Source organism: Delphinus delphis, chromosome 8 (genome assembly GCF_949987515.2).
Source record: "Delphinus delphis chromosome 8, mDelDel1.2, whole genome shotgun sequence".
Taxonomy (NCBI): domain Eukaryota; kingdom Metazoa; phylum Chordata; class Mammalia; order Artiodactyla; family Delphinidae; genus Delphinus; species Delphinus delphis.
This window is the reverse complement of record NC_082690.1, coordinates 17,518,213-17,589,688: the sequence shown is the minus strand read 5'-3', so window position 1 is coordinate 17,589,688 and position 71,476 is coordinate 17,518,213. Positions and strand designations below refer to the sequence as shown.

The 71,476-nt window shown below is 43.6% G+C and overlaps 3 protein-coding genes across 4 annotated transcripts; all 3 read right to left on the bottom strand.

The window, feature by feature from the left end:
- Window positions 1–14,471: 14,471 nt before the first annotated feature.
- BUD13 (BUD13 homolog) lies at window positions 14,472–51,474 on the bottom strand. Its single transcript, XM_060017910.1, has 10 exons — window positions 50,320–51,474; window positions 48,255–48,348; window positions 44,133–44,217; window positions 37,092–37,928; window positions 31,654–31,958; window positions 29,642–29,747; window positions 29,148–29,286; window positions 28,672–28,856; window positions 28,352–28,433; window positions 14,472–16,828 (listed from the first exon to the last, which is right to left on the bottom strand). Exons 1-10 carry the CDS (start codon window positions 50,460–50,462, stop codon window positions 16,735–16,737), a joined length of 2,070 nt encoding a protein of 689 aa, XP_059873893.1. The 5' UTR covers window positions 50,463–51,474; the 3' UTR covers window positions 14,472–16,734.
- Window positions 51,475–52,786: 1,312 nt separating this feature from the next.
- ZPR1 (ZPR1 zinc finger) lies at window positions 52,787–63,753 on the bottom strand. Its single transcript, XM_060017911.1, has 14 exons — window positions 62,097–63,753; window positions 61,754–61,915; window positions 61,202–61,292; window positions 60,753–60,823; window positions 60,020–60,106; window positions 59,741–59,863; window positions 59,329–59,376; window positions 59,105–59,171; window positions 58,617–58,687; window positions 57,866–57,955; window positions 57,253–57,363; window positions 56,496–56,582; window positions 54,439–54,504; window positions 52,787–53,620 (listed from the first exon to the last, which is right to left on the bottom strand). Exons 1-14 carry the CDS (start codon window positions 62,265–62,267, stop codon window positions 53,486–53,488), a joined length of 1,380 nt encoding a protein of 459 aa, XP_059873894.1. The 5' UTR covers window positions 62,268–63,753; the 3' UTR covers window positions 52,787–53,485.
- Window positions 63,754–64,132: 379 nt separating this feature from the next.
- On the bottom strand, window positions 64,133–67,014 carry APOA5 (apolipoprotein A5). Of its 2 annotated transcripts, none has more exons than XM_060017913.1 (4): window positions 66,906–67,014; window positions 66,340–66,420; window positions 66,115–66,226; window positions 64,133–65,589 (listed from the first exon to the last, which is right to left on the bottom strand). In XM_060017913.1, exons 1-4 carry the CDS (start codon window positions 66,934–66,936, stop codon window positions 64,638–64,640), a joined length of 1,176 nt encoding a protein of 391 aa, XP_059873896.1. In that variant the 5' UTR covers window positions 66,937–67,014; the 3' UTR covers window positions 64,133–64,637. The 2 variants fall into 2 exon arrangements, with proteins under 2 accessions (XP_059873896.1, XP_059873897.1); XM_060017914.1 differs by having other exon boundaries at window positions 66,340–66,396.
- Between the last annotated feature and the right edge of the window lie 4,462 nt (window positions 67,015–71,476).

Sequence of the window (71,476 nt, the reverse complement as noted above, 5' to 3'; positions counted from 1 at the left end):
CTGTCTCAGCATAATTATCAAGAGCACACACACCATTCACTCAAAAAGTGTCCTGGTTTGGAGGATAAACTAATCACAACCAAGTTCAGGGTCCCACAGAGCCCGGGGAGAAGGTGGAAAAACTCCAAGCACGGAGACAAGCAATCTTCTCTCCACCCCCACCCAGAGTTACTCTCTTCTAGGCAACACAGGAGGAAGCTCAGAGTCCCTGCCCTGGGCCAGAGCAGACGTGTCTTGACAGTCCTGCCTGGGGAGAGGGGGAAAGTAGCTCCTTCCCACTGGAGGAAATACTAGACAGGAACCCAAAGGAACCCAAAGAAGATAGAAGAAAACTCAGCAAAAGGGTAGGAAGCCTGAGGGAGTAAAGTGCTATCTCTACATGTGTCCAGCAGGTGGCAACACAGAGCAGTCTGCATCCACCCATCCCCGTGGCAGCAGGGAAGCCCTATCCAGCTGGTTGCCTTGTCTGGCTCTGGCATGTGGCCTCTGTCCTTCTGCAAAGCCTCTCTCTCCCCTTCACTAGACTCTACACCCGCTTTTCCCCAGCTGACTCCCTAGCCTGAACCACAAAAATCAACAAATTAACACACTATGCGCGCGCACACCCCACCCTTAACCTAAGAGAGGAAGAAGAGAATTCAGAGCCCAAACTAGGGGCTGCGGGACTCCTGGATCCCTTCGTCTCGTGCTGCTGCCTGGTTGATGCAAGGCTCTTAGGGGACCCCTTCTACCAAATGGGTAGAGATACCTGAGAACAGAGGTATAGAGACCACTGTGTTTCTTTGTGGGATGGGAATGGAGTCATAGAAATCGGGGAATTTCTATACGTTCTGTCATTTGGAGAAGTTGATGCAAATTGGCTGCAAAGTAATACATAAATGCACAGGATCTACATCAGGAACCAACAGTGGTGGCATTATGGGGACTCAGCAGTAACTACTCCACAGAGCCTTGTGAGACTAGTGGGAAGAGAAACCGACTGGTGCACAGGGGTTTTCCTGCACTGCCTTCCCACTCCTGGGCACCCCCACCATCCGCCCCCACCATGGAGCACATGGCCAGACCCTGGTGGAGGCAGAGGACGGTGTGTCCCGCACTGAAGTGGCTCATGGTCTGGTTGGTTGGCCCTTGGGCCTCAGTCCCACACCTCCACCATTTCCCCTCCAGCCTAAGACTCTCCCAGCATGGAGCTGAGGCCAAACTGGGATTTTTATCCCCCTTTTCCCCATGCAGGAGAGGATTATTGTGAAAAGAAAAAATAAGAATCACAAAATCCTTACAAAGATTTCAAAAAATGCCCTACCTCCACTTGCACATCGCTTGCTGAGTTCTGGAAGTTCACATTTGCCTGGGTCTCACCTGCAATGGAACCTCAACCTAGCATTTAGTTGAATTCAGCAAATACTTACTGTGTCTCCTATAGGGCAGGCTTCGTGTTGGATGCTGGAGACTGTGGTCTCCGCCTTTAGTAAGCTCTAAGTCAGGCCAGGGGAGCAAAACCACATTCACTGTAATATAAAGAGATTTATACTACAGTCAGGTATGAACAAGTATTATGGGAGCGAGCCCAAAGAGGAGGCATTTCATTCTGCCAATCTGCCTGTAGCGAGGAAGCCAGGGAAAACCCCACAAAGGAAATGACATCTGAGCTGGGCCCTGAAGGTGCTGCTAGGGGAAGGAGGAACAGGGCAGAAGCAGCAGCTTGGAAAAGCAGAGAGGCCTGAACTAGTGGCATCTGACCAAGGGGAGTGAGAAGTCCAGAGAGTCCACAGGGAAGGGGCCCACAGGTCAGGGCGCAAGGGACCTTGACAGAACGCTGAGGATACTGGACACAACCTGCAGGCAAGGGTTTTGTCCTGTCGGCCTCCCACGTGGCCCTGGAGGACATTCCTGTCCTCGGTCTCCCCTGCCGACACTGGGATAATCATGCTTCCCACACCCTGTCCCCACAAAAGCCACGGACTCTCTGTCACTGGGCCTGGGTTGGCTGGCAGAACCACTCCATGAATATCTGACAGGATGTCCATGTGCTAATTAGGCATTTACCTCATGCTGCAGACATGACAATCAGTTAGCCCAGCCCAGAGCACCCACTGTGGTCCGTTCTTACCCAGAGCAACCCCTCAAGACTCATTCATTCATTCATTTGGACAGAGAGCATAGGCTTTGGTAACTCTGTGGTCTTTAGCCTTAGTTTCCTCATCTGCGAAATGGAAATATTAGCGTCAAATTTATTGGGTTTTTATGAGGTTAATGTATAGAGAGGCCTGGCCCATAGTAGCCTAAATAAATGAAAGCTATTATTAGTTCTGAGGTGTAACGCCTCGGCCTACAAGCTGGAGATTTGAAAGTGAATAAGAGACCTGAATAAGAAAATAATAATCAGAAAATGAGTAAGAGTCCTGGCCATAGGAGCTTACAACCCACAAAACAGCATGCTGAATGTTGGGTACAAAGTACCATGGAAACTCAGAGAAAGGCTGAATAGGCGAGCAGACTCTACCCTGGGAGAAGTAGAACGAGTCTGCATTCTGAGTTCCGAAGCAGAACTGGGAAGACAGGCCCTTCCAGCCCCTGCCCCATAACCTGGGGGTCCCCCAGCACCTCGGGTGGTTGCTTGAGTTTGCTTTTGTCAACACTTTCTCTTTAGTCCACATCAAAAGACTCCCCAAAAGACCCAGAAGTTAACTCCTCTCCAGCATGAGGCCATGTTGGCTGGGCTAGCCTGAGCGTCAGGAGAAGAAACGGGCTCCAATAACCCTCATTCCAGCCTCCTCTCCTGCACCAAGCAAAACCAGGACAAGGACCACCATCCTACCACTTTGCATGCTGAGAAAGCGTAGCAGAACAAGAAAGTGGGATTTCTCTTGGAGACTGAAGGTAATCACATTGAGTGCAAACACCAACGGCATACGTGGAGATGGGGGCAACATGGCCCCATCCCTTCTCTCAGAATATGTGTAAAGGAGCTGTGGGAACTGCTGACAGTAGTGAGCTCAGTGGTAATCAATGGTGGGATGTGGTCACCGTGAAAGCTAATTCGGTCTTAAACACACTGATTGCAATGCAACACTGATGACATTGATTATCAAATAAAATTGATTACAATATAACCCGATCTACATGGAGGGAAGTGACAGTCCTACTGTACTCTGATCAGAATACCCTGAGCCTCAGGACTCACACCAGCTGCTGTACTTTAAAACAGACGGCAACAAACTGGAGTGAGTTCAGAGAAGAAAATATGGGACTCAAAATCATCCATTATAAGGATGGTCAAAGGAACTGGAAAAGAGTCAGATAGGCCCAGCAGCTTTCTTCTAATGTCAACATAACTGTGACACTACTTCCTAATCACACAGGAGGTGCCACATTAAGGGGGAAAGAGTCTTACTGTCAGCCACTCCAGCACGATGAATCCCAGAGATTGTTCCCTGGGTCCCTGCCTCACGTTCATGTGGTACAGCCCAACCCACACAGTGCCTGCAGGACGACAGTGTTCAGGAATAGTTCCTCTAACCCATTCGGTTTCCCCTGATCTTTATTTATGACTCTGGGACCCACCTTGAGACCACCCTTCAAGGTTAACTTGAACAGGCCTCCAGACCCCTTCAGCTGACCCCCTTGATCCTCTCCTACCGTCCTTCATCCTTTTCCTCCCACCTCTTCCTCTCCTGTCAGCCTCTAGCTGGGCTGTCATGCTTAGTTCTGCTGCTGGATTGGGTGTGGAGGGGAGGGAAGAGGCCCTATGTGAAGCATCTATAAATACAATTAAACTATGTATGAAGATTAATTTCCTACTACCTGATTATGCACAGATCAACTTGCTTCCTTTCTTAAACAAGTTTCAATACATAGCTCTCCTCCTATTACCTTAACCTTATGGCTCCTGGGAGGGAAGCAGGTAGGGCATGGGAAGAAAAATGTGTCCCAACACATCTAAAGTGTTGTCAGGTAGAGAAGGATTATTAGTCTGTTTTTGTAAGCCCCAAGATGAATAACTCAAATGGTGAAGCCACAGGAAATACAACTGAAAGGAGCTGGAGTTGCCCAAGAATGGAACACATTCTGTCCCAGGAGGTGGTGAGAGGACACAAAGTGTTTAAACATGGGTGTGAGTGGCTCTTCCCAGAAATACGATTTGCCTTTGAACTCCAGCACTGGAGTGGGTGTGAGGATTAGATTTCTTTATGATACTTTCTAACTCTGATTCTAGGATTAAGATAATTAGCACTGCATCTCCATGGGACCAGAAGTTGGGACAGCAGTTGAGCTAATAAGTTGATGGAAAATACTTTTAAATTAATTGGTGTGGGGAAAGTGTAGTGTAGAGAAGTCCTTTAAGGTATCTTCCAACTCTGAGATTCCTATTTTGTGATTACAGGTTGTAAAAGAGTGTCCGCCACTGGCAAATCTATACAGCTGACAAGACGCCAGTCAGCCTTCTGTCTCAAGACGACAGCTGGTGTGTGGGTGTATGTGTGCATGCGCACACTGGGTGGAGATGGGGGCGGGAAAGGACAGGCACCGGAAGGGCCAGAGCTTGGGCTCACACACATACAGCGGAGATCCAGAGCTGGACTTGAGGCTGGCGGCAGACACAAGGCCTGAGCAGGCCCATGCCCACCCCCTCCCGAGCTGCAGCCGCAGCGTCTGTTGTTAGGGACACAGCGGCCTCTGCCTCCTCTGAGTCACAGCACTCTAAGCCATCAGAGCTCAGAACCAACACCAATATGCCAAAGCACAGGCACTCAGGAGCGGGGGACAGAGGACAGGGCCGGGCAGAGAAGCTAGTGCCAACGTGGCCCAGAAAGCCAATGCGCCGAAGTGCCCACCTGCAGCCCCTCTGTGGGCTCTGTGACTGTGGATGAGTATCCAGTCACCCCTCTCCCACGACTGCCACCCACTCCCCTACCTGTCCTCAAAGCTCCTGCTCTCTGCTCTGTCCTCCAATGCAGGGCTGACAAGAAGAGGACACAGGACACTTCCTGTCTTGGGTACTACTCTGGCTCAGGGCTCACCCGGACCTCGATGGTTCGCGGGCAGTCCTCCCACAGAGTTCTCATTACCTGCTCCCCACTGTAACTGCAGCCTCTCAGTATCAACCAGAGGTTAAATGGCCCTTTGGCAGCCCTTTCTCCATCCTAAGGACACCACATACCCTACCCTGCCTTGTCCATCTTACACTGGCCGGTCAAAAATGTTCATTATTCACCAGTCAAAAAGGTGCTTCTAAAAGGGCAGCAGCACCCCCTCTCCCAATCTGCCACCCTTGAAACTCAAATGCTGTGTCTGTGTGGCCAATGCAGAGACCACCTTCCTCTCTCTCTGAGGAAGTACAGGGGCTTCCACAGGTCCCGAGGGGTGTATCCTTCCTCGCAGCTTCAGAAGTAGGGAGGGAACAAAATCCATGACTCTAATCCTCCTGCGCTCCTAGACTACTCTTTCCTCTGCCCCTTAGGAAACACAGACACCACAGCAAACGCGCCAAGCCCTGGAGCAGGGTAGCCGCCTATCTGGAGCTCCGCCCACCTTTCAGTGAGTCCACCACTACCCATCCTCCTTGTAAGCCACCCCTCTGCCAGCCAGCACTACTCTCAAAGCCAAAAAATACCCAAAAAACAAAAAGAGAGCTGAAATACTCATTGAGAAGAACTGCTTTTGAAATGCCATATGGCCTTACCTACAGAGAAAGCCCCCCACCAGTTCTTACTGATCCAACCACAAATAAACTAAATCTGGGTCCTGTCTGGACATACCAATCAGCAGCAGTGGCCCACTTCTCCCCTTAGTCGGGTAATGGGTGAGGGAAGGCTGCCTGGTGGTAGATGGGGAAGAATCACTGGACTAGGCCAATCACGACTCCTCCCCCTGCTCTAGACACCCCCTCTCCTGGGGACAGAAGACCCCATCCACTTCAATACCCTTCTTCAAATGGCACAGCCCTCAATCCCACCCAGGAAGAGATGCTGGCTCACCAAACCCAGCCAAGGAAAAGCCATCCTGCTGTTCAGGTAAAGTCAAGAGTGCGGTAAGAGTGGAGTCAACAGGGGCACATGCCACTGACGCAGCAGGCACCACTCGAAATATCTTAATAATACCATTTTAAGAGAAGATACTGATATTTTATTAAGCACCTACTACATGCCAGGCACTATGCTACTTTATTTCAAATCCTCTCAAATAAGGAAATTATGGCTCAGATAATTTTTTTTTTTTTTTTTTTTTTTTTTGGTGGTATGCGGGCCTCTCACTGTTGTGGCCTCTCCCACTGCGGAGCACAGGCTCCGGACGCGCAGGCTCAGCGGCCACGGCTCACGGGCCCAGCCGCTCCACAGCATGTGGGATCTTCCCGGACTGGGGCACGAACCCATGTCCCCTGCATTGGCAGGCAGACTCTCAACCATTGTGCCACCAGGGAAGCCCATGGCTCAGAGAATTTAAGTAACTTGCTAGATGGTAGCACCTGCCTAGTTTGTTGACCTCTCTAGGAGGCTGGTTCCCACCAACTTCCACTATTAATGAGGGGAAGATAAGAAGGACTCCTCTGAACAAAGAGGTGGAAGTGAACTTCCCGTGATGGGCAAGCAGCAGTAGGGGATTGCTTTGCAGGAGTCAGAAGCCCAGGAGGAAATAGCCCCAGGAGATGGTAAATACTGCCTGAAGCCCCTTCCCAAGGCTCCACTCCAGACACAACATCTAGGCTACTTCGGCCAGCCCAGCAAGTCTCCATGGATTCACTTCAGTACAACCTATGAAGAATGTTACAAGCCCTGAACTTACCATGGAGAGAAACCCTCCCATTCAGGTGAGACTTAGCCTGGAGGGGTGCAGGGTAATAGGGAATAGAGGAGTGGCACTCTGCATAAAGCAGAAACTGACCCCTCTGTTCCCAACCTACCCAATTCCCCCTACCCAAGGGCACTCCCGTCCCCGAGGCGGATCCCAGGCTTGGGAACCACCAACCCAGGAGAATACGATAAGCAGCAAGTACCCCAGCCCTCTCCCTTCAAGAGCCTTGCAGGCAATATTTGGCTCCATGGTTAGCCAGGACCCCTCTGGGAGGGCACCATACCCACTACCCCAACCCAGCCTATGTTTCTCCTTCCTGTTTGGGCTGGACAAGCAGGCAGCCCTGCAGTCCAGGCTTTCAAAGCTCAGGTGATCCAAAAGGGGCTGGGAGGCCACTCTGGGATTCCACACTAATGACTCTCTATTTCTGGTCTTGGGGAGACAACTCTGAAGGTCAGAGGTGTAGAGGAGGCAATGCGGATATATTTGGGATCTGCTATTCCCATTATTAAAGGCTCAGTCAAGTTGAGCCGGCTGTGCAGGAGGTCCAGCCTGCTGGGGTCCAGATTCCCACCTTTAATCTCATGCCTCTCCCACACAGAGGACACCCTCTGCACACTTTCTCACTCCCCTTAGGTGACTACTACATGACCATCACTCATCAGATTTCCTTCCAGAACCCTCCTCTTGGTCAGTCGATGTTCCCAGTTCACATTCAGGGCAGAAAAATTGCACTAATAATGCATCCAGTCTACATGGAGTATATCAACCAGTATCAGAGTGACTTCCAAGCCCCAGGATGGAATCAAGTCCTCAAACTTGACCGAGACAAGAGCAGCCAGGGGATCAAGAGAGTAACCAGAACTGTGGGCAACCTACTGTAAGTTTGCTGTGGGGGGAAGGGCCAGAGGAGGGCTCTACTTCCCAAGACAAAGGTAATAACTTCAGACTGTCTTCTGTCCAACTGAGAGACAAAGCTGGAGAAGGCAACAGAGCAAAGGACTAACTGTTTGACAATCTTGGATCTCCATCTAGTTCAGACTAACTTAGTCCTCTCATCTCACATACGTTTTGAGCAAGGACAAACTGCATGCTGTTCATAACGGGGCGGGGGGGCGGGGGTCAGCTCTTGCCCTACGCATCCTGGGAGACGTGAACTCTAACCGCAAGCCAGGAGGTAGAGTAGCCAGGCTTATCCAGTACCCATGAAACTATAGAGAATCAGACATCCCACTTGCCCAACCTTGTCTTAGCTTCTCCCCTATTAAAGCCTGCTTCCTTGGGGCTTGGAATGGCCCTCTACATACCTCTAACTCATCCGTGAACATTAGAAGGCCCAGCTCCAACCCAAAGTCAGTAATATGTGCACAATGTTACACAAGTGTTACAGAAATAGCCATCCTATTCCAAGGTGGTAGATGAAAAGATAATCTTCACCCCGAAGTGACCAGGAACACTGACCTAGCAATGAAACAGTTCCTCTCCCTGCCCCCTCAGCAAACACACGTCCAAGCTCCTGTTTCCCAAGACCACATTTTCTCAGCTGTAGCCTCAAGCTGCCTAACAGGGTGATTTAGAAAGTGTCTCCATTGCCCTATCCTTCGGCTGCAGGTGTCACATCCTCTCTGCCGGGTCTTAGTATGATAACCGGGGAGTGTGAAAAGAAATGGAGATAAAATAAATTAAATTTTTGTTTTCAGAGAAGAAATAAATTTTCATTTGAAATTACCTGAAAATACACTGTACAGTTTAGGCAGGCACACAAATGACAGGCAAAGAAAGCATGCAGAGGCCCGGTGCCCTTCTATTTGGCATCCCTGGACTAGTTCATAGATATGGATTCTGACCTATAGAAATACTTTTACCCCACGCAGCAACTACATCCAGACCGTGTGGAAGGTCACTGCTCCTGGCTGGCAGACCACTACGCATCAACATCAGAAGCCGAGCTGGCCGAAGCAGGAGATGCCTTCCTGCGCGGGAAGAGTGCTGCCAAGTCTGATAGAGACACAGTGACCAGGGTGAAGTGCCTGAGCTCTCTGCCAAAGGGGGTCACATAAAGATCCCAGCTACCCCTCATCCCAAGAGGGGGCGCAGAGAACAAGAAAAAGAGTTTACCCGGCCAGGATACCCCAACGCCACTTTTCTTGGGAAATCCAGAAATTTGGCCCTCCCAAATCTGCAGCCACTTACCGACTCTGATCTCTCCCTGACCACAGAGGTGAGGTATGTATGCAGTTAACACATGCTTGACACGTGGTAAGTACTTAACAAAAGATAGCCATTAAAATCATCAGCATTATTTTATTATCATTATTTCCCCAGACATGCATTCCTCTCTTCCCAGATATCTTATCTGCTACCTCCCCAATCCCTGGAAGAAAGGGTCAAGGCTAAGTACCCCTCTAGTACATTCAGGGTCTTCACAGCCAAGCTCCAAGCTGAAACTGCCAGCAAGCAATTCTTCCAGGACTGTGGAACTCAGCCCCGAGTATGCCGTGGAGACCCTCATCACAGAGGCTATGAGAAGGCCCTGGTAAGTACTCCTTCCTGTGGGTAGGACACCACCCCCTGGACTCTCCCTTCGCCTCTTACCTGGCTATTAGGGTGAGGATGGATGGGGGGAGAACTGCAGAGAGAGGAGTGTGATGTTTAAATCCTGGCTCTTTTCTCTTGCACAGAGCGATTCTGAGCAAGTTACCCTCTCTTGCCAAAAGAAAAAGAAAACAGGCCCTGCTTACTAAGCACTAGACATTGTTTTACCTGTGACTCCTTGTAATTCCTGAGCTGACAGAGGGTGCTGAATGTAACACGCAGGAAGAGGAAGACTGATTCCTTTTTCAGCTGACTGCTCTCTGCCCCCTCCCAAGGGTAGGGGTTCACAGGCACCAAATGAGAATCAAACTACCACCAGGACCTCCTACATGCCCTTGTTTTCTGAAAGGGTGAACCTGTGTAAGCCCAAGGTCAACAGCATCGAATGTGAGGCAAACACACTTTCTCTACTGAGCAGAGGAAAATATTCAGGTACAAAGGAGAGACTAAGTCATTACCAGATACAGTAATGTTGTCTGCATATGGCAAAAAAGGCCAGCGTCCTGGGGGAATCATGAGTCGGCTGCAGCATGGCCCTATAATCTCTCTACCTACTTTTACAGGCCAGTCCAGCTGCCTGAAAGCCAGTTCCAGAAGTATTTATGCCAAAAACAGAACTCAAAACTAAAAATAAAAACGAAACTGGAAGACACAAACTGCCCAAATAACCTTTGCAAAAATGCGCAGTTCAGGACACACACTTCTTACCAAACTCAAACTTAAAACTCAGGCCTCAAGATAGCTACCTCACAGCCTCGACTCCGCCTTCTCACTGGGATTCCCCAGGTACACCCTGACCCTAGTCCAGCTCTTTGACTAGGGTGAGTAACCTCTTTAGAAAGGAACGATGCTCTCTGTGTCCTAGGTCAGTGTGTTCCAAGATACCTGAGGAAAAAAGAGATCAGAGTATTGCCCTCTTGCTAATGAACCAATGGCAAAGCATTAAGACTTCTCAAATCAGTAAAATCAATTAATTACATTCTATTTGAGCTACAGCGTCTGCTCACTGCTGTTTTTTGCCCTTTATATTTTTTGAGATATAATTCACATACCATAAAATGTTCTCTTTTAAAGTGTACAATTCAGTAGTTTTCAGTATTGCTCACTGCTCCTTAAGTCTGAACTTCAGGCTGAAGAAGGCATAGGAAAGGAAGAAGAACAAGAGGGTCTGAATATGATTTAAAAATTTAAAAAAAAAAGTCTTCCATGTAGAGAAAGGTTTCCAAAGCCCAAGTAAGGGAGATTCTGGTCAAAACCTAAATACTACGTTTCTCTCTTGAAAATCTTTACCATATTGAAAATAGGATTATGTTTCTGGATCTAAGGTAGGGATAAGAAGTGGAAGAATATGCAACTGAATTTAGCCACCTATATCTTTGAAAGATTCTAGGTCTTATTATTTTGGAAAATGTGCATGGACCCAGCGCCCTGCTTCCCCAGTCCGGAAAAGATGTATCACACTGCCCTCTAGTAGCCAGCCTAGGAAATGACAGCCAGCTTCCAGCTTCCAGCTGAACAGGCTTGGAGGTCTCTGCCCTAAAGGTGTGCTGTGCTCATACATGAAAAGGCAGAGAAATCAGAGGGAGGAGGAATTTATAAATTTTCACCAATGCCCACTAAACACAAAGCTTGCCCGGAATAGAATCTATCTGCTTCCCCTCCACCTCAGTCTCTGCTTGAATACAGGTGATAAATTCTTTTGTTAAGAAAAAAATTGGTGGTTTAAGATTTTCAAAGTATCTGAGCCTCTTAGTCCATTCAGGCTGCTATAACAAAAATACCATAGACAGGATGGCTTAAATAACAAATATTTATTTCTTATAGTTCTAGAAGCTAGGAAGTCCAAGATCAAGGTACCAACAGACTTGGTGTCTGGTGAGGGCCAGCTTCCTGGTTCACAGACAGCCAGCTTCTGGCTGTGCTCTCACATGACCAAAAAAGCAAGAGATCTCTCTGGGGTCTCTTTTATAAGGGCACTAATCCCATCCATGAGGGCTCTACCTTCATGACCTAATCCCCTCCCAAAGGCCCCACCTCCTAATACCATCAACTTGGGAGCTAGTATTTCAACAAATAAATTTTGAGAGGATACAACGTTCAGTCCATAACAGCCTCTTAAGGTGAGTTCTTCCTAAGAAACAGTGTAGGGCCCCACAAAAATGAAGTTAAAACCTGAACCCATGTGGAAATAAAAGCCAGCTGTGTACAACAGATGTGACAATAGGCTAGAAGTTTAACATGCTCACCGCCACTCACAGGAAAGGGACTGGCTTTAACATAACTTACGAAAGTATAAACTCAAAAGTAGTAACTTAGAGTAGGATCCAGTGTCCAGAGCCTATATTCCCTGGGGACTTTTTTAAAAATAAGCTTTTTATTTTGGAAAAATTTTAGACTTACAGAAAGTTGTAAAGACAATACAGAAAGTCTCATTACTCTTCACCCAAATTTCTTGACTGTTAACTCACCTAACTACGTTCATTTTTCAAAATTGAGAGATTAACAATCGCATAATTCTATGAACTAAATTCCAGACTTTATTTGGATTTTACCAGTTTCACCACAACGTTCTAACCTTGGGCCTTTTAAAAAAATGTTTCGGACTTCCCTGATGATTCACTGGTTAAGACTCCACGCTCCCAATGCAGGGGGCCCGGATGCGATCCCTAGTCAGGAAACTCGATCACACATGCCGCAACTAAGAGTTCGCATGCCACAACTAAGGAGCTGGCAAGCTGCAACTAAGACCCGGCACAACCAAATAAATAAATAAAATATTTTTTAAAAAAATGTTTACAGCAAGGCACCAAAGGACCATACAGGCACTGCAGAGCCCAGGAGAACACTGGGTTCTAGTCCCAACTCTGCCACATGTTAACTATAGAACCTTCAAGTTTATTTTGAGCTGTTTCCTCTCTAAAACTACCTTCCTCTCACAAATGCTGAGTCTAGACACAATTTAAGTTTACCCTTCATCTCTCTGCCTAAGCTCTCCTCTGACAGCCACTGACCAATTAGGAAAGAGATATTCCTCAATTGGTAGTGACTTCAGCTGAGACTCTCCAGGTAGAGAATGGAGTCCCTCTGGGATTTTCCACAAAATCCACAAAAGTCTCAAATGGTGCGGGGGGGGGGGGGGGCGGGGGAGGGCAGACAGCCTTTCTTCAGGATTGCAGCAGAGAGGATCACTGTCTCAACAACATCCACTTTTCCCCTCTTCCTGGGTGTGCATCACATTTCTCAAGTTCCTTTGCATTAAGGGGCAGCCATGCAACTAAGTTCTAGCTGACAGAATGTGAATGGCTGTGTGCCACTTCTAGAGCTGGCCCACAATATCTATCAAGCAACCCTCCAAGCTCTGCTCAGCTCACCAAAATGGCAATACCCAAAGCAACCCTGGAAGCCATGTTAATGTTGGCATCAGCCTGGTCCCTAAATGACTGCATGGAGTAGAGAATCCCCCTCCCTCTCACCCAATCTGAAACTACCCTGGACATGAGTGAGGAGGGAGGAAAAAAACTTCTATTGTGGTAAGCCAGTCCATTTGGAGAATGTCATAGCAGTTTAGCCTACCCCAACTAATACAGGTACTAAATGTCAATTCCATTAGAGCAAGACCTTGCCTCTGGATGTGTGCTTAGAGCCCCAGGCACAAAGAACTGAGTGGATCACATGCCTGAGGTCAGGACACACTATCTCACTCATCCATGCAAGGCCCCTCTTTTGTTTCCCTTTCCCTCCTTCATTCCGCATTCTAGTCCCATTCTGTTCCCTCCCAAGGACACTATTCTAGTAAGTTAGGGTGTAAATTCTCCTTAAAAAATATTTTCTGTGTTCAATTTACTTAGCTAATTTTTGCTATAAATTTCATTATTCCTTATTTTCCTCACCTGGAGTCTATCATGTCCTAACAGCTTGCATCTGACTTTTTTATAATATTCCATCATATACATATACCACATTTTACTTATCAATTCCTTTAGAAACAGGCTTCTAAGCTGTTTTCAGATTCTCGCTACCCAAGATACATACAGATAAATATCCATATACGTAACTCCTTGTGGATCTGTGCAAGTTTCTCTGAAGGATAAAGCCAGGAGTGGAAACTGCTTTGAGGTAGGGTATGTACAAACTTAATACATCAGTTACCTATTGCTGCATAACAAATTACTTAAAAACTCAGCAGCTTAAAACAATAACACCCACAGAATGAAAGGAAATACTTGCAAATCATATATCTAATAAGAGACTTGTTACCAGAATATATAAAGAATTCTACATAACAGTGTGTATGTGTATGACAAATAACCCAACTGAAAAGTGAGCAGGGCTTCCCTGGTGGCGCAGTGGTTAAGAGTCCACCTGCCGATGCAGGGGACACGGGTTCGTGCCCCGGTCCAGGAAGATCCCACATGCCGCGAAGCGGCTGGGCCCGTGAGCCATGGCCACTGAGCCTGCGCGTCCGGAGCCTGTGCTCCGCAACGGGAGAGGCCACAACAGTGAGAGCCGCGCGTACCGCAAAAAAAAAAAAAAAAAAAAAAATGAGCAAAGGATTTGAATAAACATTTCTCCAAAGAAGATAAATAAAGATATTCAACAACATTAGGCATTAGATAAATGCAAATCAAAACCACAATGACATACCACTTCACACTACTAGGATGGCCATAATCAAGAAGACAGATAATAACAAGTATTAGCGGGAGTTTCCTGGTGGTCCAGTGGCCCGGGTTCAATCCCTGGTCGAGGAACTAAGATCCCACAAGCTGCGTGGCATGGCCAAAAACAACAACAAAAACAAGTATCAGCAAGGATGTGGAGAAACTGGAACTCTCATACACTGCTTTGGAAGTTTGGTAGTTCCTCAAAAAGCAAAACATGGAGTTAACCATATGAGTCAGCAATTCTATTCAAAGAAAAATGAAAACGTAAGTCCATACCAAAACTTGTACATGAATGTTCATAGCAGCATTAGTCACAATAGCCAAAAAGTGGAAACAACTCAAATATCAACAGATGCATGGATAGATAAAATGTGGTATATCCATACAAGGGAATATTATTCAGCCATTAAAGGGAATGTGGTACTGATACATACTACAACACGGATGAACCTTGAAAACACTACGCTAAGTGAAAAGAGCTAGATACAAAAAGCCATGTATTGTATGATAGTCCCATTCACATATTATATGAAATGTCTAGAACAGGCAAATCTACAGCAACAGAAGGATTAGCAGTTGCCTAGGGCTAGGGGAGCCGGGGACAAGCGAAGAGTGGCTGCTGATGGATACAAAACTCCCTGTATCCAAAATATTTTTAAATGAATTGTGGTGAAGGTTATACAACTCTGTGATATGCTAAAAACTACTTAAACACGTTAAATGGGTAAACAGTATAGTATGTGAATTATATCTCAAGCTGTTAAAAAATAATAAACACCTCCTCTTATCTCAATTTCTTTGTGTCAAGAATTTGGAGCTGCGTGATTCTGGCTCAGGATCTCTCGTGAGGTTGCAGCCATGTTGTTGATCAGGGCTGCACACATCTAAAGGCTTGAATGGAGCTAAAAGGATCCACTTCCAAGGTAGCTCACTCACAGGGCTGATTGGTGTGTCTACTGGTGAGAGGCCTCAGTCCCTCTCCACATGGGCCTCTCCAGAGGACCACTTGAGTGTCCTCATGACATAGTAGCGGGCTTCTTCCACAGCAAGTAATTCAAGAGAATACAAGGAAGATGCTTCAATGTCTTTTATGACTCAGCCTCAGAAGTCACACATTTCCAGTACATCCTACCGGTTACACAGGTCAGCCCTATTCACTGTAGGAGGGGACTACACGAGGGCTTAAATACCAGGAGTCAGGGATCATTGGGGCCACACTGGAAGCTGGCTATCAACACTTGATATTACGAAGACAATGATAACAACAGCTAATAATTTTGTGACATGTACTATGTGCCTGGCACTGTTCTAGGCTCACAATAAACCTGTGAGGTGGGTAATATTATCTCCATTTCAAAGATGAAGAAACTAAAACACAGAGAAGTTAAGTGGCTTATCAAGGTCGCATAGCAAAAGGCATACCTGAGATTCAAACTCAGACAATATTCTCTCAAAAATTCTGCAATACTACATCCCAGATATTATTTATTTTCAATTAAGTTTTGCCCATTTGTTCTCCAGAATGGATGCACCAGTTGAAACTTCCCATGAGTTTTCATTCCCCATGAGAATTCAGTCTCTTCCTTATTTTTGCTAATAGATACAAAGTAGAAACTCATTAATGTTTCAATCTCTATTTCTCTAATTACTAGTAGTAATATACTTATTACCCATTCTGGTTTTCCCTTTAGATTTTACATATTCATATTCTTTGCCTATTTTTATTTTGTGTTTTGTATTTCTTTCCAATTTGTAGTAGTTCCTTCTACATTCAATCTCTTATAAATGTAATCCTTTATCAGTTTTAGACATTGGAAATATTTTCTCCTAATCTATACCCATTTTTAACTTTGATTATGGGGTGCTTTGTTGACTAGAAATCTTTAATTATGATGTAGGCAAAGCTATCAAACCTTACGGATTGTAATTTGGAGATCTAATTTAACAAATTTATCCTCACCCCAAGGTCACAAAGACATTCCCCATTTTTTCTAATTGGCTGTAGCATTTTACCTTTCATTTAGGTAAAATCACTTTGGGATCTGTCTTTGCCTTATGTGGTTTAAGGCAGGGATCCAACTTTATTTTTGTCCATATAATAAGCCAATTTTCCGAGCACCATTATCTATCTCTTCCCCACTAATTTGTGACACTACCTTTACCAGACACCATGTCTCCAAACTGCCATGTCTATTCCTAAGTCTAGTTTAGCAATAATTCTTATTTTCTAAGAGGAAGGAGCTATCACTGTGAAAGTTTGTACTCATCCTGCTTCCTAGATGAATGAGAAGTCCAACTATCACCCTCCAAGATCCCTGGGGGTTCAGTATCAGCTTGTATTCTTCCCCAAAACAGAATATCCGTTTAAGAAAATTATTTTAAAAAAATAAATGTGTGTTTATTAAAAAGGGAAAACCCTAACCAAGAACAAACCCTGGGACACAGAGAAATCAACGCTTCCTCTGAAAGCCAGCAATAGGCAGCGTCGGCACACCTGAGAAGTACAGGTCCTGCAGTCCAAACATTACGTCTCAAATATTCTTCTGTAGTCAAAACTGGCATCCAACAAGTCGCTGGTCTGTGTGGGCCCTGATTATGAGCACAGATGACTGTTGCAGCTGGACGTCTGTCCACCCAGTGTCCACCACCACAACCCACAGCCACCCCCACTGCCTCAGAAAAGTTACATATCCTCAACACTCCACTTGTAGGCAAGTTCCTCCACCGCCTTCTTGCTGGCAAGCCTGGCAAAGCGCTTCTGTTCAAATCCATTGGATCTGCAATCAAGAAATACTCATCAGCCAGAATCCTGAACTGAACATTTATTTTTGAAAAAAGAGTTCACAATCTAATGAGCAAAAAGGAAAGTAAAGGCAATCATGTGAAAATATTTAAGACATAAGCAACAGAATCAGAAAGACAGAATAATCCACCCTCTTATTAGTCCTTGTTCAGTTCTTTCTCAAACTCTTTTGACAACTGTTTCAAACATTTATCGCTCTCTAAAGGCCCAACACACTCTCAGCTGATGTCTATGTATTATACTTTATCCATTCATTACACAAACAATTAGTGAATTCTTATTATATACTAGGCACTGTGTCATGAAAATGAGTATAACACAGCACCTATCCTGATAAACTCACAGACTAGTGGAGGAGATTGACATTTAAGCAAATAATTAAAACAAAAAGCATAGATTATGATAGAAATATGCATTGAGTATCATGGAAGCAGAGTGGGGATCTTACTCAGCTTGGGAGGGGGATGGACAAGAATGGTCAGCAAAGCCTTTGTGAAGGGGGCCCCCACGCTAAGTCTGAAAAGAAAGAGTTAACCAGAGGGCCAGAAGGGTCAGGAGGGCATTTCAGCACAGAGTATAGCACGAGCAACAACAGCAAAGGCACAAAAGTAAGAAACAGCATGGCACATGCAGGGAAACAAAGGCAAACTGGTATGGCTGGAGCCTCAAATATGAAAAGAGAGTAGCACGAGACAAAGTTAGAAAGGTAGGTAGAGGGCAAATCATAATGAGCTCTGTAAGCCATAGTATAAAGCTTAGATTTCACCTAGTAAGGATAAATTTATTTTTTTTAATTTTTATTGGAGTACAGTTGATTTACAATGTTGTGTTTCAGGTGTACAGCAAAGTGAATCAGTTATACATATACACATATCCACTTTTTTTTTTTACATTCTTTTCCCATGTAGGCCATTACAGAGTATTGAGTACAGTTCCTTGTGAAGGATAAATTTAAAGTGGGAGCATAAACTGCATTTCAAAGAGATCACTCTGGAGGAGACTGAAGGCAGGAAAGTTACTGCAATGGTCCAGGCAACAGATGATGAAAGTAATGATAAAGAAGAGGGACAGAAAGAGAGAAAACATAGTAGGACTTAGTGATTGATTAGTTATATAAGAGCAAAGGAGGAAGAGGTAAGTTTGACTCATGGGTTAATAATTTTAGTGACTAGATGAATGAGGCTGCCATTAACCAGGACAGAACACAAGAGTAGGAGCACGCTTAGAGTAGGGAAAGCTGATGAGTTCAGTTTTGAATATGTTTGCATTTAAGATGCCTCAAGTACATATCAACAGAGAAATCCAATGCACAGCCAGATACTCCAGACTGAGGTGCAAATACAGATTTGGGAATCATGTACATATAGCTGGTAAGTGAAGGTGTACTAGACTAGATTCAGCCAAGAGAGCACATGGAGTGAGAACAGGTAAGGGTTACAGATGGAGCCCTGAGAAACATTTAAGCAAGGGGCACAGAGGAACAGAAGTTCATAAAGGTGGCCGAGATGAAATGATAAGAGAAAATAACCAGAAGTAGGGTGTCATGGAAGTCACTACAGGGGTGAATTTCAAGGAGTGGCCCTCAACTCCCTTCTAATACCATGTACTTCGTCTTCTTATATAAACTTCTTGAAAGAGTCTTTATTCACTGTCTACTTCCTTATTTTTCAGTCACTCCTTGACACATTAGAACCTGGCTTTTGTTTCACTATGCTATGGAGTTAACGCTCTCTCAAGTCATTACTGATCTTCCTTATTGCCAAACCCAGTGCTTTCTCCCTCTCATCTAATCAGTCACTAGGTCCTGCCATCTTATCACTTAACCAATTTCCCACTTCCTCCTCTCTCCATTCGTACTACCACTGTCATGGTTCAGACCTCCATCATCTTTAGCCTAATCTACTGCAACAACCTTGTATCTTGTCTCTCTACTTCCAAATGTGTGCCTTGCAAATACTTCGTATGACTGCTACAATGCATCACCTATCTAGAATGTAGAGCTACTGTTAATCCACCAGTGGCTCCCCTCTGCCTCTAAGGTGAACACCAAGCTCCTCAGAAATGTTTCCAAGTCCTTCAGTGACCAGGCCCCTGCTTACCTTTCCAGCCCATCTCACACAACTCCATTTCACACTTACTGCTATCCAACATCAAACTGCTTATAACAGGCCCCCACCCCACCAAACACTAGGATGTTCCATATCCTTATGACCTTGCAATACAGGATGCTCTTCCTTAAATATCCTCCCTTTCCTTCTTATCTTGGTTAATGACATCCCTTAAGACTTAGCTCATGTATCACCTCCTCTAGGAAGCATGCATTCCCTGACCAGTCTCCCAAGGCTGAATCTAACTACTCTTCCTTTGTGCTCCCAAGGCACCTTGAAAATCCTCTATAGTAATACTTAGCAAGTAGCACTGAAATTATTTACTTGTCTGTCTTCTCCTCTAGATAGAAAGTGAGTTGCTGTGCTCAAGGACCGTCTCTCACTAATTGTGAGACCCTGGCACCTAGTACATAGCTGCTTAAAATTATAATACATATGCTAAGTGCTACTGAACTGATTGGGATGACAGGCTTCCCTCTTTCCTAAGGTCTTCCCTAAGGGATCAGTTGGGTGAGTAGTGAAAGGGTGAGGAAGAAGGGAAGCTTATTATGAATGGCACCATCTCCAACCTTAGAAGCATGCATGGTGTTCTAGAGCACAAGGAAACCACTGCTTCTTGTCTTGGGGAATAAGTACTTAAGAGAATCAACACTAATATGATCAAACAGACAAAAGGTCCTATGAATAACAAACCAAACCCTAAACAGAATCAAAGAAACAAACTGCAAGAGAACACACAGTGGAAAGAGATTTAGACCAAAGAATCAGGTGCCCAAGGTCTAATTCCAGCTTTATCAGGTGAGCTGAAAGATGTTAAATTTATCGGGGCCTCCGTTTCTCTTTTAAATAATGTAAGTTAGTTTAATTGACCTTATGGGTTTTTCTAACTGTAACATACTATAGATCTGTTTTAGAAATATTCACTTGCCAAAAACAGACAAAAGCAGAAAAGGCAATGAAAGAATAAATAATCAGAAAGAAAGCAAGGATGAGAAAGGGAACTAAAAGGAAAAATCTAGGAGAAAAGAAGAATGAGAAGTGTAGGAAAACTACTGGGAGAGATGGAGACAAATTATACCAGTTAAAAACCAGGTCAGGGAGAGTTCTGTTTTGGGTCCAGAATTTTGAAAAAAAAAATAGAAAAAAGAAAAAAAGAATGAACTCAGTGTAGCAGGAGTATCTTTATGGTTGTGGCTATAAAAAGATCTACTTCTGGCTATACAGCAAATTAGTATTCTAAAAAACCCTCCTGTTACCAAAAAGCCGATATACAGTGTGCTGCAAAGGAAAGCAGGAAAGGAGCCTGAAACCACAGCCACCCTGAGGATACCTGCCAATATCAGGAACTAGAGCTCTGGATTTAGATGGCAGCTTAAAGGACAGAAGATAATGCCTTAGGCCCATATAAAGCAGAGTGGTAGATTCCAGTCATGGCAGAGAACTCGTGCAAACTAACTTACACTCAGAAAACAATTATAAAATCTGGACAAAATATAAAGATACAAGTATCTGAAAGTATTTGAAGGCATGAGAGAGTGACCAAAAGCAGACAAAACTTGGGTGGGAGTCTGGGTGTCAGAAGAGATTTGTGAGGCTTTTTGCCAGAGGGCACTTCCCAAACTGCACAGCTCATGGAGGCAGAAAGCCACAGGCTTACTGGCTTAAGGTGTCAGTGCAGAGTGAGCAGAGCAGCTGGAAAATCAGGGAAGAAATACTGAAAGGGAGGGAGCTTCAAAAGGGATGAACTCCAAAATCTACATACAAACTGCACCCAAATCTTTGGCTAACTGTGCTTGTGCAGGGGAAACCCCCTTGGGCCCCATGAAAAACCAGCAGCTAGAAACTGAAAGAACTGAGCAGAAATTTTAGCTGCTGCCCACTGCAAAGAAGTTAGAGTTTGGACTTAAAATACAGTCAAGTTAACTGTCTGCTGGAATAAAAATCAACACACTTCAAGGACTTCCCTGGTGGCGCAGTGGTTAAGAATCCACCTGCCGATGCAGGGGACACAGGTTTCGAGCCCTGGTCCGGGAAGATCCCACATGCCGTGGAGCAACTGAGCCCATGTGCCACAACTACTGAGCCTGAGCTCTAGAGCCCACAAGCCACAAGTACTGAGCCCGTGTGCCACTACTGAAGCCCGCGCGCCTAGAGCCCGTGCTCCGCAACGAGAGAAGCCACCACAATGAGAAGCCCGCGCACCACAATGTAGAGTAGCCCCGCTCACTGCAACTAGAGAAAGCCCATGCAAAGGCAACGAAGACCCAACGCAGCCCAAAATAAATTAAATAAATAATTAAAATAAATTAATAAACAAAATTAAAAATAAGATGGTTACACCATCTTATTAAAAAAATCAACACACTTCAAAGGAATATAAAAGAATTCAAAGTCTCTGCAATGTACCATTCATAATGTCCAGTATAACATTTTTAAGTGACCAGACATGTAAAGAAACAGTAAAATGTGATGAAACTCAAGAAAAAACTATGAAAAGAAACCAATCTTGAGATAACCCAAATGTTGCAATGAGCAGACAGGAATTCAAAGCACCAATTATAAATATTCTCAAGGGAAAAAAAATGACGCATAATGAATGAATAGGTAGGAAATCTCAGCAGAGAAATATGTCAAATGGAAATTCTAGAGTTGAAAAATATAATAAACTAGCTGAGGGACTTCACTGACGGCACAGTGGTGCCCACCAATGCAGGGGACACGGGTTCGAGCCCTGGTCCGGGAGGATCCCACATGCCACAGAGCAACCAAGCCCATGTGCCATAACTACTGAGCTTGCACTCTAGAACCCGTGAGCCACAACTACTGAGCCCACGTGCCACAACTACTGAAGCCCACGTGCCTAGAGCCCGTGTTCTGCTACAAGAGAAACCACTGCAATGAGAAGCCCATGCACTGCAATAAAGAGTAGACCCTGCTCGCCACAACTAGAGAAAGCCCACGTGCAGCAAAGAAGACCCAACGCAGCTAAAAATAACTAATAAATATATTTAAACTAGCTGAAACAAAAAATTCAGTGTATGAGCCTAATAGGCTAGAGATGGCAGAAGAGTCAATGAACTTGAAATCAGATCAAAAGAAATTATCCCACCTTAAGAACAGAGAGAAAAATAATGATAGAAAAATGAACAGGACTTCAGAGATCTGTGGGATAATATCAAGTAGTGGAAATAGTGTAATTGGAGAAGGAAAAGTGGTCTAAAAAAAAGGAATTGAACAAAAAACAGCCAAATACCTCCTAAATGTGAAAAACATGAACTCATAAATCCAAAAAGCTCAACAAACTCAAAAAAGGATAAATACAAAGAAAACCACACCTAGGTACATCATAGTCAAACTGCTGGAAACCAAAGACCAGAAGGAAATCTTGAAAGCTGCCAGAGAATATATTATAATGTGTATATGTTGGGGTTAGGGGGTGAGACAATGAAACAAATGAAATCTGAGGGTTGACTTCTAATTGGAAACAATGGAGGCCAAAAAGTGATGAAAAGTCTTTAAAGGGCTGACAGAGCTATCATAGAAGTCTGGTACTGTCAATCCTGAGTTCTCTGTGTTGGTTTGAAACCTCAGGAGTTCCCTGGGTAAAATCTGAAATTGGCCCCCATACACGGAGGACAACGAGAGACCAAAGAAAGAGAGACTAAAGAAAGAGGCAGATCACTCCAGATTGGCAGGTGGCAGGTTTAATAAGCAAGGGAACTTACATACAAGGTTTGTCTTGGGCGCAGGACAAGTGGTTCTCCACACCTGCCTGCCAGAACCTTAAAAGTTTATATAGAGGCCTTATATATAAGGGTTCGGTCCAGATGGTCTCAACAACACCCTACTCTCTCAAGGCTATGTCCTTGAAATGGCTGCCAGTATGGGAAGAGTAGGCAGGATGTACATTCCAAGGACAGGGGAGAGGTAAGGGCCTCCAGTTGCCTGGGTCCAGCTCACAGGTCAACCAGTGGTCACATCCCCTTGATAACCTCCCTCAACACTATGCCAGTGAAACACCCCTTCAAAACCGAAGGTGAGAAAAAATTCTCTAATTTAATTAATAGAACTGTGCCAATACCAATTCCTGGCTTTGATAATGTACTATGGTTATAAAAGATATTATCATTGGGGGAAGTTGGGTGAATGGTACACTAATACACTGTACTATTTTTTCAAGTTCTTGTGAGCCTAACATTATCTCAAAATGAAAGCTGTTAAGAAACAAAGGTGAAATAAAGACATTTTCCTATCAACAAAAACTGAATTTTTTGCCAACAGACCTGCACTGAAGGAATATTAAAACTTCCTAATTTCTTTAGGAAAGAAGGAAGAATACCAGAAATTGTAACTATGTGAGTAAGTACTAACAACTATGTATTTTTTTCTTTTGTTTTCTTAGTTTCTTAAAAAAATATGTAACTGCAAAGTAAAAATTTTAACACTGTATTGTGGGATCTATACCATTTTTTATGTAATATGTATGAAAACAATAGCACTAAAAACAGAGGTTAAGTAGAACTGTAGTGTTGCAAGGTTCTTATATTTTATGTGAAATAGTACAATTATAACTCTCAGTAGGCTGTGATAAATTAAAGATACGTACTGTGATCCTTATAACACTGAAAAAAAAATTGCAGAAAGGTATAACTAAAAAGAAAACAGAGCAATTAAAATTCACTACTAAATTCACACACCTAAAAGCCAAAACACTGACAATACCAAATGCTGGCAAGGATATGGAGCAACAGAAATCCTCACTCTCTGTGGTAATGTAAAATGATACAGCCTCTTTGGAAGACAACTGGCGGTTTCCTATAAAATTAAACATAATCTCAACAATACAATATAGCAATCATTGGATATTTACCCAAGTAAACTGAAAACTATATCCACATAAAAACCCATACACAAATGTTTACTGCAGCTTTATTCACAACTGCTAAAAACTGGGAGCAACCAAGATATCCTTCAACTGGGGAATAAACAGACTGTGGTATACCCATCCAATGCAATACTACTCAGTGATAAACAAGGAATACAGTACTGATTCATGCAAGTACATGGATGAATCTTAAAATGCATTTTGCTAAGTGCAAAAGGTCAGACTCAAAAGGTTACACATTGTATGATTCCATTCATGTAACACTCTGGAAAAGACAAAACTATAGGGACAGAAAACAACAGCAGTAATTATAAGGGGTTGGTGGAGGAGGCATAAATGACTAAAAGGAGACTTACACAGGAAATTTTAGAATGATGGAACTATTCCATACAGTACTAGGGTGGTGAATGAATGACTCTACTCATTTGTTAAATCCCATAGAAATATACACCATAATGAGTAAACACTAATATAAGTAAACTATAAAAGAAAAAAATTACCCAGGATGTTTGGGGGGGGGTACGGGGGCTGACTCTTTATGTTGGAAAATAGTATTTTGATTAGAAATTATAAGGGTAAGAACAAAATGAACTGCACATAAATGCTACACTCTAGATGGTAAATTAGCTTCTCATTTCTGAATTTCTCAATTTTGAATCTGTTTTACATGTGTCCTGGGATGAGCAAAATGGATGGTGGATGGTGGGTGCCAGGTTTCTCAATGTTGGGGAGGTAAGCAAAAAGGAAAGGTAATACTTGGTTAGAGTCAGTTACATCAACATGAACTCTTATTTATATATATATGTAAATATATGTGTATATACAACACACTTGCAGGTGGATAGACGCAGAAACAATTATAGATATGTGTGTACACACAGACTACTATACACGCATTAACTAGCTCTGTCTGCTGAGAGGGTCTAGAAACAATGACACCTCAGTAACAACAAGCACTCTAGCAGTTGGATCTTGGTTTCTAAATATCTTTCTCCATTAAAAGCAGCCAGGATTTCTTAAAGAAATGGCTATTTTAGGCACTGGGGCAGAGAAAACACAATATGAGCCTGAAGCACCTTATAGTAACAGAAAGTCAAAGAATGCTCAAAAAATAAAAGGATAGGCATATAAAAGGGACTCCTGAGAGAACTCCCAATGGCCAAAGAACAAAACAATTTAAGCAACAAAATAAATAACATACTATTAGATTACTATACAAAGTATAAAATATACATGAGTCCATACTGATATAAACAAATGACTGAGCAAATAAATGGTGAGATGAAACAGATCTTCCTTACAGAAAAAGTCTAAATAATATATGTAGATATCCTTCTGTAGGTCTCCTTTTGAGTGCAAGCTGAACTCAGTTGACTCACTTCCAGAGAAGAGAGTATGAAAGAAGAAAAACAGCAATTTTAAAGCAGAGAAACCTGGCAAACACTCACTACCTTAACCCAGTGATCCAGGTTAACATTACTAGTGATGTCATGTGGATATCATGTAACCCCTAAAATGATGTGGTGAGAAGGACACTCCACCACTGTGGAAGTCTTTCCAAAAACCCATACCCTCAGGCTAATCATGAGAAAAACATCAAACAAACTCAATTTGAGGAACAGTCAACAAAAATACCTGACCATACCCCCCCCCCCAAAAGTGTTAAGGTTACAAAGAACAAAGAAAGACTGAGAAACTGACACAGATCAGAAGAGACTGAGGAGACATGACAACTAAGTACAATGTGGTATCCTGAATTGCATCCCTGAACAGAAAAAGAACATTAATAGAAAACTGGTGAAAACTAAATAAAATCTGGTGCATTAATAATAACATACTAATGTTGGTTTCTTAGATTTGATTAATGTACCATGATAATATAACGAATGGTAACAAAACTGGATAAGGAGTTTACAAGAATTCTTTATACTATCTCTGCAAATTTTCTATAAATCTAAAATTATTCCAAATTACTTAAAAATACAAAAAAATTTTTTCAAAACACTACCCCAAGCAACTGCAAAATACACATTATCTTCAAGTGCAAATGGGCTATTCACCAAGGTAAACCATATACTGGGCCATAAGACAGGCTTAATAAATTTCAAAAGATCAAAATATTACATAGTGTATTCTCTGACCTCAATGGAATTAAATTGGAAATCAATAACAATGAGATATCTAGAAAAGTCTAAATGTTTGGAATTCTAAAATACACTCATAAGTAAATCATGGCTCAAAGAATGAACCAAAAGGAAAATCAGAAAATATTTTGAATAAAATCCAACATACATTCCTGAAAAAAGACATTCCTTGGCAAACTAGGAATAGAAATTTCTCAACTCAATAAAGGAAATCTACAAAAAAAATTCTATAGTTTACAAGATATTTCATGGTGAAAAGGCTGAATGTTTTCCTCCTAAGGTTAGCAACAAGGTAAAATATGTCTGCTCTTACTGCTTCTACTCAACATTTGCACTGGAAGTTGTACCTAGTGCAATAAGGCAAGAAAAAGAAACAAAAGGCATCTGGATTAGAAAGGAAGAAGTAACACTGTTTATATTCACAGAGGACATGATCCTCTAGGTTCAAAATCTGACGGATCCTGCAAAAAAAGCCATTGTACGAAGTGACCTTTACTTCAAGGAAAGTGGCTGGTAATATTTGTTGCCAATGATAAAATAGGAGCTTTCAAGCGTAAATTAGAATTTTGAAAAACTTGTACCCACTACCATGAACTCCTTTAGCTTCTAGTTATTTAAAGACTTTTGTGATGAGATCAAAGTTAATATTAATATGTATATAACATTATCTGATATTGTATATGAAATATGTTAACATTTGGAAGGTCTGAAAAACTCAGCAAACCAATGAACAGCAGATGATGTTATAAAATCATGCATGAGTAAAAGATATAGGAAATATCTTGCACTACCCAGTATATGGTTTACCTTTTTCCAAAATAGGAAAAAGACCAATGGATTTTAATCTAACAGTATGAAAAGCTTTTTGATATGGTTTCTGATTCCATATTACAAATAACCTTTAAGAAACTACCACTTATTGAGTTTTTGTGTAGTATTAAAAAAAATCTAGGGCTTCCCTGGTGGCGCAGTGGTTGAGAGTCTGCCTGCTGATGCAGGGGACACGGGTTTGTGCCCCAGTCCAGGAAGATCCCACATGCCGCAGAGCAGCTGGGCCCGTGACCATGGCCACTAAGCCTGCGCGTCTGGAGCCTGTGCTCCGCAACGGGAGAGGCCACAACAGTGAGAGGCCCGCGTACCACAAAAAAAAAAAAAAACCTAATACACCTTCCTTTTCTAACTACCTATGTATAAGGTTGAATTTTCTTCCTATATTTCAGCTAAACATACTGCAACAGACTAAATCCTGATGTCTTCTTGTACACACTGCTGTATTTAAAATGGATAACCAACAAGGGCCTACTGTATAGCACAGGGAACCCTGATCAATATTCTATAACAACCTAATTGGGAAAAGAATTGGAAAAAGAATACATACATGTATATTTATAACTGAATCACTTTGTTATACACCTGAAACTAATACAACATTGTTAATCAACTATATACCAATATAAAATTAAAAGTTAAAAAATAAAATACAAAAAAAAAGTCCTGATGTTTTCTATCAGCCCAGACATTAATGAGATTTGCAAGAATGTAAATCAAAGCTATCCCGAATCGCACTTTTTTTTTGTTTGAAAAATATAGTTATTTCTCTTTAAAAACAGGGTAACTATGTTAACGTAATGGCTTTTTTTAAAGAATTAATAAATATTTTTTAAACTTCTTAGTTTAATTTCTAATATGGTAAATATTAACAGCTATAACCCACATAAACAAAACTTTTTAGAGTCCTCAATAATTATTAAGAGTGTAAAGGAGTCTTGAGAGGACAAATTTTGAGAGTCACTGTGCTAGATGACAGAACAATGTCCTTTAGCAGGCAAGAGATGGGATCTAACATGAAGTAGAGGGACTGACTTTGGATAGGAGCATATATAGTTCATCCATGATAGCAGAAAGGAATTTAGTGCATGTGGGTACAGATATGGGTAGGTGAAAAGACAAGGTGGTAGGGGCAGTGCAACATTACAAGTAACTCACTCCTAAGGCAGTGAAGAAAAGATTCAAGGGCTACATTTTAAAGATACAACATATAAAAGGCTTCAGACTAGCACCTATCATTCATCCCCTCCAAACCTTAGAAAATATCATTAGAAGTGATCAGTGTCAAAAACAAAGGGTATCCTAGCTGGACCACCTGAGTTATTTGCCCAGAGCTTTGAAAAGGAAAAAAGGAAGGAGTATTCTAAGCATGGGAAATGAGATTTGAGAAACAGAAGCAACCAAAGTGCATATTATTAACCTTGTGATTAGAGCAGACTATGAGGCAGAGTGTAGAATGATTTGAGAACAGTCAGGGAAGGTTCGGGTTAGATGGAAGAGAAAATAAAACTGTAGGAAATATTCAGGTTTACCTGTCTACTCCATCCCAGCGATATCCAGGCCAGATATTGAACCTGTTGGGAGGAGGTGCTGGGCCACTGTAGCGAGGTCTCACTAATGACAGGAGAGGGAGAAAAGTTAGTTACCTACGTAATTCAAATCAGAGCTGGATGGCAGTGGGAAAAAATTTTTTTGTACAGAAGTCTCTTGAGTTAAATCTAAATTCCCCAGTACAAGAAATCTGAAACTGTATGGGAAAGCCTTCTTTGCACATAGCTATGTATCATCACCCTACTGATTTTCTCTCTTCACGTAAGTCACCTCATTCTCTGAAGATTCCCAGAAGGCTCACCTTTCTTATTCTTGTCCTCCTTGGCCTTATTCTTCTTGATAAGCTTGGCCATGGGGTCCCCCTCTCTTTCTTTTTCTCTCAGCATCCGATCTAGATCTTCATCATCAATATAGCGGGCCAGAGGCTTTTGCATTTCCTTCATTGCATCCTCCACATTTTGTTGCTGCTGCCGGCTCTGTGCAAGCCTAGACAAAAAGAACCAGGAGTGTCTGTTATCCTGTTTAACATTTCCACTCTTACACTGAGATGTACTGCTACACTTGGAGAACCTCCGCTTTCCAGCAGCCTAGGCCAAATACTGAAAAAGGTAAAATTGTTGAATACCAACTGGAAGTGTGGAATATATCAGTATCTTAGGAAGGAGACTGAGGACACTGAATTTCCCATTCCTAAAAACAGCTTTGAAGGCAGAAGAATAGAGAAATGACTTCCTCCGGTCACTGCAGTCTTGTTTTTCCTTTCAGTGGTTCTCTTACCCTTTTCCCCACTGAGCATACAGCTCATCTCTCTCCGAGTCCTTCTGCGCTTTTCTCCTCTGCTCTAAACGTTCCAGTTTCAAATTCCTCTTACGACCAGACTTATCTCGAAATACGGTTTCAGCATACTGGAATTCAGCTGCAAAGGAAAATTATACTTTTAAAGATAAACACCAGGTATCAAAATCAGAAATAATATTCTAACAGCTGAAATCAACCACTTGGGGTTCTCATGCTAGATAAGAACTTTCACAGCCAGACTACTAGTAGTCCCTACCAACATCTAAGTGCATATTGGTAATGATCCTGAAAATTAATGTTTTTCAAGAAGGAAAAGAACCACTTGGACCCAATGAGAAGTTAAAATAATGCACAAAACCAGAGCTGAAATTTGACAGCAATTACAACTTTTAAATATCAAGTATAATAAGCTACATTAAAAAAAATAAAAGCTACAAGAGCCTCAACTGGTCTCTGCACTTTCACATTTTTACCTTCAAGTGCCATGGTCTCTTGGTCCCGTCTCTCGAGCTCCTGCAGCTCTCGCTGTATGTCAGTTAACACCAACCCAGTTTTAGCCCCAGAATACATGTGTGCAGCCTATGCAATGGAAAAGGGAGCATCCAACATTAATAAGATAATGCAGCAATAGACTCCATGGGTATACACAGTTAGGTGTATTTTTGTCTGATAATCAGCAATAACCAAACCAAAAACTCTAGCTTTATATTCTTATTACCAACCACAGGATTCACAAAATAGACAAGAAATAAAACTGAATTTCATGGAAACTTAACAGTACTATCAAGCTTATGAGTAAACAGAAACACAAACCAACAATATGCTAAAGGGAAGGCTAAGCATCTGTATTTCTGACTTCACAGCATATAAACCGCACACATGAAGACTCTCAGGTCACCTGATCAGAAACCTCTATCAAGCTCTAAGCCCTCTGGTAGAGATCAACACTGATAAAATATTTCATTTAAATCACAAAGTCAAGCAGAACTAAGATCCTGAAATTGTGGCTATATTTCAGGATAATGACAAGATATAACCAAATCTAAACTTCTTACTAAACTCCACTCTGTATCAAGATAACAAACCAACCCACAATCAATGTATATACTTATATCCCGATATCCTTAAACAATGTGCTAAATTAAATTTGATTAATAGTAAATTGCCCATGGACTAAGCAGATACATAAAAATGTCAAGGAGTCCAGCTGAAACACAGACCTCACTCTGTTCCCCAAAAGAGAAGAACCCTACTTCCTGGGCTAGGGACAGGCTGGTCTACCCTACCAGGACCACATGGGCTACAGAAAAACTTACCTGAAACGTCTGTGTTAGAGGAAACGTGCACACCACAGGCTCTATCATTCTCTTTCTTAACCAACTCACTGGAATAACACCATTTTTAAAATTTTTTTTATTTTTTATTTTTGGCTGCGTTGGGTCTTTGTTGCTGTGTGCAGACTTTCTCTAATTGCGGCGAGTGGGGGCTACTCTTCATTGCGGTGCCCGGGCTTCTCATTGCAGTGGCTTCTCTTGTTGCGGAGCATGGGCTCTAGGCACGCAGGCTTCAGTAATTGCAGCACGTGGGCTCAGGAGTTGTGGCACACGGGCTTAGTTGCTCCACAGCATGTGGGATCTTCCCGGACCAGGGCCTGAACCCGTGTCCCCTGCATTGGCAGGCGGATTCTTAACCACTGTGCCACCAGGGAAGCTCTGGAATAACACTTCTTTACTAGTACTGGTGTTCTTTACAACACAATTACTCAGGGTTCATGCAGATTTGTTTTGCTAATTCAGGCTTCATCACAGATTTAAAATAATACAAAACACTTACTTCCCAGGCGATATGATTTCCAGAAGTCGTTTTATATTTTAAGTGCCTCTCTTTGAGCTCTGGAGACCTACAGTCCAATTTATAACAGCAGACTGCTTATACTAAATGCTTACTTTGTCCCAGGCACTGTGCTAAGAGCTTTACTTACTGACTCATTTAATTCCCACAAGAACCTTATGAAGTACGTACTACTATTATCCATATTTTAAAGATAAAGAAGCTGAGGCTTAGAGATATTATGTATCTTGCTCAAATCTCACAGATAGTACATATAAGAAGTACGATCCCAATATGTAACCTGTTTGACACAAGGTTCATGCTCCTAACTCCACTCTGTAAACTACATTCTCAGTTTATTCGTAAGAAAATAGGAAGTTTCTGTGGACCTATTAAAATGGGATTCATGGAACTGAGAGGATATAAAGGCAGAAGCTATTTAGGGAATCTGCTATTTCCAAGTTCACCCGGGCTGGGTTAGGCAGTCCTGACTTCAGAGAGAAGAAAAGAGCCCTAGAGGTCCCGTGAGCTAGATTTACTATGCTACTAAGAGTTACCTCTTGCTGCTTTGGCTTGGATCTCTGGGACTTGTACAGAGCTAGAAGACAGGCGTTATCTCTCTCTAAGAGAAGATATGGCTCCTGAAAATTCTTACCTTCTTTCCCAGAGGCTGACTCCTTCGAGGTGGAGACAGGTCAGAATCAGATGATTTGGCCCTCTGTTTCCTCCTTGGTGGAGAGAGGTCAGAATCAGAGTTCCAGTGCCTAGGTCTATTCCGTGGAGGTGACAGATCTGAATCAGAATCCTGGGGCCCTGAACTTTGTTTATGCCGTGGAGGAGAAAGATCTGAGTCAGAGGCTTTCCTACTGTCACTTGGGTAGGAAGAAGCATCCAACATGTGACTCTGATGTCTCCTGGGTGAAGAGCTTGTATGATATTTCCTATGGCTGGGGGAGGAGCCTGGAAATTAAACAGTGAAGTCTTTAATTCCCTTGGCAGAATCTAAAAAATGAATTTGTCAGGCTAATGTTCAATATTCATTTAGTCCTCTTGTGAGGAACTATCACTAACCTAAACACAATTACGAATGACATGGGAGAACAGCAAAGTGAAAGACAACTTTTAAAACCAATAGGCAGGATGTGGGGTTCTATTCCCAAGTTCCTAGTGACTGACTAGCATGTTGAGATCTCAACGTACTCATCTGTGCCATATATATATATATATATATATATATATATATATATATTTTTTTTTAGGTTATTAATCTGTTTTGAGTTTATTTTTGTGTATGGTGTTAGGGAGTGTTCTAACTTCTTTCTTTTACATGTAGCTGTCCAGTTTTCCCAGCACCACTTATTGAAGACTGTCTTTTTCTCCATGGTGTATCCTCGCCTCCTTTGTCATAGATTAGCTGACCACAGGGTGCGTGGGTTTATCTCTGGGCTTTCTATCCTGTTCCATTGATCTATATTTCTGTTTTTGTGCCAGTACCATATTGTCTTGATTTCTGTAGCTTTGTAGTATAGTCTGAAGTCAGGGAGTCTGATTCCTCCAGCTCCGTTTTTTTCTCTCAAGATTGCTTTGGCTATTCATGGTCTTTTGTGTCTCCATACAAATTTTAAGATTTTTTGTTCTAGTTCTATAAAAACTGCCACTGGTAATTTGATAGGGATTGCACTGAATCTGTAGATTGCTTTGGGTAGTACAGTCATTTTCACAATATTGATTCTACCAATCCAAGAACATGGTATATCTCTCCATCTGTTTGTGTCACCTTTGATTTCTTTCATTAGTGTCTTACAGTTTTCTGAGTACAGGTCTTTGACCTACTTCGGTAGGTTTATTCCTAGGTATTTTATTCTTTTTGTTGCAATGGTGAATGGGATTGTATCCTTAATTTCTCTTCCTGATCTTTCGTTGCTAGTGTATAGGAATGCAAGAGATTTCTGTGCATCAATTTTGTATCCTGCAACTTTACCAAGTTCAATGATTAGCTCTAGTAGTTTTCTGGTGGCATGTTTAGGATTTTCTCTGTATAGTATCAAGTCATCTGCAAACAGTGACAGTTTTACCTCTTCTTTTCCAATGTGTATTCCTTTTATTTCTTTTTCTTCTCTGCTTGCCATGGCTAGGACTTCCAAAACTATGTTGAATAATAGTGGTGAGAGTGGACATCCTTGTCTTGTTCCTGATCTTAGAGGAAATGCTTTCAGTTTTTCACCACTGAGAATGATGTTTGCCGTGGGCTTGTCGTATACAGCCTTTATTATGTTGAGGTAGGTTCTTTCTATGCCCACTTTCTGGAGAGTTTTTATCATAAATGGGTGTGGAATTTTGTCGAAAGCTTTTCCTTCATCTATTGAGATGATCATACAGTTTTCCTCCTTCAATTTGTTAATATGGTGTATCACATTGATTGATTTGCGTAAATTGAAGAATCTTGCATCCCTGGGATAAATCCCACTTGATCGTGGTGTATGTTCCTTTTAATGTGCTGCTGGATTCTGTCTGCTAGTATTCTGTTGAGGATTTTTGCATCTATGTTCATCAGTGATATTGGCCTGTGGTTTTCTTTTTTTGTGACATCCTTGTCTGGTTTTGGTATCAGGGTGATGGTGGCCTTGTAGAATGAGTTTGGGAGGGTTCCTTCCTCTGCAATTTTTTGGAAGAGTTTGAGAAGGATGGGTGTTAGCTCTTCTCTAAATGTTTGATAGAATAGAAGAAGATAAAAGCCATCTGGTCCTGGACTTTTGTTGGAAGATTTTTAATCACAGTTTCAATTTCATTACTTGTGATTGGTCTGTTCATATTTTCTAATTCTTCCTGGTTCAGTATTGGAAGGTTATATACCTTTCTAAGAATTTGTCCACTTCTTCCAGGTTGTCCATTTTATTGGCATGGAGTAGCCTGTAGTAGTCTCTTATGATGCTCTGTATTTCTGCGGTGTCCGTTGTAACTTCTTTTTCATTTCTAATTTTATTGATTTGAGTCCTCTCCCTCTTTCTCTTGATGAGTCTGGCTAAAGGTTTATCAATTTTATCTTCTCAAAGAACGAGCTTTTCGTTTTATTGATTTTTGCTATTGTTTTCTTTGTTTCTATTTCATTTATTTCTGCTCTGTTCTTTATGATTTCTTTCCTTCTACTAACATTGGGTTTTGTTTGTTCTTTCTCTAGTTCCTTTAGGTGTAAGGTTAGATTGTTTATTTGAGATTTTTCTTGTTTCCTGAGGTACGATTGCATTGCTATAAACTTCCCTCTTAGAACTGCTTTTGCTGCATCTCATAGGTTTTGGATCGTCGTGTTTTTGTTGTCACTTGTCTCTAGGTATTTTTTGATTTCCTCTTTGATTTCTTCAGTGATCTCTTGGTTTTTTAGTAATGTATTGTTTGCCTCCATGTGTTTGTGTTTTTTACAGTTTTTTCCCTGTAATTTATTTCTAATCTCATAGCATTGTGGTCGGAAAAGATGCTTGATATGATTTCAATTTTCTTAAATTTACTGAGTTTGATTTGTGACCCAAGATGTGATCTATCCTGGAGACTGTTCCGTGTGCACTTGAGAAGAAAGTGTAATCTGCTGTTTTTGGATGGAATGTCCTATAAATATCAATTAAATCTCTCTGGTCTATTGTGTTATTTAAAGATTGTTATTTCCTTATTAATTTTCTCTCTGGATGATCTGTCCATTGGTGTAAGTGAGGTGTTAAAGTCCCCCACTATTACTGTGTTACAGTCGATTTCCTCTTTTATAACTGTTAGCATTTGCCTAATGTACTGAGGTGCTCGTATGCTGGCTGCATATATATTTATAATTGTTATATCTTTTTCTTGGATTGATCCCTTGATCATTATGTAGTGTCCTTCCTTGTCTCTTGTAACATTCTTTATTTTAAAGTCTACTTTATCTGATATGAGTACTGCTACTCCAGCTTTCTTTTGATTTCCATTTGCATAGAATATCTTTTTCCATCCCCTCACTTTCATTCTGTATGTGTCCCTATGTCTGAAGTGGGTCTCTTGTAGACATAGCATATATATGGGTCTTGTTTTTGTATCTATTCAGTGAGCCTGTGTCTTCTGGTTGGAGCATTTAGTCCATTCACATTTAAGGTAATTATCGATATGTATGTTCCTATTACCATTTTCTTAATTGTTTTGGGTTAGTTTTTGTAGGTCCCTTTCTTTTCTTGTGTTTCCCACTTACTGAATGAGATCCTTGCTGGGTAATCTTGGTTGTAGGTTCTTCCCTTTCATCACTTCAAATATATTGTGCCACTCCCTTCTGGCTTGTAGAGTTTCTGCTAAGAAATCAGCTGCTTAACCTTACGGGAGTTCCCTTGTATGTTATTTGTCATTTTTCCCTTGTTGCTTTCAATAATTTTTCTTTGTCTTTAATTTTTGTTAATTTGATTATTCTGTGTCTCGGCATGTTTCTCCTTGGGTTTATCCTGCCTGGGACTCTCTGCACTTCCTGGACTTGGGTGGCTATTTCCTTTCCCATGTTAGGGAAGTTTTCGACTATAATCTCTTCAAATATTTTCTCGGGTCCTTTCTCTCTTCTCCTTCTGTGACCCATATAATGCGAATGTTGTTGCCTTTAATGTCGTCCCAGAGGTCTCGTAGGCTGTCTTCATTTCTTTTCATTCTTTTTTCTTTATTCTGTTCTGCGGCAGTGAATTCCACCATTCTGTCTTCCAGGTCACTTATCCATTCTTCTGCGTCAGTTATTCTGCTATTGATCCCTTCTGGTGTATTTGTCATTTCAGTTATTGTACTGTTCATCTCTGTTTGTTTGTTCTTTATTTCTTCTAGGTCTTTGTTAAACATTTCTTCCATCTCCTCGATCTTTGCCTCCATTCTTTTTCCAAGGTCCTGGATCATCTTCACTATCATTATTCTGAATTCTTTTTCTGGAAGGTTGCCTATCTCCACTTCACTTAGTTGTTTTTCTGGGGTTTTATCTTGTTGCTTCATCTGGTACATAGTCCTCTGCCTTTTCATTTTGTCTGTCTTTCTGTGAACGTGCTTTACATTCCACAGGCTGCAGAACTGTAGTTCTTCTTGCTTCTGCTGTCTGCCCTCTGGTGGATGAGGCTATCATCTGTGTCATATTTATCCATACATAGAGTGGGCAAAAAACAAATTGCACTCAGGTCTCAGTGGTGTGGTGAAACTTAAAACTACCTGGATTATATTCTCATGTCCTCAGACTAAAGTATAAAAATGTATTTGAATTTAAAAATTAAAATAGTACCTAGGGACAAAAGATGGAGTAAACAAATTTCACCACACAGCTGTGAATCGTAGACATAAGCATCACAAATCACCTTCCCCAAAAGCAATCTGCAATACATATCAACAGTCCTAAAAGCACAGAACCCTCTGACCCAATAAATCCATTTCTATTGTACTTAGTTTCCTAGGAAACATATCTACAAGTACTTCAATTCCCCAGAAATCTATCTAGAAGTAGATATGGAAATAATTCAGAACAGGGCAACAGTTTATGTATAAGGATGTCCATTATAGAATTATAAAAGAAAAGGTTTAGAAATAACCTAAAATGTGCAACATTAGGGAAATGGTTAAGTAAACACCAACATAAATTATTAACAAAGAGATGTTTTACGACATGGGGAAGATAATGTTAAGTGTAAAACAACAGGCAAGATTACACATGCAATATGTATTTACTGCCTAGACAAGTCTCAACTACATCAGAAATGAAAAGAAAAAAAAAAGACTAAAAGGACATTGGTTACAACACTAGCAGTGGCTGCCTCTGAATGACAGAATTTTGTATGACCTTTTTCTACATTTCTGCATTCTATACATGCAACAAACATGTATGTAATATCTTTATATGAGGTGGGGAGAATAAACAAAAGGATATATAAAAATTTCCTCCCTGCTACTGTAAATTTTTAACTCTCCTCAGCCCAACCTGTCACCACTTCCCTCCAGTTTTTAAAACTTCTCCAAAGCTCCATTCTCATTTCTGAAGATCACAAATACCTAATAAAGCAACTAAAATGTCCAAAAGAAAGTGCCTCAGGAACAAGTGTCTCTCATGGACAATCAAATGCTCACCTTTAGAATCATGCTGCTTACTTCCAAAACGGGATTTTGCTTGCTTTTTCCGTGGAGGAGAGAGTTCCGAGTCATATTCATACTTGCTGTTCTTTGGGAGTGATAGATGAGAAGGTCCTGGCCCCTTCCGATGTGGAGAAGTTTTACTAGAACTTTCTGGGGCTTTACTGCTTTTGGTTCTGGGCAGTGAATGAGGGACATTAGAAGCCAAGTCAGGGGAATTATGACGGGCCCTCCTGAGCTGTGGTGTGTCCACAGAGTCAAGAGTCCTTCTAGGCTGAGCTGTGTCAGGGGAGCTGTTATGGGCCCTTCTGCGAGGAGAGTTATCTGAGGAATTGTGGTGGGCTCTCCTAGGTGGAGATGGATCTGGTGTGTCATGACGGGCCCTCCTAGGAGATACACCTGAAGAATGATGGTAAGGCTTCCTGATGGGAAAAGGATCTGGTGAATCATGACGGGCCCTCCTTGGGGGAGATGGGTCTGAGTCATGATGGGCCCTCCTGGGGGGAGATGGATCTGGGGAATCATGACAGACCCTCCTAGGAGGAGATGAATCCGGGGTATCGTGACGGACCCTCCTAGGAGATGAATCCGGGGTATCATGACGGACCCTCCTAGGACGCAATGAATCCGGGGTGTCATGACAGACCGTCCTAGGAGGAGATGAATCCAGGGGGTCATGACGGACCCTCCTGGGAGGAGATGAATCCAGGGTGTCGTAACAGACCCTTCTAGGAGGAGATGAATCCAGGGTGTCATGACGGACCCGCCTAGAAGGAGATGAATCCGGGGTATCATGACGGGAATGTCTGTGTGAGGGCAGATCTTCACTGTGGCCTAAAAAGAAATAGCAAAAAGTCAGATTCCTACAAATGCTCTGTTCACCCCTGTAACCAAAGTTTCAAAAGATGCCCCAGCAGGATACATCTCAAAACTACTCAGAAAGCCCAAAAGGTATGCACAACTCTTACTTGGGGGTAGTAAACCAGCACTCATGTACATCCTAAGAATAATCTCTCATGTTTGCCTAACAAGTCATAAATCTGCAAAGTATTTTAAATGTATTTTTCATGTTACATCTTGTTAGGTAAGCAGGGCAGGTATCCTTGCTTTACAGACATGAAAACACAGACTCCAGGGAACTAAGTGATTTCTTACCTAGGGGTCATAGCTACTAAGATGAAGAGATAGGCTAGAACTCCGGCCTTCTAACCCCCAATCCAATGTTCTTCCCAAAACCTTATTTGTACAGAGTTCCCCATCAGAAGCTCCTACTGATATTTAGCCTAGATAATTCACAGTTTGTATCCACTCTTCTTTCAAAAGGCAAATTGACTAAATCTGTGCCACATCAAAATGAAATGCTGTTAACTATTTAATCCATGCCATCATGCTCTTTATTAGAGTTGGGGAGAGCACCAGAAAGAAAGGATCAGCATTTACTGATCACCTACTGCATGCCCATTATTTATATAGATTATCTCATTTAATTCTCATAACAAGCCTAGGAGATAAACACTGTTATCCCTATTTTATAGATGAAGAAGTTGATACTCAGCAAGATTAAGTAGTTTGCCAAAGTGATCCTGCTAGTAAGTGGTGGAATGAATATCCAAATCCAGATTTGTTTGACTCCAGAGTCCATGTGCAATCTTTGAAAAGGAAAGCATTTGAGACTTTCAATATTCAAAGGCATAACAGAATGAAATGTTTATAGCAAATCAGGACAGTTCCAAAATCCAGTTTCTCTTCCCCCTCTATTTCTCATCACTGAGCTCCCTAAACAAAGAAAATACAAACACAAATAAAAGTTGGGTAGGACCCAATGAATACTTGTTAAATGGATGAATGAAACGAAGTCAGCTCCTTTACTTTGGAGAATAGGATCCTCTGACTGGAATCCACCCCTCAGAGAAAAGTACTGATATCTGTGGGGTACCTGACAGTAAGTCTAATCCATGAGGTTGATAAATTCCATGATATTTATAAAAAGGAAGTAAGGGTCAGAGATCAGTCAGGATATTTCCAGTAACCAATGGGCCAGTGAGGGTGAGGCAAATGAAAAACAACTATGCACGTTTATGTTTGTGTGTGTGTGTGTCTCTGTGTGTCACTTCCTAGACCTACAGATATGGAAATCAGAAGATTCTCTCTGAAAAAAAGATTGTGAAGAAGACTGGAAACACAGCCACACGATAAGGCAGAAAATAATAGATATGAGTGAACAGGATTCTGATAAAATAATACTGATAATAAAGTTTTCATTCATCAAACATAATAATAATGTACTAAAAATTGAGGCAAAGGTGGTCATTAACCAATAGCCAATTGTCACTTTTGTTATGCATTTTCTTCTAATCATAGTTTTAGGATAATTAACCTAAAGGCATAAAGTATAACACAGAAAGAATAAATTCTGTTTAGGAGTTAATTCTTCTACCTTCCATATGTGAAAGGGAACAAGCATCAAGGGTAAACAGGAGTTAACTATCAAGAAGCAAGATCCTTCCTTATGTGAGAATGGAACAGAGAGGGTAAAAATCAGCACTCTTCCACTGGCCACACAGAGCCCAAATGACTGCTGGGACCAGGGCTGTGACTCACTGGGACCAAGTATTTCTTAGTCTGTGTCCCTTAGTAAGCAGACCTACCACCAAGTTTTTGGAAAAGGGGAAATGACTGCTAAGCCCCAAGTGATGATTTACCAAAGAGCAGTAGGCTGTAAGAATCAAATACCTATTAGAAATTCAAGAAATATGTCTTAATGGCAACTCTTTGTGCTGGGCAGAGGGAATACTAGGGCAAATAAGACTAGGTCTCATTTCTGCTCAGACATAACAAATGTCCTTTACCAAACTCTCAAGAACTCAAAAAATGTTTTAAATAGATAGTTAAATTACTAGCCTAGGGAGAGGGTGTAGAGTGGCAAATGGAGGATAATGTGCTGCAAAATACCAATAATTAAGGGAAGAACAAAGAAATATTTATTAATACAAAAAGAGAAGATAGAAAACATTGATCCTTGGCCCATACATGTGTCACTTCAACCTGGTAGAGGACAGAGGTTGCTTTAGTCTCCAAATTCTGTTCCTCAGATTCTCATAAACTCCTCCAAATATATACTAAGTGCTCTCCTATTCTGGGCCAGAAAGGAGTGGGTGCTGAAAGACACCCAAATGAGTCACTTCCTAACCTCAGTAACCCTAAAACCAAAATATAAGAAAAAGTGGAATACTTGGTCTCTCAGTTCTCATATCTTACTACCTCTGAATAAGTTCCGAATTCTTTTTCACTGTATTTTTCAGGATCAGTGACACACTAAAATAAACTATGCATTCATCTAAAAAGAAAAGTGTAGGATAGAAAAAAAAGGCTTCCCTCAAATCCAACAATACATAAAAAGGATCATACACCATGATCAAGCATGATCAAGTTGGATGCAATCCAAGGTCACAAAGGATGGTTCAACATACACAAATCAAATCAATCAGTGTGATACACCACATTAACAAAAGGAAAGACAGAAACACATGATCGGGCTTCCCTGGTGGTGCAGTGGTTGAGAGTCCGCCTGCCAATACAGGGGACACGGGTTCGTGCCCCGGTCCAGGAAGATCCCACATGCCACGGAGCGGCTGGGCCCGTGAGCCATGGCTGCTGAGCCTGCGCGTCCGGAGCCTGTGCTCCACAATGGGAGAGGCCACAACAGTGAGAGGCCCGCGTACCGCAAAAACAAAAATGAAAACAAAACAAAAAAAAAACATGATCGTTTCAGTAGACAAAGAAAACGCATTTGACAAAAGCCAACACCCATTCATGACAAAAACTCTCACCAAAGTGGGTAGAAAGGGGACATATCTCAACATAATAAAAGCCATTTATGACAAACCCATAGCCAACTGTCACTTTGTTATGCATTTTTTTTCTAATCAGAATTTTAGGATAATTAACCTAAAGGCAGAAAGTATAATACTTTTTTTTTCCTACTATATATCACAGGGAACTATATTCAATATCCTGTAATAAACCATAATGGAAAACAATATAAAAAAGAATGTATATATAATTGAATCACTCTGCTGTACAGCAGGAATTAACACAACACTGTAAATCAACTATACTTCAATTAAAAAAAAAAAAAAAGACACTTCTGAGTAAGAGATGAGTAACCATCAGGAAGAGCAATTCAAAAGTTTTACACAGGGCTTCCCTGGTGGTGCAGTGGTTGAGAGTCCGCCTGCCGATGCAGGGGACATGGGTTCGTGACCCGGTCCAGGAAGATCCCACATGCCGTGGAGCGGCTGGGCCCGTGAGCCATGGCCGCTGAGCCTGCGCGTCTGGAGCCTGTGCTCTGCAGTGGGAGAGGCCACAGCAGTGAGAGGCCCGTGTACCGCAAAAAAAAAAAAAAAAAAAGTTTTACACAGAGATAATACTTTAAGTAAGAATTATAAAATATAAAAGTCTCTACAAAGGCCCCCCAGGCTATGTAGTTCAAATGTCAAAAGATCTAAAGCTGTCTCCATTCAGTGGGCCTGATTTGTATGAAAAAGCAAATATGCAGTTTTCATGTAAAGAAATAAACATATTGTGTCTTGATGTGAACCAGATAGCAATGCTATTTTGCAGTTCACATTTTCTAGCTCAGCAAATCATTTACACACAGGATTATATTCATATTGAAAAGAATCTTTTGTCTAGGTCATGTGATTACCTTTGATAACTGGCACTTACTTCATAGCCAATGGAGCTATAATACTCAACAGTGAAAAACTGAAAGCTTTCCCCCTAAATTCAGGAAAAAGACAAGGATGCTCACTCTCACCACTTCTATTCAACATAGTATTAGAAGTCCTAGCCACAGCAATCAGACAAGAAAAAGAAATAAAACCTATCCAAACTGGAAAGAAAAAATAAAACTGTGACATGATACTCTACATAGACAACCCTAAAGCCACCACACAAAAATGATTAGAACTAATAAATGAATTCAGCAAGATAGCAGGATATAAGATTAATATACAGATATCTGTTGCATTTCTTTTACACTAACAATGAAACATCAGAAAGAGAAGGTAAAAAAAAAAATCCTGGTTAAAACAGCATTAAAAAAAAATTACCTGGGAATAAACTTAACCAAGGAGGTGAAAGACCTATATGCTGAAAACTATAAAACACTGACAAAGGAAACTGAAGATGATTCAAAGAAATGGAAAGATATTCTGTGCTCTTAGATTGGAAGAATTAATATTGTTAAAATGGCCATACTACCCAAAGCAATCTACAGATTTAATGCAATCCCTATCGAAGTACCCATGACATTTTTCGTAGAACTAGAACAAGTAATCTTAAAATTTATATCAAACCACAAAAGACCCAGAATTGTGAAAGCAGTCCTGAGAAAAAAATAATCAAGCTGGAGGTATAACCCTCCCAGACTTCAAACTATGCTACAAAGCTACAGTAATCAAAGCAGCATGGTACTGGCACAAAAACAGACACACAGATCAATGGAACAGAATAGAGAGCTAGAAATAAACCCACACACCTATGGTCAATTAATCTATGACAAAGGAGGCAAGAATATATAATGGAGAAAAGACAGTCTCTTCAACAAGCGGTGCTGGGAAAACCAGACAGCCAAATGTAAAACAATGAAATTAGAACATTCCCTCACACCATATACAAAGATAAACTCAAATGGTTTAAAGATCTAAATGCAAGACCTAAAACCACAAAACTCCTAGAAGAGAACATAGGTGAAACATTCTTTGACTAAATTGTAGCAATATTTTCTCAGCTCAGTCTCCTTAGGCAAAAGAAATAAAAGCAAAAATAAACAAATGGGACCTAATTACACTTAAAAGGCTTTGCACAACAAAGGAAACCATCAACAAAACTAAAAGACAACCTATGGAATAGGAGAAAATATTTGCAAATGATGCGACCAATAAGGCATTAATATCCAAAATACACAAACAACTCATACAACTCAATATCAAAAAAACAACCCAATCAAAAAATGGGAAGAAGACCTGAATAGACATTTTTCCAAAGAAGACATACAGATGGCTAAAAGGCACATGAAAAGATGCTCAACATCCCTAATTATTAGAGAAATACAAACCAAAACCACAATGATGTATCACCTCACACCTGTCAGAATGGCTATCATCAAAAAGTCTACCAATAACAAATGTTAGAGAGCATGTGGAAAAAGGGAACCCTCCTCCACTGTTGGTGGGAATGTAAATTGGTGCAGCCACTGTGGAAAACAGTATGGAGGCTCCTTAAAAAACTAAAAGTAGAACTACCATATGATCCAGCAATTCCACTCCTGGGTATATATCTGGAAACAATAAAAATACTAATTCAAAAACATACATGCACCCCAATGTTCACAGCAGCACTATTTCTATAGCCAAGACATGGAAACAACCCAAGTGTCCGTCAAGAGACTACTGGTTTAAGAAGCTGTGAGATAGACACACACACACACACACACACACACACACACACACACACACAAAACGAAATATTACTCAGCCATAAAAAAGAATGAAACATTGCCACTTGCAGCAACATGGATGGACCTAGAGAATATCATACTAAGTAAGTCAGAAAAAGACAAATATTATATGATATAATTTATATGTGGAATCTAAAAAATAATACAAATGAATCTATATACAAAACAGAAACAGATTCACAGACATAGAAAACAAACTTATGGTTACCAAAGGGTAAGGGGGGAAGGGATAATTTAGGAATATGCAATTAACAGATACAAACAACTGTACCTAAAATAGATAAGCAACAAGGATTTACTGTATAGCACAGGGAACTATATTCAATATCTTATAATAACCTATAATGGAAAATAATCTGAAAAAAGATATATATATATATATATATATATATATCTGAATCACCTTGCTGTACACCTAGAACTAAAACAATCTTGTAGACTATACTTCAATTAAAAAAGAAAAAAGCCTTCTCCTATAAATGGGAAATTCAGATTTACCTATTGTTGGAACTCACCTCCCAGAAGCTTCCATTTGGCACTGGAACGAAAGGCTTCCATCTGCTTTACCTCTTCTGGTCGCTCATCCACAAACTCAGCCACCTGTGGGAGTGAGAACAATACGTTAAGGAAATCCACAGGATCCAGCCAAGCAACACTGTTGTTGTCTCAAGAACCTGAAGCTACGACTATTCCATTCCTAATAATACACGGCACACGAAGACCCAAAACGGCCATGAAGAAACAGGTACTGGTCCTCAGTTACATTTGCTCCATAAACATGTGATTGGCACTGGATGGTTTAACTATAGATCTTTCTCTGACTAATCAATTTCCCTCCAGAGGTTAATTTCTTTCATTACATACCTCCTTATTAATGTGCCAGGTATACAACTGCCACTTGTAAGCTAAAAGCTAAACTCCTTTTACCCTTTTACTTTTACATTCAGAGTGAAAACACAGGCAGGTTTCCTGTCATCCTATCATTCATTAAGGGCTTTGGACTCCTTATGAAAACTTTCTTATTGTAGGTAGTCACAATGACAGTTTTTCTAGTATCCAACCAAAAGAAGTCAATAAAATGTACACAGACTCATAGAATTTTTAAGGGATAAGACCATATTTCATATCATCCAAATTCCCAAACAAATTTGGAATCTTCTCTACAGTATACCTGATAAATGATCACTCACATAGTCCCTCCCTGACAGGGAACTAATTCACTGACATGGAACTCATGTTACAAGGCAGTCCACTGCACTTTGGGGCTAGAAAGTTTTTAGTTTCATTGGACCCATATCTACCTTCCTATAACTTCTTTCCATCCACCCTAGTCCTACCTCTGATGCAACTGTTCCCCTTTCCACATGACAGACCTTCAAAGATGGCTGGCATAATAAATTCTAATTACACAGTAGCAACTATGAGCAAGGCACTGTGTTTTGTGCTTTACTTATATTATCTCACTTTATCCTCACAAAAGCCCTGGAAAGAAAGGCTCCACACTACAAAGAGCAAACTATGGCTCAGAGAAGTTAAGTAACTTTCTCAACCTAGCAAGTGGCACAACTGAAACTCAAACCCAGGTTTGAATTCCCCTCTACTTCTTCTCTTCTCCCAAGATCCTACCATCATTCTTCATATAACCTAGTTTTGAGATCTCTCACTGGGCATTAAAAACACAGGCTTTCAAACAAGATGGGGCTTCCCTGGTGGCGCAGTGGTTAAGAATCCGCCTGCCAATGCAGGAGACATGGGTTCGAGCCCTGGTCCCGGCACATCCCACATGCTGCGGAGCAACTAAGCCCGTGCGCCACAACTACTGAGCCTGTGCTCTAGAGACCACGAGCCACAACTACTGAGCCTGCATGCCACAACTACTGAAGCCCGTGCGCCTAGAGCCCGTGGTCCACAACAAGAGAAGCCACCGCAATGAGAAGCCCGTGCACCACAACAAAGAGTAGCCCCCGCTCGCCGCAACTAGAGAAAAGCCTGCATGCAGCAACAAAGACCCAATGCAGCCCAAAATAAATAAATAAATAAATTTATTTTTAAAAAAACAAGATGAATTGAGATCTAAATTCCCAGCTTTGCCCCTTAATATTTGTATAACCTTTGGCAAATTATGCTCTCTAAGCCTCAATTTCCTCATTTGTAAAAGCAGGATCAAAGGATTGCTATGAGGATTCAACAGATAATTCATGTAAGCTTAGCAGTGCTTGGTACATGGTAAATTACACCTATTAATCTTGTGCTGCCACTACTACTGTGGTTGTCCTAATTATTGGTTGTGATAATCTTGGAGTAACAAAAATGAATTCAATAACCAAGGTCTGTTGTAACAAGCATAGAGTCTAGCAGTGGGGCTAAAGCTTCCTTTAGGTAGGTTTTGGGACAATCATAAGAGCAAAAGACAATATTATGAAGGAAAATTAACAGACCTGACTACAAAAAATCAAAATTTTTAAATATCAAAAACTATTATAAATGAAGAGGCAAATGACAAAATATACCTACGGCATGTAAAACAGATAATATATTCCTATTATACAAATATCAAATAAATCAATGAAAAAAATAAAAACTCCAAGTTTCTAAAAAAATGGACAAATACAAGAAATTCATAAAATACAAAAGCCCAATAAACATATGAAAAATCATTCATTTTACTATTTTTTCAAAGAATATGGATACCACTGTTCACCTGCCAAATTGACATAGGTTTGCAGTTGCTTTGTTGATGTGAATAATGCTCCAATATTGATGAAGAAATGGGGAAACTGACATTCCCATACACCTCTAGTGGGAGTGCAAATTCATACCACCTTTTGGAAAGCAATATGGGAAACACCTAAAATGACCATACTCTCTAACCTATTGATTTCACTTCATAGGAATAAAGAAATAAATGGATTCTTACAATGATTTATGTCCAAAATGTTTATTAAATCATTACGATATTTTAAAACAGGAAACAACCCATACAGCCAGTAATAAGACAGATTAAATTAATATGTATATTGAGCTACTATGCAACCATTAAAAGTCACATTCTCAAAGAATTTTTTAAAGTCTTACTAAAGTATTGACAACATAACTATTAAGTGAAAGAGCAGGCTCCAAAACCATATGTATAGTATAATCCCAATTATATTTGAAAAAATAAATAAAATACAAGTATTACAATCTATGAATTAAAGCATCTAAACGTTAGCAGTTGTCATCTCTGGATGGTCACAGTAAAAGTGATTATATATTCTTTTTAAAAGTTAAACGTTCTTACAATTCCAAAATATTCTACAATAAACATGTATTGCTTTCATAAAATAAAAAAATAGGGCTTCCTGGTGGCACAGTGGTTGAGAGTCCGCCTGCCAATGCAGGGGACACGGGTTTGAGCCCTGGTCCAGGAGGATCCCACATGCCGCGGAGCAACTGAGCCCATGCACCACAACTACTGAGCCTGTGCTCTAGAGCCCGTGAGCCACAACTACTGAAGCCCGCATGCCACAACTACTGAAGCCCGCGCGCCTAGAGCCCGTGCTCCGCAACAAGAGAAGCCACCGCCATGAGAAGCCTGCGCACCGCAATGAAGAGTCGCCCCCGCTCGCCTCAACTAGAGAAAGCCTGTGTGTAGCAATGAAGACCCAACAAGGCCAAAAAAAAAAAATGAATAAATAAATTAATTAATTTTTAAAAAATAAATAAATAAAATTTAAAAATAACAACAAATGTTATAAACATTAACTAGGCTTCAGTAATTCATTCTGACTGAAACTAAATTGGCTCCTTACGATCACTATTTCCCTTCTAATTACTAACAAACCTTCTTTTAAATAATCTATCAATATTATAGAATATGCTGGGGATTAACATTAAACATACTCATCTGGAATTCACCTTTACAACCTTTTAGTATAATACAGCCTATCAACAGCTCTCCTTTTCACCTTGTTTCTCAGCAATTCTGAGCAAGGTTCCATGACCACACCAATGCTAACTTATTTGCCTATGCTTTTACCCACCTGGCTCTTACTCATCCTTTAAAATTCAATTCAGATATTTCCATCCTTCATGGAATTTCCCAGTGGAATAAAAAGTATGCTATCTCCCTTGTGTTCTAATGGCACCTGGTACATATGTGAACTCTTATCTCCAACATTCATCATATTGTCATTTGAAATTCAGTCTCCCATTGTAGAGTATGACCTGTAAAGCACAGACACTATGTTCTCTTAATCTACATATCTCCTGTACTTAGGCAAGAGCATATAATTTAAAGCTTAGTTGAATCAGGAAATAAAATGAGCAATTAAAAAGTTTCCTTTGATTGAACCTGAACGTTATTTTTAAGGTAGGTTCCAACAAATTGAACCATGGTGAATTCTAACCATGGCTCTATCACCGACACTGAGGAATCCTGCCTCTCTGTGATCAGTTCCTGTTTCCAAGCAGATGGAGCCCTCCATATACAAAGACTGTGTATAGACATCAGCAAAGAAGACTACTTTAAAATAGCTCCCGGAAAGTGTCACCTCTTCTCTGCCCTCAACTTTCCCCCTTACTAATCTACCCTGCACTGGGAGTCGAGATCGAGAGGCTTGCATTTCAAAGTCCTCACAGCCTCAAAAGATACACACCACAGGCAAATCTCCATCATCTTCCTCTTCCTCCTTTTCTGTTTTAGTGGTTGACATAGATGTCCAGCTCACGTCATCATCCACAATCCGCATTCTAAATGTGAAAAATAAAAAGATCAAAAGAGAAGAAACATTTTTGGATAACAGCCTACAAACACTTATCTTTGGTTTTAGGCTAAAACTCAAAATCCTACAAGATCTATGGTCCATTCTTTGCCAATATGGCCAACTTTATCTTGTACCACTGCCTCCTCAGTTCACTACTCACTAGTCATCTTTTGGTGCCTACAATGGGCCAAATTCCTTTCCATATCAATTTCACGTCTCAGTTCCTTCCCTCTGCCTGACCTACTCTTCTCATTCTTTACTGGGAAACTCTTACGCATTCTTAAAATCCTAGCATATATATAACTTCCTTCACAGACCTTCCAATACTATTTCACTTACCTCCCCCAACTAAGAACCCCCATTACTCATTCTTGGAATACTTTATCACAAAGGAAATAAATCAACCAGTTGTGTAATTAGTTGTTTAAAGGCTGTATCCCCATTAAGCTATAAGCTCCATCAGAGTAGGGACTATGCCTCTCTCACTCACAGTGATATCCTCAACACCCTGCAAAAACTGGCATAGGAAATACTCAATAAATGTTTGTTACACGGATAAACTATGTAACAAACATAAATATAAACAGTCATTATTAACAGTTATTATTTGAAAAGGCAAGATCACTTATCACAACAACCATTTAATATAAGTGATATCATTCCGTTTTACTCTCATTTTTAAAGATGAAAAAACTGAGGCTTAGATAGATGAAATATCTTGCCCAAGGCCACACACCCCATAAAGTGGCACAGCTAGGACGCAAGCCTAATCAGTGTTACTCCAAAGCTCAAGTTAATTTCACTACATGGCACTGCCTCCAAGGAATCCACACAAGTCAGAGGGGACAGAAAGCAAGAATAACACAACAACCAAACCACGAGAGGAAATGGATTAGTTCTTCGGAACTACTTGACTTTATTGGGTATATTATTAGTTTCCTAGGGCTGCCTAACAAAGTACCACAAACTGGGCGGCTTAGAACAACAGGAATGTATTCTCTCTCACAGTTCTGGAGGCTTCAAGTCTGGAATCAGGAGTCTGCAAGGCAATGCCCGCCAGTAAGGCTCTAGGGAAAGACCTTTCCTTGACTCCTCACACTTCTGGTAACCCCTATTGTCAGCATAAATCCAGTCCAGTCTCAGCCTCCATCTTCACGTGGTAGTTTTCCCTCTAAGTCTGTTTCTGTATCCAAATTTCCCTTTTCTTAAAAGGACCCCAGTCATATTGGATTCAGCGTCCATCCTAACCCACTATGACCTCATCTTAACTAATTACAACAGCAAAGGCCCTATTTCTAAACAATGTCACATTCCGAGGTTCTGGGTGGACATGCCTTGGAGGGAAGGGGCACTATTCAACCCAGTACACTGGGCCACGTAAGTTTTCTCGTTTGAAAAGTGGGGGTATCAAAAATATCTACTTCATGGTACTGTTATGAAGCTTAAATAAATTCGTTTAGGTCTAAAGTACTTAGAACGGTGCCTGGCACATGACAAGAACTGTATAAGCGTTAGTTGTTATTGTTAGTAGTAGTAGGAAGAGTAACAGGAAGTGAGCATAGGTCTCCGACTCAGGACCGGAGTCCTTGGCATTGGAGAATCCCCACCGACATGTTCTGGGCCCTTAATATCCACGCACAGAACCTCTGAATTTGCTTCACCACTTTAGTCTCAGGGCACAATATTCATTCTCTGAGGGAGAGGACGGAATGCTACAAAGGCGGGAAAAGAGTAATGAAAGTTACAGCCAGGCCTGAATACGTCGAAGATACTGCCCAGGGGCGCGAGGAGCGGTCTGAGCGGACTCTGGGCTCAGGCAGCGCCGGGCGAGCAATCAAGAGCGCTGGGCCCCTCGGGGCCGCCAGCGAGGAGCCCAGGAAGAGCCGGGCCGAGGGCGGAGCTGGGAAGGTGAGGGGCGGCGAGCCCCGCGGACCGCGCCCCGCCAGGGCCAACTCACCCCTTGCCGCCGGCCCCGCCAGTCTTCGGCCGCTTTTTGCGACGCTTGCGGCCGGACTCAGAGCCCCCGTCGACGCCGGCATCTGCCCCAGACAAATAACGCTTCAGGTATTCGGCCTTTGAGAGCGGCGGAGCTGCCGCCATGGCAGCAGCGAAGGCGGGGAGACGGATCGACGCTGCGGACAAAATTCTTGAACGCGAAACGGAGAGCGAAGACTCTGGGAGGCGGGGCCAGGACCGGAAGTGAGGGAGGGTGTTTGGAACCGACAGGGAGTCTCGTGTGAGCTTTTGTGGGCTTACGAGGGGCACGCGCACGTTGCGGGCCCACTTCACATCCCTCTGACGTTACAATCGTGTTTCTCATCTTTGTCCATTCTGTCATTCAACAGACCGTGCAGCAAGCGCTGTTGTAGCCGCGAGGCTACAGCCACGACCCCAACAAGATCTCTGCCCCCAGCAGCTTCAGAAGGACCAGAGAGCAGTAGTTAGGTACGGGGGCTCTGGAGCTGCAGTGCAGCTTGAGTTTGAGTTCTGCTTCCATAACTTCCTAACTGTACGACCTTGGGCAACATACTTAACAAAATGGGGATAAAAATGACACCGAACCCAATGGTTGCAAGGACTAGGTTAATATTACTGTGTAAAGTGCTTTGAACAGCATCTGGCATAGTGTGTCAGTTATTTTTATTAGTATGTTTAGGTGGAGAGAAATCTGCTTTGATAGGCTTTCAAGAACTATTCAACAGGGCGCAGTGGTGGCGCAGTGGTTGAGAATCTGCCTGCTAGTGCAGGGGACACGGGTTCGAGCCCTGGTCTGGGAAGATCCCACATGCCGCGGAGCAACTGGGCCCGTGAGCCACAACTACTGAGCCTGCGCGTCTGGAGCCTGTGCTCCACAAGAGAGGCCGCGATGAAGAGTGGCCCCCGCTTGCCGCAACTAGAGAAAGCCCTTGCACAGAAATGAAGACCCAACACAGCCAAAAATAAATAAATAAAAAGCCAAGCATTTGAAGCCCTTTTAAAAAAAAAAAGAACTATTCAACAGAGGAATTCAGGAATTCCAAACCCAATATAATTACTATGAAAAATATGGAGGTTTCTAACCTATGTATCTTACCCACATTTGATATTTGTTGCCCCTAGCTATCTCTTGCGTATATTTCCAATGAAAATGACCTGGATCTATTTTCAACATGGCAAGAGAGAAGCTAGAGAGATTGAATTTTTTTTTTTTTTCATTCAGTGTTTTATTTTTTAAAACTCAGGTAATTTACTTTTTGGCCAGGCAGCATGCAGGATTTAGTTCACCAACCAGAGATGGAACCCGTGACCCCTGCAGTGGAAGCGGAGTCTTAACCACTGGACCGCCAGGGAAGTCCCTAGAGAGAGACTGAATTCTAATACTCAAGTTTAGGGAGAAGACTTTTCTTCCTGTGGGCATTAAGAGCTTTACTTGAATTATCTCATTTAACCCTCACATTTCTCAGATGCTTTTATTATCCTTACCTTACAGGTGAGAAAACTGAAGCTTGGAGAGGTTAAGTTGCCCAACTTCACACAGCCAGAACATATGACCCTTGGGAGCAGAGGCTAACAAAGTGGGGTGCAAGAGGTAATCCAAATTTCTTGAAAAAGAATTAGATTGCGTATTTTACTTATCTCACGATATGTTAAATTTTTGTCACGTTTTAAGGTTTATTAGTCAATAAAGTATTGTTATACTTTATAAATAAATACGCATATCTTGGAACACATGTTCAGAAAATATACATAAGAAAACAGGTTTGGAGGTCACTGCCCTGAAGCATGAACTTTTAACCACTGGGCTACACTGGGTGGTCACAGCACAGGCCCAGGAAGAAGAGCAGGCTGGGTCCCTCAGGGCCTATGAGAAGGGGGCACTGGACTGATAGGGCTTCACTAGCTGCAGGGCCCCACAGGTCTCCCATCCACAACCCTGCCTTGGCTTCTAGTACACTTCAGTGTATCTCAAGCTGAACTCCACAGCCCTGCCTCCACCCTGGTGTCAGCAGACATCAGGAATGTCTCATATTTCTGCTCCAGTGAACATTACCAGTATAGTCCTCTCCACCCCATCGCCTCCTGCCCATTTCTGTCTTCAGTTCCACCTCTACCCTTTCTACTCAGTACCAAACCTTAGCCTGACAAGACTAAGCTCAGGGCTTAACCCTGCCTCACAGGGCAGTTACGCAGGATCAAATGCATTCACGACCAGTGGCATGGTCTAAGTTTTGCCCTGTCTCTGCAGTTCCATCTAATAAAGCTAATGCCCCCACCTTCCCTGGCACTACCCAGACCCCTTCCCTGCTTGACATTCCTCCATAACATGGTGATTAATCTGACACTGTTCTACTTGTTGGTTTCTTGTCAACCCCCCACCCACTCTGTTTGCCAATTTTCCCCACTACACTTGAAGCTCCGTGAAAGCAGAGCTTTATTTTGTTCAGTTCTATGATGTGCCAGGCACAAAGCAAGCACTCAAACATCTATTGGAGGAATGAGTGAAATGCCAGCTCCAGTCCCCAAATTACAGTAGCCACACCGGAGAAAATGTTCTTCAGGAGGTTGAATTCTACCAGCATAACAAACAAGGACAGAGTGCAAAATAAAAATAAAATAATAATAAATAATAATAAAACAAGGACAGAGTGATTTCAGAGGCCAGTGCTGTTTGAAAGCCACCATTTTAATGAGAACTTCTTCACCTGTCCTAGACTCCCTCCCCTCAGAAGACTCTCTTCCTGTTGAGAGTCAGTATTTTATACACCCAAACCAACTTCCAAACTCCAGACGTAGCTGTCTTCACCTTCTCCAGCTCTTCAGAGTTCCAACTTGACATGAGAGAGCATTGTGTGGAGGGAGGGTAAAGACTTTATAGGAAAAAAATGACAATGACATGCCTGATGGTTCATTTCTGGGTTTCTTCGCAGGCCAATTCAAATCCTCCAAAACAAGGTCAAGTAACCCAAGAGGCTTGCGTTTCCGTCACAAACTGTTCAGAAATTGTGCTCAGATCTCTGACTCAGACCAGGTGTCCTCCCCACATGGGCAAGGCCTGGTAGGGAGGCCACTCCAGTCTTTTCCAATAGCAATAAATAACCCTGCGGTCTGAGCAGCACTGGAGGCTGGCCGGGAACCACCCACGGCTACCGCTGGGAAGCCAGACCTGTCTCATAGCCCTCCGTCTTCATGTCATTGAGCCCCAGTTCCTCGTTTTGGTCAAATGTGCGATTATAGTGCTCCACCTTCATCTCAGGATCATCTTCTGGTGCGTACACGTTCTGCAAGGCCAAGGACAGACCATCAGTGCCTGTGCCATCCTGCCACCCCCACCCCCCCAGACAGCTTCCAATTCCCACTTTCCCAGGACCTTAAGGAGGTGTTTATTCCTTTTTGTTTTGTTTTGTTTTTGGCTGCACGCCATGCGGGATCTTAATTCCCTGACCGGGGATTGAACGTGCGCCCCCTGCAGTGGAAGCAGAGTCCTAACCACTGGACCACCAAGGAAGTCCCTTTATTCTCTTTTTAAGGGCCTCCAACACCCCATGGCTAGGCTCAACTCGTGGGCAGCAACAGAACCCACATGGGCTAGAAGTGGGGCTGCAGGGAGAAAAACTTTCTATCTGCACCTTCTTACGAAGAGAGTAGCATAGTCTTAACAGTGGAGAGACCTTAGAACAGTTTTGCCTGACCCATAATAACTGCTCAATAAATGTTAAAGTTACTGTTAATCACCAGAGTATCTCCCTAGTCAGCTTAAAGCCTTTTCCCATCTTGGCCTCTGGACAAGGCACCATTTCTCCTCAATCCACAGTCAGATTTGCAAAATGAAAATGCCACTGCTGGACTTAGAGCTGGGACTCGAGCTAGACTAGAGGAAGAAGGAACCTGGGAGTCTCCTTTTTCCCCCTCTTGACACACACTTACAGTCCCATACACCTTCCCCCTTCCTCTCTTATGTTCCAATTTCTGCTAAAAGATTCCTTGATAAAAAGCAGTTCATTTAGAATTAAGTCTCTCAGTTTCTGGAGAAATGATACATATTTAAGGAAGGTCAGAAAAGATATCTCTGTGAAATACCAGGGAAGGTCTACAGTACCTGCAAGTAGCTGTTTCCTGCTGGATCATCCATAACAAAGTGGGCCTTCATGTTACCCTCAATGATCTAAAGGAGACAGAATACAGCATGAGCATGTAAATCTTACATAGCTGCTGGCAGGAAGGGACTATGTCTGCCACACAGAAACCAACCCAATTTACACTGCAGAATCCCCCAAAGTTTTAAGAATTGGTGAAATGAAGGTGCCTCTAGAGGTGGAGTGGAGAGAATCTAAAATAAAGACTGTTAGACAGCTATTTAAGAAGCAATCCGGCATCCCCAATCTCCTCTCCCATTCCAAACAGACCAACGACTGCCCTTGCCCCACCCCAATAAAAGAGAATTCTGTGGAGAAGTTACCACAGCACACTATGGACAGGGGGACACTCGCCCAGTTGAGGGTAGAGGGAAAGAAATCAAGAACAGAAGTCAATGTACCCTTATTGGAAACAGACATACACACACCCCAGCCCTCTTCCCACACTCAGCTCTCAGAACACTGCCAGCCAAGCCTCCACCCTCAAGACAGGAAACGGAACACCCACTGATGGGAATCTGACCAGCCCAAGAGGAAACACCTAACAACTCTGGCACTGGAGTTACCTCAACAAAATGGCCAAGCTAAATCCCCCTCCAACGAGCCCAACGTCAGCAAGACTCACCCCACTCAGATGTTTTAGTCCTCTACTTTTAAATAGACAACCAATGACTACCAGACATCTGAGCAAAGCCCGTAATATTGAAAGACAGAAATCAAATGGGAAAAAAAACCTTAAGAGGAAATGGAAACTATGCGAGGAAAATAAAACGTCAAAAAAAAAACACCCAAAATTAATATTCTCAAAGAGAAAAAAATACTACATCCTTAAAACAACAGGATGCTACTTTTTTAAAAGGAGGAGAAAGTATTGAAAGACCAAAAGCCACTTGGAAAAGAAAAATGTCAGTGGAAATGAAAAACTCAATTGAAGGGTTGGAAAATTAAGATAATCTCCAAGAGTAGAGCAAACACAAAGAAACTGAAAACAGGACAAAAAAATAAGTAAATTACAGAAGACCAGACAAATCAGTCTAACATCCAAAACATAGGGATTTCAGAAAGAGAGCACAGAGGGTAAGCAATAGAATACTTTTTAAAAGCTTCCTAGAACTGAGCCACATGAGTTTCCAGATTCAAAGAACCCACCAAGTGCTTAGCGACAATGGTTGAAAATTGACCCACGTACACCAAGTCACATCCTGAAATTTTACATCACAGGGGACACAAAAGTATCGCAAGAATAGGTCACAAACAAAAGATAGGGAATCAGAATGCCTTCAAACTTCTCAACAGCCAAACTGGGAAACTGAAAGACATTAGTGGGAAACTGGAAGACCTTAGAAATTCTGATAAAAAATTATTTCCATCCTAGAATTCTATTCCCAGCCATTAATCTAATATAAGAGTAGAATAAGGACTTCCCTGGTGGTGCACTGGATAAGAATCCGCCTGCCAATGCAAGGGACCCAGGTTTGAGTCCTTGTCCGGGAAGATCCCACATGCTGCGGAGCAACTAAGCCCATGCGCCACAGCTACTGAGTCTGCACTCTAGAGCCCGTGAACCACAACTACTGAGCCCACGTGCCACAACTACTGAAGCCCATGTGCCTGGACCCCGTGTTCCACAAGAGAAGCCACCGCAATGGGAAGCCCGCACACCACAAGGAAGGGTAGCCCCCGCTCGCCGCAGCTACAGAAAGCCCGTGTGCAGCAACGAAGACTCAGTGCAGCCAAAATTAAAATATTAATTTTAAAAAAAAGGTGGAATAAAAAAATTTTCAGACATGCAAAGTCCCAGAAATTTTACTTCCCATGCATTTTCTTAAGAAGCTACTGGAGAAGAGGCTCCAACAGAAAAAAGGGAGAAAACCAAGAAAGGAGATGGCATGGGATATCAGAAACCAAGAGAATCCCCAACATGTCGGTTAGATGTTTACATGTGGCAAGAAAGGGTATGCAGCTTCTTGTTCACTGGAGCCCCAGGACCACAAGCACTGACCGGCCAGAGTCCTCTCACCTGGTTCAACTTCTGGCTAAACTCCTGCAGTTTCTCTGTCCGGCCAGGACTGGAACTGTCGCCCAGTGTGAAAGGGTTCTTGGTCACCTGCAATAAATGGCATCCAAACTGCTAGAATACTGGCTCCATGTTTGATAGGCTTAACCATAAACCTGGTGCGGGGTGACAGGGGTGCCTGTCAGGGAAGCTTGGTCGCCATTTGTGCCGCACCGCCTTTCTGACCTAGGCGGCCACCCCTAAAACCGTGTGAATTAATCTGCCAAGATGATAACGGGCAACATGAAACAAAAACTATAGAAATGTTCTTAAATATGATCTCTAGTCCTCATTGGAAGAAGTGCAAAATAAAGTATAATTTACAAAGACAAAATGCCCGACGACTGATAACCAGTTAAGCAAAATGATTCATTAAGAGGATAAACATATGGGTTAAGTCAACACACACATATATATGTATGTTCGGGACTTTTTTAGGTGCTGGAAGGACCCTCATGACCCCATTTTACAGTGAAATAAATGACTTACCCAAAACCGCAAAATATCTACATCAGCCCAGAATTAGGTGTGAGAATTTCCATTCTGAATTTCCAACAAACTTATCATCACAATCCAAAATAATATTTAAGCCTCTCAAATCAGCTTTAAAGCAAAGAAAACTCAGTTATCAGCTCCAAAAACTAGGACCTTTGCAGCCTTCCAGCCCCTTCCCCACAGCTGCACTGCGGAAGATGCCATGCACTATACTCAGGGGACTCACCAGTTCCCGGATGTCCTTCAGTATCCCCTCCAGTGTGGTGAACTTGCCCCCAAGGACAGCCATTCCCAGTTCAAATTCCAGCTCTGGGATTTCCATGCTACATGTCTCGGACTGTGAGATGAGAGATCAAATTAGGCTTTAAATCAGGAGCTGCTAGAGAAAGCTAACCAGAGTCCTCCTGCCAAATTAGTACCACCAGTGATAATCTGGGGACAAAGCCAGCTGTCCCAGTTTTCTCTGAATCTCCAATTAAAGCTAGACTCACTCCTAGAACCAACCTTAAAAGGGGGCATTCTGAGTCATGGCTCCAGCAGACATCCTGTCATTAGAGATCTATGCTCTAATGACAGCAGACATCCTGTCATTAGAGATCAGAAACAAGGGCCCTCACAGACACTAGAGGCAAAAGGCTGCCAAGTCATCAGAAAGAGCTTAGGGGTCACCTTCTGAATCTGCACTTCCTACCATGGATTAACTCTGCTCAGGGATCCTCAAACCCAAGGAAGTAAGGAGGTACTTCACAACGCCAGGATATGATTGAGAAAAGACAAATTCCCCCTCGACAGAGACAGCCACGTGCAGAGGAGAGTCACTTCCCCAAGCAGGTTGTTACCTTGAGCAGGTCTCGAGTCATATCTGAGGGATCAGTGATGTAGAAGGTGATCCTGGTGCCCAAGGGCTCTACTGCGCCTCCAGATTTCACCTGCAACAGACAGCAGTGCCAGGAGCAGCAGCAGAGGAGACACCCATCCTCACCTGGTGCAGGGAGACCCGGAAGGGCTGGGGGAGTAGGCTTGGACCTCCAATCAGGCCCACTAATGGCTACCAAGGACAGTGCTTTCTAAACCAACAGTGGCAGCAGTCACCCAAACCAAAATCACTGAAAGCTGGCCAGAAGCAGAGTGCCCAGCACCGGCAGCCTGCCAAAGATTCACCCCAGATTGCCAAGAAACGAATTCACGGTTAAAAAAATGACTCTTGGGGCTGAAAGGGACTTCCAACTGCAACTAGTGTGTAGATTCCCTTTATAATTTTCTGGTTTAAGAATTGAAACAGCTTATGCGTGAATACACTCAGGAAAAGGGAATTTACAACCCTCCAAGGCAGACCACTCTATATTCAGATAGACCTTGAAAGTTTTTTATTACTGAGTCAAAATCTGCCTCCCTGCTCTTCCACCCCTCTGAGCTGTAGGTCAAAAAGTAGTTCTCTCTCTTCCATATAACCAACTTTGAATGTCTTCAACAAGTTATGCTATCTCTAACTTTTCTTCCCTAAGCTAATTTCTAGTTCAAGAGCTCCTCACCCTAAGCAGCTTCAGAAAGGATGAAAGCTACTCTTCCCAAACGATGAAGCCCACCCACCTCATTGGTCCGATGGCCGCAGTTCTCGCAGTTGGTAGCCATGATGATAACCTCCTTAAAGTGGGGAATTTCTGGAAGATGGAATTAAGGAAATCTGCTTCCAGGACAGCAAGACCACCCTGTGGGGAAGAACAAATCCGAACCCCACAAACACACAGCTGCTGGTCCCAGGACTGCAGGAAAGAGATCACAAGAAGCAGCCTAACTCAGACAGCCCCCCAGAAGAGGGCAAGGTCACCACCCACGGCGATCGCTGTTCATCAGTGTTTGATGACATGGCTCAGGCCACACGCAGGAGCCTAGAGACCATGGCCTAATTCTCTCTTTGAACCCAAAAGCCAAGGTGCACGGTCTCATCAAAGGCAACATCCCTCTCATCGCTCGGAATAAAGCCTTGTGCTTTCCCTGAAGGGAGTACTCTCCAGCTTGAATATAATCTTCATGCCTGAGTCAGATGAAGAGCAACCCAACTGCCCGACAAAAGATACGAACTAGCTTCATGTTGGTCTGGGCTGGAGCATTGCATTCCGGGCAGTTGGTGTTGAACTGGAGCACCTGGAACACAACAGGGGACGTAGAGTGAGCCCTCCCAAGCAGGTGAAGCCTGCTCAGGCTGAAGACATTCAGCTGGTACACTGGCGGCCACCCGTGAACAGCGTCAGTCTCAGCCCACCACTCTGCTCCTTCCTCCACAGTTGCCAATGTGACTCACTTCGTTTCTGAGATCTTCCTCTTCTGGTTTCTCTTCTGGTTCCTCTGCCTAAAGTAGCAGAGATGCAAATCATACGTTGGCACACAGACCTCAGCCTCGCCAACACCCTGCCCCAGAGTGAGAGAAAATGCTCTGGCTTGCTTACGTCAGCTGCCACCTCGTGGGTTTAACAGAGAAGTTGGAAAGCAAAGCCCCAGGCAAGGGAAGAACAGAGCTTAGGATAGGATCACAGCCACTGCTGTCCTGTGTTGTAAAGTTTACCCAAAGTCCTTAAGTGAGCTAGAGGGGAGGCACACACATGCTGAGATAGCGTACACAGGGCGGCAGCAGCAAAATAAGTTCCCACTGACTCCCAGCAATCGGAGTGCAAGATAATTCCAGAGCATTCTTCTGGCTTCTTCAGGGCACTTACCTGGAGCCCCAGCATCTCTTCCTGCTGTAGAGTCCGATTATAGTGTGTGATCACCAGGGCATCATCTTTCCGGGGAGCATGTGGGTTTTCCACAAAGCTGTTCCCTGAGGGATCATCAATGATCTAACAGATGGGTAACGAGAGAGCAGTTATAACAAGAAATCATGTACGATCCTCCACCTACCATCAGACCACAGAGGCACCACAGAAAAATCTCAGACTGTCTTAATGGTCCCTCCTACCCTAAATCTAGGGCACCTGGAGTCCCTCAGTACTCACCAGGGTGAAAGGAGAGGCCACTTGCTTTAGCTCCTTCAGTTTGACAATGAACTCATCAATTCTTTCAGCCGTGGCTTCTTCATTCGCCTGACAGGAACAAAGAGTAAAAGATCAGCCCTGGGGATAGAATTTATGCCCCCATCACTTCCGACAGGAAGCCACCACCTGTCTTAGTGTGACTGGGAACAGAGACTCAGGCTTCACGATAAGAGGTAGCAAATTAGTTTGAAGTTTATGGGCGGTGCCAGATGAGCCTCATTGTCTCGCTCATTCAGCCATTTAGTCCAGGCATTTGTGCCAGGTTATAGATAACAGTAAATGAACCAGAGCCCTCTCATGGGGCTCCACAGCCAGTTAAGACGACAGATGACTAAATTTGCAATTATATTATTTCATACATATATATATGTATATATGAAATGTCATAATAAACATAAGATACAATGGAACACTCAGGAAGCACAGATAAGCCCAAGAATATCAGGAAAGGGTCTTTGGAGGCAATGTTACAGTGTCTGTCTGGGAAGAGGCCTCAATGTACAGTGGGGGAGGGGAAGTGGAAAGGAATAGTGGTACAGCATAGGCAACATCCAGGCAGCTATAACATCGCTGTGTGCTTCCCCACAAAGTTCTCCAACATTCAATCAGAGACAGCTCAGCCACGTGGGAAGGGGAACAAGTGTACATAAATAATTTTTCCTTGAGCTGCCGCCATCAGAAAACCCCAGCTCACCCTTCGTGAGGGCTGATCCAGCTCCAGGCCAGAGACGGCACGGCTGATCAATCCTTCAACAGTAGTCAGAGCTGGTGAGGAAGAACAAAAGACTGGTCAGTCTTCACTTCGCTATCAAGTGCCTGCAGGACCCTGGGCAGTTCACTTGAACCCTCTGGGCCTTGATTTCACCTGTAAAATAAGGAGGCAGGGAACAAGGTTCCATTCACCTCTAACTCATTCTGGTTTTTCTGTAAGATGATGTGGAAAAACCCGGACGAAGCTTTTGGCCAACCCAATACTATCTTAAGCTGCTTCACCTAAGCTTTCTGTTTATGTTAAACCAATGAAGATCACAATGATGTGGCCAAACCCACACACAAGCCACTAGGCCTGGTACCAGGAGTTTTGCAAGAAAGTAAGATTTGAGCTAGGCATGAACAGTGCAAACACTCTGACCTTAAACTTACCTCCTTTCTGGCTGAAGGCAGGAATTTCAAAATCCAGCTCTGGGATCCTTGTGGTGGCAGAGTCAGTCTTCACTACTTCTCTGTTCATGTCCTGGGCAGAAAGAAAAACCTTCAGTCCACAGAGGTCTCAACAATACAGGTTCTTCTCAGGAAATAACAGAGTGCCCGCCCCCCGCGCCCCCCCCCCCCCCCCCCCGCAACCACCACCCTCAGAGGCCCCAGCCCAGCTGTCTCTTCCTCTCTCCACTAGGGGGAGTCCGGACTACTCCTGCGGAATAGTACCTTGATGTGAAAACCAGCTACCCAAACGATGAGAGTACTATTCATAACTACTGCTCATTTGATACTTTCTGACAAAGTTTACAAAGCGCTTTCACAAGTCTTACCTCACCTGAGCAGATGACAGCACCAACGCCATTTTACAAAGGAGGAAACTGAGGCTTGAACACTTAAGTGGATTTATTTGAGGTCCGACCACCTGGACCAGAGCTATGACTCCAGTCCCCAAGCTTTCTCTAGGACACTAGGGTAACTGCTCTGGGCTCCTCTCACCTCCTGGGCCCTGACGGTCAAAGTATAGCGCACTCCCTGGTCCTGTATCCTGCCTGCCGACTGGATCTCCGTGTTGTTCCAGCCACAGTGCTCGCAGGAAAAGGAGCTCACTATTATTTCTCTAAAGAAGGGAATCTCGGTGAGCAGGAGGCGCGTCATGCCCTAGGGAAGCAGAAGACAGTTAGGGAAAGAACCAATGAAACCCCCATCCCCCATCTACTGACCCCCGGGCGTGCCTCGCCTCCGGGTCCCCAACTGGACCAGCCTGGCCAGGTCGCCGACCCCCGCTCCTCCCCTCCTCAAACCAACCCTCCAGCCGCCCGTGGCCGCGCCCCCGCCTCACATTACGGTAGCAGTTCATGCACAGCGATTCGATCTCGGTAGGCTGCTGCTCCTCGTCATCAGCGCTAATAGGCCGGAACAAGTGCCCCGTCCCGGGCTGTCGGGTCTGGACGGGCGAGGGGGCGGCAGCAGCCGCCGGGAGGCCAGGATCCACAGCCCCACTGGCCAACATGACCACGCGCTGCTCAGGCCCCAACTTCGGTCTTCTGCGCCTCTCTTGGCCCCACCCCTTCCTCCGGCACTTCCGCCAGCTACCGCCCCGCCCATCCTTAAAGAGGCCGAGGACTCCCCTCGGGGAACAGTACCTGACACGCGGTTCTCCAGTTGCCGGGATTATTCGGTCCAGACTTCCAAAGCCAGCCGGATCCAGGCTTTGCCTCCACCTCAATTCAGGCGTCACTGCCCCCAGGGCGTCCTCTCAGACCCAGGGCAGTTTTTTGCTCCTTTGCAATAGCTCCGCCATACTGGGTTCTAACTATTAGTCCACAAGTCTAACTACGAGAGGCTTGACGGCAAGGGGCCTGGCCGTCCATCTGTATCCCTGAGGAGGCGCGCTCCTCCCTGGGTTTGCTTGGATCCGCCGTTGGGCCAGATGCTGCCTAGGCTCTAGATCACCCTCCCTTAGTCCCTCAATCTGTCTCCATTTCTGTTCTTCTCACTCCCTATTTCTGTCCTCATAAACACCTGCCCAAATTCCTGCCTCAAATACACGGCCCTCACTTTTACCCCTATTGGCTCATCCCCACCATATCCAACCCCAGCTGACTCACCCCTCCTGATCTCCTAACCACCACCAACAAAAACACCTCTTTGGGGGGTAAACTTTCCTTCCCAGCACCTCCTCTCCCTGGGCACCTTTCTCCCACTTCTGGTGCTAAATCTAGGGTGTCATGGAAGAGATCCAGTCTGCAGGCATGATGAGGCCCGATTCAGATGGGGTCTGTGCTATGAGGGAGTGTGGCAGTGAGAACTCTGTGCAGGGTGGGCTAAGCCGGGAGGAAAGGGTGCTGCCCTGGATGTTCTAAGGGTACTGGACTGGGTGTGTTTACCCTTTCCTCTCTCCTCTTCCCTCCACTTCAGCCACCCCCAATTTTAGACTTCCCAGGGAGCTATGAGGAGTTTGGTTGCCCCCAAGTGAATATGTACATGGGGAATGTGGGTGGGGGTATGAGTTTGAGGGTCCAAGAAGAGGGTCAGTCATAAAAAGAGGGACAGTCAAAGAAGAGGCCATTCAGGGGCTTCCCTGGTGGCGCAGTGGTTGAGAGTCCGCCTGCCGATGCAGGGGACACGGGTTCGTGCCCCGGTCCGGGAAGATCCCACATGCCGCAGGGCGGCTGGGCCCGTGAGCCATGGCCGCTGAACCTGTGTGTCCGGAGCCTGCGCTCCGCAACGGGAGAGGCCACAACAGTGAGAGGGCCACGTACCGCAAAAAAAAATAAAAATAAAAAGAGGCCATTCAAAATCTGGAACAGCCGGGACAAAGAAGACAGGCCACCTCAGGGGCCTATACCTCATGCACACCGTCCTGTGGTAAGCAGGCTGGTGAACAATGCAGGTGCAGAGGAAGGGTCTCTAACCCAGGCACACCACAGGTGTGACAAACAGCTGTCAGCCCAGCCAGAGCAACACCCCTCCAATACAACTGGATTAGGAAGAGGTCAATGAGAAAGAGTAGCGAGGGATTGAAGGCGGGTGATGGGTGTGCTTTGGGGATAGTGGTGAGGCCACTGCTTTCAGACATAGTCCAAATGAGAGTCACAGCAGGCAAATAAGCTTCCATCATAAGCATCTATTTCATTTGTGTCAGAAATCTAGACTTCCTCCTGGGAGTCGGGAGGGAGGGGCCAGAGATGAGGAGGGCACGCAGTAGGCTCCCCAGAGAGTTTTAAGTAGCCCTCACAGATTGGAGGTCTCAGTCAGCTGTTTAGATGTAGTGTTATGTAAGGAAATCCAGGCTCTGCTCCCTCCCATCACGACCCACACCATTTGTCTACACCAGCATCAGCCAGCAGGGATATATACACACACACCATCACATGTTCTCTTCATCATATTTTCTGCTCTTTCTCCCTTCTCTTCCCCCAACAGAAGCTGTCATGGCAGTCCTGGGGAGAAAAGAGCTCCTCTCTGTGGACCAGCTCTAGCAGTGGCCACCAGGTGGCCAGAAGTGATCAGAGCCTGGCCCTGGGAAGAAGAGGCACGGGCTTCCAGCACCATGGCAACAGGCTTGCACATAATGACCCTGCACATACAGTGCCTCCTTCCCGCCCTCTCCCGCCACCCCAGAATGGAGCAACTCAGGAGGATTCCCAAATGAGCACGGGAAGCCGGGTTTGCAAAGCCTGGTGAATGTAATGCATCCGGACAGGGGAATTGCAGGTGGCTGGATGGCCTAGGACAACAGCCCTTTGAGTGACCTCAGCTATCCTGTGCAGGGCCCTCCACCCTCTGCCCAAAAGGCCACTGTCAAGGACATAGCTATGTTAGAGGTTCAGATCTTGGGCTCCCCAGACAAGAATCTGGGACGTGGACAAGTAGACTCTCAGGGCTCCCCCAGATGGCCAGGACTATGGTCACGAAGGCTGTAGTTGATGTCTTCCCACAGGTCGTCGAGGCGGGCCTGCAGCTCGCTCCGGGCCTTGCCTCGGTCCCCTTGTAGGAATTCTGGAGCGAAGGCGCTGTGGCCTGGCGGAGGTGGCGCCAGCTGCTGCTGGATCTGCTTGGTCTCTTGGTCAATGGCACGGGTGAAGGCGGCAATCTGCAGGAAGGTGTCGTGGCGGAAAGCCTGGAGTCGTTGGCGCACCTCCTGAGACAGCACCTGTGGGTCCGGCTGGGCCTCTTCCTCTGCACCGTCAGCACCGGCGCCAGCAAAGGCGCTGAGCTCTTCACGCAGCTGGTCGAGGTTCTGCTGGATGCGCGTGTGCAGGGCCTTGGCCTTGAGCGTGAGCTTGCGCGAGAGCACCTGCACGCAGCGGCTGAGGCGCGCCGGGCTGGCGGCCGCGTGCGGCGCCACGCTGCGGTGCAGCTCCTGCACGTGGTGCCCGATGCCGGTCACCAGGCGCTCCGCGTACGGGTGGAAGAGCTCCTTCACGCGGCCAGTGTGGTTTGCCACGTGGTCCTGCAGCTCCTGCAGCAGGCTCCGCGCCTCTTCCACGCCCCCCAGCAGCTGGGCCTTGGTGCCCTCTCCGACCACGCGCAGCTGCTCCTGCAGCTCCTGCACGCGCAGGGCCACCTGCTCCATCAGCTCCACCGTGTAGGGCTGCAGCTGCCGCCGCAACCCCTCCAGGTTCCAGCCCACGCGCTCGTGCACCTCGGCCATGTAGGGCTCCAGACGCTCCCTCACTTCCTCCAGCTCCTCCTGCAGCTGCTGCCGCATGCCCACCGGGTCGTGTGGGAGCCCGGGAGGCTCCCTCCCCTGCCCATTCAAAGGGCCCAGCTTTTCCAGGAAGTTGTTCATATTGCTGACGTCTGGCTCAAGTCTGTCTTTCAGGCTCCTGGGGAAGGAGACAGACAATCAGGCCATCAGACTGCTAGCACACTCATCTCCTTTGCCCCAAAGATGTCACTCACTGATCCTATGGAGAAACCAAGGATGCAGGGCGGTGGCCCCAAAGCCGGGTCTCCAGTACTAACCCAAGCCAACCATGACTCCTCCCACAGGAAGTACAAACACATGGCACACGCATATCCAGGTGAACACTTCCCAATTCCTTGTGCACGGAGGCACCTGGCCTCTCACATAATCCTTTCGTTCTGGAGGCTGCAATGGGGGGGCCCTCTCCCCTGCTCCCTGGTCCCACGCCTCAGAGGGCATGGAGGCAGCAGCTAAAGAGAGATCAAAGGCGGAGGCTGCCGGCAGGGGCTGCTGAACAGCCCAGGAAGGCCAGGATAGAGGGCAGAGCTAGCACCGCTCTGTTCTCTTCCCAGGGAGGACCACAGGTTGAGCAATCAGGCACTGCGTCATCCCACCCTCTGGGTGTCTTCTCCCTTTGACCGCCCCCCTTGCCCTGGCCACTCACGTGGGCTCCCGTGCCAGCTTCTGCTGCTGGATCTGCTCCACCCTGCCTTTGTCCGTGCTGCTCTGGCTGAAGTAGTCCCAGAAGCCTTTCCGTGCCTGGGTGATTGAAAGCACTGTGGAGAGGGAGCAGGTGAACAGGGGATGGGTTTCCTCCCCCAGGGTGGACGGACCCCTCAGTCCAGCCTCCACCCACTCCTCCACAGTGAAGTCAGGGTTGGAGACCCACCTGAGAGGAGGGCCAGAGCCCAGGTCAGAACTGCAGCCATACTTGCCATGATGTTCTCTGAGAAGAAAGGTGAATGGAGGCCTGGTGAGAGTGAAGAAGCAAAGAAGGGACACCTCCCATGGGACTTGCCCCAAATCTGTTAACCCTCCCCTGGGTGTAGGGAGCTCAGAGCTACCAGGGCTTAAGAGGACTGACCTAGTTGAATGTGGCTGGGAGGGAAAGGGTGTCTTCCTGGGATGGGTTGGGGGGCTCCTTTTTCACCTCATCACATCATATAGAGTTTGTGGAGCTCAAACTGCTTTGTAAAGGTTCCCCCCCGACCCCACCCCGCCCAGGAGACCCCAGGAGCAGCTCCCTCAGCCACTTCTGCCACCACTCCCCTGCTCACCTATTCCTGCCCCCATTTCATGGCTGGGAAAACTGAGGTATCCCAGGGGTGGGGGAAGAAGCTACTCTGCCGAAGTGCTCTAAGAGGAGGTCCTTAATTCTTAGTTCCCACCCACAGCTCTCTGCTCAGTCCCCTCCCTTAGGACTCCGACCCACATCCCTCTGCCCTGGCTGCTCACCTGCTCGGTTCTGGGCACAGAGAGCAGACATTCCGCTTTATAGTCCAGGGCCTGGGCCTCTGGCAACAATTGCTCTGAGTAAATACCACGTGGAAGTTCAAAGAAGGATGACCTCAGCTGCCTCCCAGTGCTTACCTCCTGCCCTTTCCTGGTACCCAGGGGGTTAATGAGTACCCTAGTAACTGGATGCTGCCCCAGTAGAAAAGCGCTTCCTGGAAAGTTTTACAAGGAGTGGGCCTGAACTCCTCACCCAGTTCCCCCAAACTCCTTGACTTCCAACCTTCCTGTGGACCTACTGGCTGACCCACCAATAGAGACAAGCCTGTTTGTCTGCTGAGGGCCCGGCTCTTACTCAACTGCCCAGAAGCACTGTGCCCCAGCCAGACAGGGACAGTGTCCAGCTGCCTGAACCTGAGCAGCCCTTGACACCTCCACCACGGGCTACTCAGGCAGCCTGGGAAGAGCCAGCATTTATAGGGTTGAAGACCCACCCACCTTCCAATTTATGAAATAATCCTGGAACAAGCTGGGGAAGTTTGATGGGGTGAAGATGACATCATGAGAGGCATCTGGGCCAGGGACATGGGGCCCAAAGAATGGGAGCAAGAGGAGGATTCTCCCCATGGGGAAAGGCTGAACTCCACCCACAGGGCCTCTGAGGAGGAGAAGCCAAAAAAGCCCAGACTTCCTCTGATGATACGCCCACTCCATATACTTAAACACACACATTCATAAACTCCTGGTTTTTGCTTCTAAATGTATCTTGAATCGATATCCTCCCCTCCATTTCCACCACTGGTCATTTTACCACACCACTGTCTCTCACCTTGATCACATTTGTAGCCCCCAGCAGGTTTCCCTGCCATGGTCCTCCCTATTCAGTCCGTGCTCTGCTGTGGCTGTCCCAACCCACTTCTGGCCTCATCTCCTGCCGCACAAACCCCTGGCATTCCCTGAGCATACCGCCTCTTTCAGGACCCTAAGCCTTTGTACCTGCCGTTCCCTCTATTTGAAATATTCCTTGGTGAACTTATATTCATTTTTTTTTCAGATTTAGTTTGTATTAGTTAAGATTTGGCTTAGCTGCAAATGATGGGGGAAAAAAAAGGAGAAAGAGAATAGCTTAAACAAAATGGAATTCTATATCTCTCTTAGGTAAACATAGGCCAATCAAGGCTCCTTCTGTCTTGTTGTACTATCATCCTCAGCAAAAGGCTCATGTCCAAGTTTCAGCTGCTTCAGCTCCAGCCATCAAGTCTACCTCCCAGCCAGCAGAAAGAAGGACATGTACCCTTCCTTTAAAGACACATCCCAGAAATGGTTCTTACCACTTTTACTGACATCCCATTGGTCAGAACATAGTCACATGGCTACACTTAGCTGAAAAGGAGAATGGGAAATGTAGTCTTTATTCTGGATGGCTGTATTCCCAGCTGGGAAAGAGCTATATTATTCAGGAAGAAGAGAAGAATGGATTTGGGAGGACCTGAGTAGGCTCCGCTGCACAGCTCCAGTATCACTCTAAATGCCTTCTCTGCCCTCACACTTCTCTGGAGACAGACGATTCCATATTAACCGTAGAACATTTTGTATATTCCTGGAGTATCACACTTATTATCCTGCAGTGCAATGATTCATTGACATATGTGAGAGCTCTCTGAGTGCAGGGACTTTGTCTAATTCATCTCCATGTCCCCCTATTATGTTTGCCACAGCACATATTAAATGACTTGTCCATCATTACACAGTAAGAGGTGCAGCCAGAATTGGAACCCAGGTAGCTAAGGCCAGCATGGGATGGGGCAGAAAGGGTAAAGAGACCACAATCAGGTCATGAAAAGCTGTGTGCAAGCAGTCACTGAAGGGTATATGATGGAAAGATCACTCTGGAGGGCAGCAAGACAGAAGGTGAGGAGACTGCTCAGAGGCTGTTTGAGCAACCTGAGAGATGATGAAGACTCTGAACTAAGGCATAACAATGAGGATAGTAGGAGAGAATATATTTGAAGGATACTGAAGTGGTGAACTGATAGTACCTGCTGACTGGTTGGATGAAGGAGGTGAAGGAGAGGGAGGAAACCAGATGTTTCCCAGGTTCCTGGGCAAGTATGTAGATGATTGCATAACTTGTGTCCATCAACAGATGAATGGATAAACAAAATATGGTATACACATATATACAATAGAATATTTTTTCATCTTAAAAAGGAATGAATTCTGATACATACTACAAAAATGGATGAATCTTGATGACATTATGTAAGTGAAATAAGCGAGACACAAAAGGACAAATCTTGTATGATTCCACTTACATGTGGTACCTAGAATAGCCAAATTCAGAGACAGAAAGTAGATTAGAGGTTACCAGGAGCTGGAGGAGGGAGGGATGAAGAGATAAATTGTTTAATAATACAGAGTATCTGTCTGGGAAGAAGAAAAAGGTCTAGAGGTGGATAGAGGTGATGGCTGTATAACAGTGTGAAAGTACTTAAAAATGATAATTTTATGTTATGCATATTTTACCACAATATTTTTAAATAGCATTTCTGGTACCCTGATGGTTTTCTGCTGAGCCTATGCTATAAAATATAGCTGCACTGGATTTTCTGTGAATCGTCATCATCACCACTCCTTCTAATGTCTTTTCTGGGATGCAGAGGAGACACCTGGAACCATATTTCCCAGAATCCCCTTCTCTCTATTGGCCTAGGTTAGAGTCAGCGGGGTGAGATGGAAGAGGAGAGACCGTTATTCTTCATTGGTTGTTGCAGGCAGATGCGTAGCCAGACTTGGGGTTTAAAGCAGCTTCTGGGTGACTTTCTTAAGAATCACACTCGTTGGTTTTGCAAACTAAGATAATTAGATGAGCTTCCCATTTGTAGCCACTTACAAGTGAACTTTTGAGAATCACTCCTTCAAGTGCAAGCTGAGATGGTCACTCCTCAAGCCCTTCCAACAGTTTACAAAACTGTAATTTTCTACATTACAGCCTTTCACACTTGAAAAATATAGAGTGGCTTCTGTTTTTCTGACTGAACTTAGATTAATACAATAGGTAGATGCAACACACACCCATTCTTCCCTATTTGATGATACAGTTTTAGTTTTTAAAATGTTTGGGTTGGTTGGAGGTATTTGTATATGGGTATGTGTTAAGTGCTTTGTGTGTGGAATCATTTTAAATCATTGTAGGCAGAGTGACACTTCACCCTAAATACTTCAACATACATCTCCTAAGAATAAGGACACTTTGACATAAACAGAATACCACTAACACACCTATGAATATTAACATAATTCTTTACTATCATCTAATATATACCATATATTCAAATTTTCCCAATTCTCCCAAAATGCCTTTAATAGCTGTTTTCTCTCTCTTTTTTCCTTTTTAAATTCAGGATCCAACACATTTCATGGGGTTGTTATGCCTCTGTTGTCTCCTTACATTTAGAACAGTATTCCCCAACCCTTGACATTGACTTTTTTTGAAGAGTCCAGATAAGATGTCTTGGAAAGTGATCTGAATTGGACTAGTCATTTCCTCTCCATTAGATTCAGGTTAAACATTTTTGTTCAAGTCTTTGGATTCAAAAACCAGTCCCCTGAAAGCTCTTACTTACAGAAGAAATCAGCTAATACATGTAACTGGAATGATGTAATTTTTAAAAATCACTATTTTGCAACCCTCAGGGAATATTTGATTCAGGCAAGGTTCATCAATGAATGCTAAAACCATTAAATGAAAAATTATTGAGGAAAGGGATGCTCGCATGCCTTCAAACTATCTCCCCACAAATTACTTATAAATCACCAAACTTTACTTTTGCAATGGAGAAATCTGGTGGTTGATTTTAACCAAGTGATCAAACTTAACATCACCAAACAGTGGAACAACCTGATATTTTGTACCTCCAGATATAATGCAATAAGAAGGGTCACCTCTGAAGTGTCTTGAACCTGATTATTTCCACAGAACTTGTTTAAGCTTCCCTGTCTTCACTGTCTCCCTGTTGTGTAGAATCATGGTATTCACAGACAGCTGAATTTTTAGAAGAGAGTTAACCATCTGTTTTTGTTTTTGTTGTTGTTTTTTGATCCGAGAATTGCCAACATAATCTGACTGTAGAGTAAAAAGAATTTTAAAATGTATATTTATAAAGATTAAAAGGTACCTTGCTCTTTAACGCTCTGTAGCAGCAGTTTTACTGTAAACACATGTATTAAACAAGTATACGGATCTCAAATAAAAACTCAGTGTGAACCGAATGGGAAGACCTCCTAGACAGTCTTTCTCTTGTGACCTGTTCTTCAGAGGAACAATAGTGACTTCTCATTGTATGTAGTGTATAAAATGTGCTGCAGGTTGCCCTCCTTCAGCGTACTCTGCCAAGATCTCAAGTGTAAGCTGTGATGCAGCAGTCTCCGCTCAGTGTGGCATCAGTTCCTGGATTCCCTTTCAGAACACACCAGGGACATAGAATATAATCATAATATAATAACTGCTCTTTATGGATCCATTCTACATTGCTTATATTTCTATCACCAAGTCCTAATGGAAGTCCATTTCT

Bases quoted from the DNA above. Each gene is read 5' to 3' on its own strand.
- BUD13 (XM_060017910.1), bottom strand. From the start codon at position 50,462: ATGGCGGCAGCTCCGCCGCTCTCAAAGGCCGAATACCTGAAGCGTTAT. The intron at 48,349-50,319 runs GTGAGTTGGCCC...TTTCACATTTAG, and splicing joins GGCGGGGCCGGCGGCAAGGG to AATGCGGATTGTGGATGATG. The intron at 16,829-28,351 runs GTAAACCTGAAT...TCTTGATTGCAG, and splicing joins CGCTGGGATGGAGTAGACAG to ATCCAATGGATTTGAACAGA.
- ZPR1 (XM_060017911.1), bottom strand. From the start codon at position 62,267: ATGTTGGCCAGTGGGGCTGTGGATCCTGGCCTCCCGGCGGCTGCTGCC. The intron at 61,916-62,096 runs GTGAGGCGGGGG...CTGCTTCCCTAG, and splicing joins GCATGAACTGCTACCGTAAT to GGCATGACGCGCCTCCTGCT. The intron at 59,864-60,019 runs GTGAGTACTGAG...CCCATCTGTTAG, and splicing joins TGGCCTCTCCTTTCACCCTG to ATCATTGATGATCCCTCAGG.
- APOA5 (XM_060017913.1), bottom strand. From the start codon at position 66,936: ATGTCTGCTCTCTGTGCCCAGAACCGAGCAG. The intron at 66,421-66,905 runs GTGAGCAGCCAG...CACTCTCACCAG, and splicing joins CTGTGCCCAGAACCGAGCAG to GCCTCCATTCACCTTTCTTC. The intron at 66,227-66,339 runs GTGGGTCTCCAA...CCCTCTCCACAG, and splicing joins GGCTCTGGCCCTCCTCTCAG to TGCTTTCAATCACCCAGGCA.